The 70,661-nt window shown below is 43.6% G+C and overlaps 6 protein-coding genes across 6 annotated transcripts; 3 read left to right on the top strand and 3 right to left on the bottom strand.

Annotated features, from left to right (window-relative positions):
- Window positions 1-12,420: 12,420 nt before the first annotated feature.
- Window positions 12,421-16,353, bottom strand: LOC6545285 (protein slit). Its single transcript, XM_001972592.3, has 2 exons — window positions 15,756-16,353; window positions 12,421-15,287 (listed from the first exon to the last, which is right to left on the bottom strand). Exon 2 carries the CDS (start codon window positions 15,177-15,179, stop codon window positions 12,963-12,965), a length of 2,217 nt encoding a protein of 738 aa, XP_001972628.3. The 5' UTR covers window positions 15,180-15,287; window positions 15,756-16,353; the 3' UTR covers window positions 12,421-12,962.
- Window positions 16,354-40,434: 24,081 nt separating this feature from the next.
- On the top strand, window positions 40,435-41,610 carry LOC6545377 (fumarylacetoacetate hydrolase domain-containing protein 2). Its single transcript, XM_001972590.2, has 2 exons — window positions 40,435-40,494; window positions 40,559-41,610. The coding sequence occupies exon 2, from the start codon at window positions 40,591-40,593 to the stop codon at window positions 41,608-41,610; it is 1,020 nt and encodes a 339-aa protein (XP_001972626.1). The 5' UTR covers window positions 40,435-40,494; window positions 40,559-40,590.
- A 1,486-nt stretch (window positions 41,611-43,096) lies between these two features.
- LOC6545376 (ATP synthase subunit b, mitochondrial) lies at window positions 43,097-43,854 on the top strand. The gene is made up of 3 exons (XM_001972589.3): window positions 43,097-43,211; window positions 43,262-43,590; window positions 43,669-43,854. The coding sequence occupies exons 1-3, from the start codon at window positions 43,196-43,198 to the stop codon at window positions 43,777-43,779; spliced, it is 456 nt and encodes a 151-aa protein (XP_001972625.1). The 5' UTR covers window positions 43,097-43,195; the 3' UTR covers window positions 43,780-43,854.
- Window positions 43,855-66,777: 22,923 nt separating this feature from the next.
- LOC26527035 lies at window positions 66,778-67,722 on the bottom strand. Its single transcript, XM_015158899.2, has 3 exons — window positions 67,499-67,722; window positions 67,020-67,423; window positions 66,778-66,958 (listed from the first exon to the last, which is right to left on the bottom strand). Exons 1-3 carry the CDS (start codon window positions 67,661-67,663, stop codon window positions 66,778-66,780), a joined length of 750 nt encoding a protein of 249 aa, XP_015014385.1. The 5' UTR covers window positions 67,664-67,722.
- A 297-nt stretch (window positions 67,723-68,019) lies between these two features.
- Window positions 68,020-68,999, bottom strand: LOC6545375. The gene is made up of 3 exons (XM_001972588.3): window positions 68,721-68,999; window positions 68,246-68,670; window positions 68,020-68,191 (listed from the first exon to the last, which is right to left on the bottom strand). Exons 1-3 carry the CDS (start codon window positions 68,865-68,867, stop codon window positions 68,020-68,022), a joined length of 744 nt encoding a protein of 247 aa, XP_001972624.3. The 5' UTR covers window positions 68,868-68,999.
- Window positions 69,000-69,293: 294 nt separating this feature from the next.
- LOC6545374 lies at window positions 69,294-70,195 on the top strand. The gene is made up of 4 exons (XM_001972587.1): window positions 69,294-69,395; window positions 69,454-69,573; window positions 69,671-69,960; window positions 70,048-70,195. The coding sequence occupies exons 1-4, from the start codon at window positions 69,294-69,296 to the stop codon at window positions 70,193-70,195; spliced, it is 660 nt and encodes a 219-aa protein (XP_001972623.1).
- Window positions 70,196-70,661: the final 466 nt, after the last annotated feature.

Here is a 70,661-nt window from a genome sequence, read left to right as displayed (position 1 = left end):
CAAAGTGAAACAGTAGCAGAAGCTGGATATTATTTGAGTTTTGGTCCCTTTTTTCCGAAACCCCCACCGCAGTCCAGCCATCCGCCTTCCAACCGCTCCACTTTTTTCCTGGGCACTTTGATTGTTTTGAGATTTCGCGGCAACACATAAACTTGCGCTTGAGGAGCGGGGGATGGGGGAAGTTGCGATTTGTTTATCATTGGAGTAAAAAGTGCAAAGCCATCAGATTTAAATAAAATAAAAGTTTAAATTGAGATTGGCACCAGTGTTGGAAATTAGTTTCTAAAGCAAATAATTTAACTCGAATGCTGGCTGTTTACTTTATCAATAGGAGGAAGTATTAGAACACATTTCAAATGTTATTATTATTGGGATTTTTTTAAGTTTAGTTTTTATTACATGGACTCTGAAAATTGAACTCAGAGCAGTTGACTTTCGCTGTCAGTCTAGATTTATTTTCTTCTCGAGGTCAGCTTTTGGCCAAGACACCTATTTCGCATTTTAAGGTATCAATTTCCTTCGAGCCTGCAGTTTATGGCCTATCAATAGGCTGGCCAAGGTGTTTGGCACCAAGCAGGGCAGCTAAATCAATTGCGGTTCCCTTCACTTTCGGGTTAAGCCAATTCCGATGGGAGAACCTTTTGGTAATTGCATTAAATATGCAAAAAAGCCGGGAAAAGGACGTGTCTAGGCAAAGGGCTTCGAACCAATTAAATATTGTAGTTTATGTGTGTGGCGAGGAGCAGAAAACAACTCATGAGGAATCATGCCCGCACAAAAAAGGGCTTTCACTGTCTTAACTCAAACAGGCATTAAATTATCAAAACCGAAAGGGACCCAGGCGATATGGGATCATATGGGATTGGGGCTGGGATTGGGGCTTGGAGTGTTACCGCCGACACAGCATAAATATACCGGAAAATAGTGCGTGCCTTCGTTACAGATTTACAGCAAATAAAAATGGCCATGCAGGAAGCTCGTTGCGTATACGCCGCGTGTGTTAGCCGGCGCTGATTGCCAAAGCTGAGCATAGGAAATCAATTCGAGCGTGTAAATGTGGGTCACAAGGGGCTGGAGCTATGGAGGCTGTGGCAGCTGGAGTTTTACCCACTCTGCAAGTGAGTCAGCAAATTGTTGCCATGCTGTGGAAAAACTTGGACGCTTACGCATAATTTAAGTGAATTTACGCCTCTCAGACTTTAAGCTGCGCTGAAGCCAAGTTCACTCGAATTGCAAGAAACGCAGCGAAGCGTTGTTAGCCAAAAGTTGATTTTCCAAGCCATAAAAGACAATCGCTCGAAATCCAAAAGACGCTCATCATATACTCTCGCACTGACACACACATAAAGACATCTCGAACTGCAATCAAATTCTACACTTCAATGGACATTCAGACACTCCGCCCCACGATGTGGATACTTTGTCACACTTTCCTTCTCTTAACTGCAATTTCTTTGGGGAACTTTTGTCAACTTTTAGGTGAAAGTGCGCCAGCAGACGGAAAAGCGAAGCCAAACAGAAATGGAGGATTTTCCAGCCAAGCCGAAAACTTTGTTCTTATCGCCAATGCCTCGGAAAGGAGCTTTGGCATTAAGTAATGGATCCCTATTACGGCATCGAGGGCGGGAAAATCGGGGGCGGAAAAACTTTTATTTTTTCTGTGTTAACCAAGGCCTAGGGCACAATTGAGGATCAAGGAGTTTGCGAAGTAAACATGGGAAGTTTAAATTGAAAGTTAGTAATTGCACAAGCGATTTTCGAGGGATTTCTAATAAATAGTAGTTAATATCAGACGCTAGGAATAATGTATTAAAACCCAGTTTAACAAGCCTAATTGGAGAAAATCTGTAATCCTTCACCATTTGAGTTATTTGCGTTTTTGAGAGCAACCATGAATACATAAAGCTGGTAGTGTCCACTGCATATAAGGCCATCGCAGTTATTTGGGCTTCACTATTTTTTAGCTTCTTCATCCGTCTGTTCAACCTCTTGCATATATTTACTCACACTCGCTGGCCAGTTTGGCCGAAAGCAAGTTCTTGGCTCATTAAACGGCCAAGCAGCAATTGCAGTGCCAGCAATTGGAAGCCACATGAGGACGGAATTCGAACAAAGTTCGTCCCTTTGCGTGTTCCACCAGCAGCCAGACTGCCAATTTGGCCAGAAAATTGTGGCAGGAGGTTGGTTGGTTGGTTGGTTGGATTGCTGGCTGGTTGGATCTGGGCAATATTTCACTCCAGGAAGCGATCGATCCAGGGATCTCTCTCTCTCTTTCTGTTTCTGTGCCGGCTTATCACGCAAATCTGTCAGATAAAGTTTTCCTTTGCATACGTGCGCATAACTGGCACAAGCTGGCCAGTTAACCGATCCGTCGATCGGCTGGTCAGAACCCAGAAACTGAAACGAAGCCCCCATCTCACATTCGCCGTCCTGCAACTCCTCTCACTCGTGCAGAACGTGGATCGCAATTAAATGTTCGCTTTTTGGACAAGATGCAGTGCAGCGCCAATGTGGAACCTGCTACTTTCCAAAGGAACGAGAGGAACAATCGTGATCTTATCATTTCTTGCTTTGTTCATGTTCGATTTGTGAATTTGTGTTTTACTACCTCAAGTATCGCCGCCGTATCCATAGGATAGGATGCTACGATGAAGCGATGCACTCGGCCTGCATTTCGGGCCAACATTTTCATGACATTTCCTACTCGACCGCATTTGCAAACAGACCGCGTCCAGTCGCGATCTTCGACTCTGGCCGATGCTTTATTTTTCCATTTAAATAATTTATAAGTGAGGCCGCGGAGAAAATCTCTGTGCCTTTTGTCCCCCGATCGTGATAAGCTCTCCCCATATATACACATTTATATTTTTTATCCCTGCTCCAGCATTGTCTTTGGCGACAGCCCAGAAAAAATGTATATAAAATGTAATTTAATTTAATTTATTGCAACCTGCTTAAGATTTATGGCCAAGTCGGCGCAAATATTGGCATTAATGTCAGCCAAAAATATTAAGAGCTTGGATGCGTCCACAAAAAGTGTGGCACTAAGAGAGCAGGTGAAGTGCAATTTGTTGGTGGAAGGAAATATCTTTTAGCATGACAAGCATACACGTATAATAATTGTTTTTATGCTTTTATTATAACCTCTAGTGTGTGAATTGAAATTGTTCATTCGAGCAATTTGCAAACCCACACTAGCCTCGTTTTCCAGCCAATACTAGCGGAGAAAACCTTAAACATTCACATTCCCGCCACACAACTCAATCAAATTGAAAAGTTTTCTGAAACACAGAAATGTACCCTCTCGACCCAGACACCATAAACTCGTTATCAAACCAGGAAAATGTGGGGGAGAAAAACGTTTAATTAAATGAAAAAATGTATATTTTTCACTCACGAGCAGATTCCAATTTGGTGTATAACTATCAGCGGAATGTTTTGCGGAACGTTTTTTAAATTGGTTTTGCAATTTCGGTGTCGCAGATACTCATACTTGAAGATACATGGCCGGCGATATGCAAAAGATACACACTACAACAAAGTGCCACAACGAATCGGAGTGGAGCACTGCCGGATACTGCTTCAGATACCTAACGGTAGGTGGCCTGGTCATGTGGAGCAGTCAGTAGTCGGAGCACCCAGCTCCCTGCTCCGGGATCCCTGCTCCTCGCCCATCAGGTCGTAGATGTTAATCGTTGCGGCACTTTGGAGTAAGTGGCATTTGCCAGCGTCCACGACAACGACGACGACAAGGTCCGTGAGAGGAGTCTCTAGCACCAGCAGCGGGAGCTATGGGATGGAGATTGGAGGAGGATGACGATGGCGATGGCCAACTCTTGATATGCCGGGTATGTGTCCCAACCGCCTGCAAAAGGGGGCGTGGCCCGTGTCAGTTTTACCCTGGACTTGGCAATGTTCGTGGCAAATGTTTGCGGATTTGAATTTAAATTGAAATAGGATGTTGTATATTCAAATGAATTTTAACTTAAGGGTAAATGGGAACTGCCAGCCAGGGGGCGTGGCCCTGCCAGTAGCCGTGGCAGCAGGAGAAGGGCCAGTCAGATTAACATCATCAGTTTGGCATTGATTGGTCGTTGGATAGCGCAGGAAAACCCAGGAAAAGCGCCAACGGGCATCGGTTCACATGTAACCGCAAAAGAAAAAGAAATCGAAGGAAGGAAAATGCAGTCCGCTGGAAGGCAAAGGCAGACAAAGGCGAATTGTGCAGACTCTTTCCGGCAAAAGTAGTAAATATTATCTTAAGATCTTAAATATATCTAAAAAAATAAATTTATTTCAGGCATATATTCAAGATTCATGATCTGTGCCGAAATAAGTTCCTATTGTAAACACGAAATGGTTTAAAAAACTAAATTTTGCTCATCTTAGCTTGATCTTAGCTTGTTTGGTAATTCACAAATATCTAATGTCTTTCAGTTAAGTATAGAATGTATGATATTCAATAAGACTAACTCGAGCCAAGGACCTTAAAACTGATAGAGTGCAACAAATGCGAGAAGACACCCAAAACGTTATAAATGTTTCGGGAGGCAATCAACCAACGGACCGAGCAAACTAGCCGAGGACAAAAAAAAGTAAACCAAAAACCAGAGGAACTAATGGGTTTTGTAATAAGTTTCAGTTTTCATGTTTATATTAGCATTCTAATAGTGGAGGCTCGGGATGAGCAAGAGCACCAGGCGAGAGATAGATCTCGATTGGTAGTGCCACAATATTTGGTCTGGCCAATTTGCCTTCCATTTAGGTGAGCGGGTGGTGGCTCACCAGGTGGAATAGAACAAACTCTGGCTGTTATCTCGACGGAAAGTTCATGGGAACCGAACCGTTCTCGTACAGAGCGTGTTCTTTGACGCCCCCATAGATAAGAAGCCAAGCCCCGAGGCGAACTAGCGAACAAACAAACCATAAACGATAATTAATAGAGAGATAATCTAAGCGCTTCATTGACAAATCGAAATGAATTATTTTCCCAAAGACTGCAAGGCGAGTGCAGCAATTTCCATGGAAAACTCGCCCCCTGCCCCCTGCCCCGTTTCAACATTTCTCTGCCGCTGACAGCAACATCGGGCCAACCGAGTCTTGTATACCATAAATCTTGTTCTGTGGAGAACTAGTCCAGCAGTGACATTCGCCTGCAAGGAGACTGGGTTTGGGTTTGGGTATGGATTTGAGTTCAAGTTTTAGCTTGGGGCTGTGGCCGGGGTTTCCAGAGACATGGCATCGTCTTCATTTCTGGCACGACTTTTCTTTCTCTCGCCGAGTTGGTCCGTGGAAATGCAGTCCAATCTACAGGTGGTTAATCACCAATTAAGCTCTACATCATACAAATTTGTAAGGCCCAAAAGGGAGACGCGGACCTCTGGCTTTCCCCACCCTGATATTATGTCACACTATTTGTCAAACGGGTTTCCAATGCTCCAACTACCAAAACCCAAACACAAAACAAAATTTCAGGCTCACGCCGAGCGGCAAAAATGGAATTGATTAATAAATGCGGTGAGGTGAACGGCGCGGGCAGTTTTAAAACTCTTTTGGGCTTTTCGGAACTTTTTCGGGGCATAAATCTCAACTAATTTTGTGTAATTAGTTTGCATAATCTGTCACGCTGTTTCTTCTTTGAATTCTTTTACCTTTTCTCCCCCATTTATTTTTTATTTTTTGGCAACATAATGGAGTTTCGATTGGGATTTTCTTGGCTTAAATAAATGTGATTCTATTGATTTCTAAATACTTCTTTCAAAATTGGTGGTCGGCTTTTGTCAAAGTCTTCTGGTTTCTTTGGGCTTTCGGTTCGTTGGAATTCTTCGCAGGCAATTAATTTGTTGGTCATTTTGAACTTTAAAGTGTTAGGCAGTTTGAGGAGATAATTAAAGGGTCTTTGACTATTTGAAGGTTTTAGGGTCTGGTGAAACGATGGCAGGTGTAGTTACTTAATCAGGTTTTTCTTTTTTAAGCGATATTATTATCAGGCTTCCGCTTATCAGCCATTGGAATAGTTTTTTTTTACCCCTGAAACGCCACAAGATACACACAGTAGTTAATCCAGTGCAATAAATTGAAATACGCGTACTCGTAGTTTTCTGACAATCCGTAGGAACAGGAGAACGTGGATACGTTCTCAAAAAACCTGAAGACAAAAAATGAATATTTCCCACTTTTTTGGGGTATGTGCTCGTACTCATAGCGCAAAAACGAAACCGCTGGCTATTTAAAAATTCAATCAGCCACAGAGACAATCGACCAAAATTGTTTCAACAATATTTTAATGATATTTGCCAAAGGCCAACTAGAGACACCGCGTGAAAGAGAGGAAAACAGCGGGGAAATCAAACAAATCAAGAGCAGGCCAAAAGGGGGGAAATGTGTTGCAAAAAGCATGAGTTCATTCGACCCGCTCAAAACTCAATTTGCCAATATGCGTACAACGGTCAAACAAAATAGCAAATTTATAGAATTTGAAACGCCAAATCGGGTCTGAACCAACTTTGACCCTCCTACTCCTCGGCGAGATGGAAAATCAGAGGCAGAAAAAATTCAAACAGATACGGCAAAATTTAGAAAGAGTGGAGTGGGGCTGGGAAGGACGGGCATAGCAATTTCATCTAAATTCAAATCGACCAAAAACGTTTAATAACAAATTTAAAAACTCATCACACTGCTGATGCTGTGCTGTTGGTGCACTGGCATTCAACAATGTTGCACTTTGATGTCCGTCGAGATAACACACACAAAACAATTCGCACGGCATTTTCCAAAATGCAGTCGTCAATCAACAGTGTGTGTGGAAAACAGTTTGGAAAAGCAGGCAAGGGTGGGGTGTCCGCAAACCAGACTGAATGGAGTCCACTCATAATTGAATTTGGCCGGCGTGGAGTGTCGAATTTTGGGGGTGCAGCTCCAGGTCATCGCTCTATATGCCGTATTATTGAAATTCATTGTGATGCATTCGAAATTCGAAGGCTCCAAATGGACCAACCCGTGGTCGAATGCCAAACACACATGCGCTTCCAAAAGTTCCTATCCAATTAATACTATTATTTAATTGTTTCGGACATCTTTTAATTTCACAGATATTCAAACACAATGTTGTATATAAATGTGCATCTATTCATTTAATTATAACTATACCAGCTAAATCACATAAGTAATCAATTTAGTTATAATTAAACAAGATAAACAACATAAATAATCAAAATATTTCAAAAACTGCATGCTTTATGCCTTCATGAATGCCATAAAAAATAAGGTGCCTCAAATTAGAAAGCGTTTAACATTTCAGTTTAAATACATTTTTTAAAACCAATCGGAGGTCAACTACTTGTATCCAAGCCCTTAGAAAACCCACCAACTCACGCACAATATCCCTCTGCAGCTTTCCCAGAGATAATGCCTCGATGAATACTGTTTAAAATTCATTTCAGCTTATCATCAGCTTGGGCGGGGTGCAGAAAAACTTTGTTCGCCAAATGGAATTCACGCTGGAAAATTGCGTTTTCAACGAAAATGAGTTTTAATTGCAACTTCTCCTAATGCTGCCAACACACGAAACGAGGCGAGTTCTGCAGAGTGGGAGTTGAGTTTTAAATCGAGGGACTGGGTTGGTTTTTTGGTGTGGGTTTTGAGTTTGGGTCGGTTTTGTTCTGGTGCGTTGGTATTTCAGCACACGTATCCTCTTAAATGGCGGCATGTTATGTTCTTTATGATAATTCGTATGAGCAAGTGCAGGTTCTGGGTTTCGAGTTTTGAGTTTTGAGTTTGCCACTGTTTTTTACTGGCCAAATCCGTTGGAAAACAGACTGCTGTCGTTGCAACTGCGATTTGCTGATTGACCAGAGACCACAAATTGCGCGGTCTGAAATTTGTGTATTTAGCCTGTTTACCCAAGCGGAAAATGCTGCAAAACACGACGAAATTCCTAACTGCAAATGCATTTTGTGCAGCGGATTCGAGCATCGATTTCCTCGTCGCCTTTTTCGCGAATTATGTAGTGATCACAATCGCAATTGTTCTATTACTTTCACTATTACTTGCCGGAAAAAATCTTTCCCAAAAATTAACTCCGTCACAAATAGCTCGCGGCTCTAGGCCAAATGCACAAGAGCTGTGAGTTTGCATCAAAAAATAAAAGCGCGCATTAAACGCATTCTGCATGTAGCTGATAAAGGTTCGTTATAGCCTTGAAAAACAATCTACTGATGTAGCACTTTTTCATTGTATTTTGTACACTTATTTGTATCCCTTAAATGATGCACATGAATGCAATTTTTTGCCTTCTTCGAGCGACATGCAATATTCTCGCTAAAAAACAGCGCAGAATATAAGAGCTCCGAAATTGCCGGTGCCCGAGGTGCAGTACTCGTGTCCGCAGTTGCTCGTATTTGTTTTCAATTAAAATAAATATTACCATAACCTATAAAATAATTGAAAAACAATTTAGCATTATTGCGCGCAGGTTGGCCCATTCGAAGCAGAGATTCCCATTGCTTTTTCCCAGGAGTAGCGCATGATTCCTCGACGTGTCCGTGTCCGTGTCCGCTGCTGTTTTCCGATTTCTGTTTACTGTTTGTCAGTCGTTGAGGTTGCAACTTGCCACAGCAACCGGCTGCTGGAATGGTGGGTGTTGCACAGGACTCATGGCAGATTTACACGCCTTTATTTGCCGAGTAGGGCCAAGTCGAAGGGTATATGCTCGATCAATGGTTTCATCACTCTTCCAATACGCCCAATTCATATATTCACTACGCTTTCTCCACTTAATAATATTTTTTAAATAAAAAAAAAATTAAAATCGAAAATTGTAAAAATGTTTGAAACATGTGCACCAAAATCCATACATATAAATTATACATTAATATCATATTTGTGCATGGACTTCAAATATTTAAGCAGAGTACTCGTGCAATCGGCTTTCCCATTGACCCCTTTTTTCCTTTCATTTTAATTTTAATTTAAAATATTTTTGCAAAAGTTGCCAACGCACTTGCCCACCCACACACACACACATTCGCTGTTGGGAAATTTCGTTTACTTTGTGGGTCTTATATTTTGACATAATTATACACACACGCACACCACCGCGCATTTATACATGTTTTTTAATTTTGTGCGTCGTTCTCACATGGGCGAAATGTGCGAAAAAAATAAAAAATCTGAAACTGAAAATCTTCTTAAGCTACAACAACAATTATAATAATTATTTAATTAAAAATGCTGTCGCTTGAGTTGGTGCTGCAGTGGCTGCTAGGCGCTTGATTTTTCCCCTTTACGCGATTTTTGTGCAACAGAAATTGCATTTACGAGTGCTCGGCACTTGAGGGAAAATTAATCTATTTTAAGTGTGTGCAACACAGGAGCAACGGAGTTGGAATCGGTCCACAAATGGAGGCAGGTTAATGAGTTTTGGACTTTCAGCAACAGAATATCTTAAATACACACAATGTATTAACCCTGTTTCGCCATAAATAAGTTAATGATTCTGCACAGAATCGTTTATAATAATTGAATGCACTGAAGATAACTCCTGCAATCCGATATAGTTATCCGATCTGCGTGTTGTCGGATTGCGTATCCCTACAAACATTGTTGCAACCTTAAACCGTTTCCTGCTTTGTTATCTATGTTACTGCCTGGAAGATATTTCCCAACATGACCTCATTTTCCGCCCCATGTAGGGAAACAATCGGGGAAAACAATTGCCCGAAAAGCGGTAGCTTGTCAGATTGATTACCACTCGATTGTTGGGAAAGTCTTGCACAATTCCGAGGGCCACGAATATCCACATCGACTGCAATGACGATTGAATGACCATAATGAGTTGAGTTTTTAGGTAGATCCCGCCCGAGTTACACGTTCAGTATCTTTCTGGCTTGCAAATGGCATTCGTATGGGACGCAGCATAAAAATTCGCATTAGGCGCACAAAAACGGTTGCAATTGTACCCAGTGTGTTCTGGACACCTTTGTATCTCTGGGCGCGGATGCCTGCTAATCTCTTATAACATTTCCATTAATACGCAGTTGGTAGTCCCCTCCCTTCCCTGCCCCTCCCTAGCCGACTGCCTGCCAATGCCAAATGATGAGAAATTAATGTGAGTCGAGCAGGAGAACCAAGCCCCTGAGCTCACAGCATGGGCCTAGCGTCACGGTATTCTTCACAGTCTTCTCCTCGCAGCGGGACAATTGGGCACCGGTTATTGTTAGGAAATTTCACAGCACTCGGCATGGGTCCATGGGTCCATGGGTCCATGGCTGCATATCCATGGGTCCGCCGAGGTAGAGCTGTGCAGCTTCGGGCCCAGAGTTATGGCCATTGTAAGGTGTAACAAAAAACCCAAAAGATGCACACAAATTTTGTCAAATGAATACTGTCTTTGGGCACCTTATGAGTTTCCGTGGAGGGAGGAGCGGTTGAATCCGTCTGTGGCTGGGTGTCTTCACGCCCCGGGCTTAAGTTTCACGTGTTACCTGCCTCGGGTTTTATGGCCGACCATGGCTAAATGGGGTGATAAGTGAATCCGCAGCCGACTAACTTAATGCTAAGATGAGGCATTAATCCGCAGAGAACTTGTAACCGATTCCTTTCTTATTATTAAGAAATCATATTATCGTAGGCATCAAGTATATTTCTTTTATACCGCACTGAAAAGTGTAGTGCCCTACTTTAAAAACTAGAATATTCCCTTCATTCTTGAAAGAAACCAGCCGCCGAAGCTAACACTTTGTAATTGTGGCAGCAGCGTTATGAAGCGGAAAAATGAAATTACCAGCTTCTATGAAAGCGGCCCAAAGAATAAATTTAAGTGTTAAATCTAGCCTTTCTTTTCTCTCTCTCCCTAAACCTTTTTTCATCCATCTGACCAAAAATCATCGGTTTCGCCCCCAAGTTTGACCTCAGAAAGACATTCAAGACCACGTTAATTGAGCTTCGGAACGAAGACCAAAAGCCAACTATAGATAACAACATCTGATAAATGGCGGGCCGAATCGAATACGAAATCTCAATCTCTCTGAACTCTAAACCTGGTCGGGGGCTCTCGGTTTTGGAACAATTGTGAAATGCTTTAATTTCTGAAGTACCTTTAATGAGCATTTTCAACATGGTCATCATACAATCAGCCAGCCAGTTGGGCCACAATGGTCTCCAATATACATGTGGACCATTCGAGCTTGGGTTCGATAATTATTGCCTTCGGGTAGCTGGGGCTTCGAGGTTCCGAGTCTTCACTCAGAATCCGTTTGGGGCCGCAATCTGTAAATGTATCTCGGTGTGGTAGTCCGTATCTTTGAGACCATATCGTCATGTATCTGTATCTGCTATCTGCGGCTGAGACTGTGCTGAGGCGAATTAATGATTACATTCGCTTTTGCTTCGTGGCTTGATCCACTAACCCTTGCCAGCGGCCCCTTCGGTAGCTCTTTCACTCAACTGGGGGCCATGAAAGGAAATTGTAATGATCGAAATCAAAATGTTTTCGTTACTTTGCCTCCTAATGAAGCTTGAATAGTGCGAATGACTCTCAAGTCTCAGCTCTCTCTCGTTCTCGAGTCCCGAGTCTCGAATCTCGAGTACACGCGCCTTTTAATCGAAATTTGATGATGGATTCCCCGCCAGCCGCCGGAATCCAGCGGGGAAATCAGTCAGAGGTTGAGTATCTGGTCTTAACTCTTTCTTCGCCGCCTTTATCGTTGGCCATTTGGGGGGCTTGGTTCTGGCCGCTATTTGCCTTTGTTATTTATTTATTGTTATTGCCGTACATACGAGTACATGGCTCGCTGGAAGTTCTGAAATGATTTCTATTTTCGTAATTGTCTAAATAGGTTTCGATTTGGCTTGAAATTGAGCAGAAAGAAAACCAACAAAAATAGGGTTCTTGAGGGTTCCCAGGGGCAAACTTCGTCGGTGAGTTGGCAACTTTCTGGTTCGCCAGGTGACAGCTGCATTGCAGGTGACAATGAAGGGGTGGCCGTACCTATATATACTACTGTATGTATATAGTAGTTACACATGTGTTTGCCTGCACATTCAGTTGAAAATTATACCGCTTCCCCACTTGCCACGCTCTGCTTGAGTCGGGCCTGCAAAAGTTTCCAAGCTTGTTACTATTGAATAATAGTATATTAATTTTGTTGCATTTTTTATTCCCCCGAGCACGGCATGCAAGCCCTCAACTTACTTTTAATTGAATTGAAAGTCAAAAGTTTTGAGCTCGTGGAAAAAAAGTGAAAATGTCGAGACAAATTGACACAGAGGAAAAGTTGCCGGTGCAAAGGGAAAATGTATAATTAAAAGCAAATTTCCACGGCAGTGTGCCGGCTGAAAGGAAAATGGAAAATCTGCTAAATTAAGAGCAGAATGAACACACACAGACGTATTTTTGTTTTCAAATGAGTTTTGTTTTCATTGCGTATATTTTCTGTTTTCGTTTGATATTTTGTCTTGTCGCTTAAATTTGCATAAATTTCTTGTTCTAACTAATACATAAATAGTTGTTTGCATCTGATTCGATTTTGCATTTAACAATAAATTAAATAAGTTAAAATTAAGCTTACGTTGACTCTCAGTGCTTTGTTGTCTTTATCTAAACTCGTATATCATTTACAATTCATCTTAGAGACTACGATTAACTTATGCTCGGAGGGGGACGAGGAAAACAGTAGTGTTGGCAAAGTGCTGATAGAATTGGAGATCCTTCAGTGTTCTATAGGTTCGAAAGAGTGCTTTAAAGTTAGGTATGTACAAGGCAAGATTTTCTCTGACTTAATGCCTAGGTTGTATTTCGATTACAGCTACTACAATGTTTTCCTTACGCCTAACTACACGCTAATTGTCTCTGGAGGGGAGGGAGTGGTTTTAGTGTGTTTTTTGGGGGTTTTGGCATCACAGTGTTGGGCAGCGGACTACTAAGCATAGATGCTCAGCTGCCTGCGTCTATAGGTCGAGGATCAGTGCGTGAACTGACGCAGTGTGTTGTTGTTCTGCTGCTGCTGCTTCTGCGAGGCGGACTTCTGCTGGAAGGATCTGCGTCCAGTGGTGGCACACAATCCATTCCGCAGGGGCAAAGCTGGTGGCATCGGTGGCGGCGTGGGCGTCTTGCTGCGGCCCAGTTGCTCCAACGGCATCGAGTAGTGGGTATTGCTGTAGATGTAGTTGTGGTCCAGGATCTCGCTGCCCATCTCCTGATCGTACATCTCACGCTGCTTGAAGTGCTCTTGGGTCAGTCGCAGTTGCGGCTGATTTGGTCCACCCAACGGGGCACCATGCACCATGGGCACATCCGCGTACGAGTAGCAGGAGTCACCCACTGTAGCCGTGGCCGCGAGGAACTGCGGCTTGGTATAGTGGTTCAGCTGGGGATTCTGCTGATGCACATCCCGACCCATGGTGGCCGACTTCATGTGCAGCACGAATGAGGCACTGTCGTCGATGGCTCCCTGTGACACCAGGGCCTTGTTGTTATTTAGCTTCTTCTCACTGACCATTGTGGCAGTGGGCACCACCAGCTGCTGGAACTTCTGCTGGGGATCGATGGCGCCCAGGTCGTTGACAGGCATCGGGCACATTCCATAGTGATGGGTAGCTCCGGGATGATGAGGCGCGGTGTAGGTGTTGGGGAACGTGGAGTGGATGCCCAGGGAGCAGGGATGATGCTGATGCCGCGACATGTAGTCCTCGTCGCAGAAGGTCTTCTGGTACTCCCGCTCCTTGCGGCCCAGCGCCGAATTGCCCCACAGACCGCCCTTGATGGCTTCGCGGATCTTATGGCGGCAGCGGTACAGAACCAAGGCCAAGGCGGTGATCGTGGCAGCAGATCCCACCAGGAGAGCTCCAATCAAGGCCTGCTTGCGAGGATCGGCATGGGTGCATCCCATCATGGCGGGATTCAAATGGCGCAAGGACTCGCCGCGCAGACGTTCGGGGAACTCGCACAGCAGTTCGGAAACATCATCCTGACTGGCATTCTTGGCCACTAGCAGATTGTGCAGCCACATCACGCGGCAGTCGCAGGACAAGGGATTTTCGGAGAGGTCCAGAGTCTGCAGATCCTTCCACGGGAACAGACCTTCGGCCAGGGAAGTCAACGCATTGGCCTTAAGCACCACATGCTTCAATTGGGACAGTCCACTGAGGGCACCCTCTTGCACCTCCAAGAGCATTTTGTTGGACGATAGATTCAGATACTCCAGGTTACCATTATCGCCGAAAGCTCCGGTCATCACACGCTTCAGTTTAAGAGCTCCATTCACCTCCAGGCGCTTAAGTTGCTTCAGGCCCATGAAGGCGCCTTCGCTGATCACCTCGAAGTCGTTTTGACCCAGGGACAGCTGCTCCAGACGAACCAGCTTGCTGAGACCCACGGAGGGAATGCGATCCAGACGATTGTCGGAGAGATCAAGAATGCGCAACTCCTGCAGGCCCAGGAAGCTGTCGTGGGAGATGTTGCGTAGACTGGCACCCTTGAGCTCCAGGCGAGTAAGTCCTTTCAGGTCCTGGAAGGCACTGGCCTGAATGCTTTGCAGTGTGTTCATTCCGAGGAACAGCTCAGCCAGACTGGGCATGGCCTGGAAGATCACGGGATCGGGAACGGTGGTCAAGGCGTTATCGTCCAGATAGAGAATGCGCAACTGGGAGAGTCCATCGAAAGCCTTGGGATCCAGATAGCCAATGCGATTCTCGCCCAGATTCAGCTCCTCGATCTTCAGGAGAGGAGTGAAGGTGCCCTGGTGGAGCTCCGAGATTTGGTTACCACGCAGATTGAGGACCGTAACTGCCGACAGACCAATGAAGGTCTTGTTGCTGATCTGACCAATCTTGTTGTGATTCAGATGCACCTCCTGCAGCTTCTTCTGGTAGGCGAAGGTGCGCTGCGGAATGGTCATCAGGTGATTCGAGGACAGATCGAGGAAGGTCAGCTCCGCGTAGAACTGGATGGACGAGTCGATGGTCTTGATCTTGTTGCTCTTGATCACCAATCGCTGGATGGAGGGATTCAGAGCGATGGGCAGCACGTCCAGCTGGCCCTCGCCGCATTGCACCACCAGGGTATTATCATCGCACTGGCAACCGGGCGGGCAATTGGCCAAACCCGCCGCAGGCTCCACTCCAATGCTGGCCAAAATGCACCAGATGCCCACGAAGGCGATCATCATGTTTCGCTGCATCTTGGGGTCTCTGATTCTCTTTTGATTTCTGTCTTTCAGTTTTCTTCACTCTGTGCTGCTGTTCAATTCTTTCAGAGTTTTCGTGGGGATTTTCAGTTTTCCATAGTGCTGCGGGTAGACAAACGAGGGAAAAATTTTCTAAATTAGTTTCTGTCTTTTCGGTGAGTTCGGTTAATTAGCCTATTTTCGTGGAACTATTTCTATTGATTAAAATTTACAGAGTTCCTGAAGCAAGCATTTTTATGTTTTCACTAGTATCTCATCTCAGATATATTTTTAGATTTGGTCTTTATTGCTTTCTGGAAAAATATATTTCAAGTTGCTAATGTTTCGGACCCAATAAATTCACATGCTAGAATTTTCAAACTGATTAAATATTTTAATTTAACTTTACAGTCAGGCTAGACAAATTTGACGAACTTTTCTATTATAAAGTTCCACTATTAATTTTTCTATTTTATAGTTTCTGGCAGCCTAACTTTATTTTATGAAACTTTTCTGCCCCTAGTGCTCATAATCTTACACTTTTTCATCACTTTTATACATTGCAAATTATGTGCCACAAGTGAAACTTACCTATTGTTTTTCTTTGACGATTGTTTGGCAACAACTTCTGGTTTTCAGCAGATCAAATCGTTGGTGAACAGAACATAAAATGCAAAATGCAAAATGCAGTGTTTCGGGTTTTGTTTGTATTTTGTGATGTGTTTACGTTTTCACTGTTTCACTTTGGGAAAATATATTGAATAGCCAATTTTTGTTTTTGTCACCTTTGCTTAACTAAAACATGTGTGTTGTTCAAATTAAAATTGGGTTTGTTGTGTTGCTTGTTTCGTTTTTTGTTTGCTGATTGTTTGTGAAACGTGCGCGATAATCCAATGGTTCGCTTTGACTGCACGCTTCAAGTTGTTGTTAGGCGTTCGACGGTTTTCCGTTTGGGTTTACGTATTTCGTGTTACCAACTCTGGTAAGAGAGAGGAACTTGGTCGCAACTGGGTCTAAATAGCTGGCAGACAACCGCTCACGACGAGGCAACGAACTACACTGATTTTACGAAGTGCCTGCTGCACAAACGATACCTCGGCTGCCCCGTTTTGCCGGGGTGGTTGAGCGGTACAGAGCGGTAACAGAGCCGTTTGAGCGGCATAGATGGTGGCACTGGTGGTGATGGCGGTGGTGGCAGTGGTGGCAGGCAGCTGCATCGGTTTTGGGTAAAAAGAGCGGCGTGGCTGAGGCGAGACGGCCTTGCGAAGACGTCCTCTCTCAGATAAACCCGCCAGCAGGTAGTCGGAACTGGTTTTGAGAGTCGGATACGTTGTATCTATAGCCACTCAGTGTCGCGAGTTTCACTCGAAGTTTCCACTCATTTATCTGGCTATACGTGCCTCATGTATCCAGGCTCGCTCTCTGGCAATTGCAACACACCCGTTGAACGAGCCGCACGTCCTCGACGAAATGCGGTCGTCCATAAGACCCAAAACTAGGACTGAAATAGTCAACGGAAAAAAAAAGAAAACAACTGGAGAGAAAACTAAAACAGCCAAGTGCTGTGGCATAATTAAGACTCCATAAAAAATACATGCTCCTCCGCAGAAAGGAGCTAGATGGATATTTATGGGTTGCAGACATGTCCTGGCCTAAGTGGAGCCTTTTAGTGCGGTTTACAGTCCAAAAGTGACGCACTTGAAATTGATATTTTTGTATCTGTGAGTCTGGGACACGAAAGTGTTGCACTCGAGTATTTCCCGAAAATATTGTGTCATCTGATACATTCGAGATGCATTTCTCATTCTTGGCAGGCAGAGCAAACAACTATTTACAACTTGGCAAAATCAAAAAAAAAGAAAAGAGAACGGGAAAAAAACAACTGTGACAACAAGAAAATCAACTTTAAATGGCCATAACTTTGTGCCAACATATGTAGCGGCATCTGAGGAGAGTGGGGCGGGGCACATTTTCCGGGCCTTACGGCATGCGGTTTTCCTCCACATTTTCCCAAAGCAAGCCACTCTGCCCCACTGACATAACTGCCATATTTCCGTCTCCGAGAATTTCGCACACAAAATGTATTTATCGTGCAGAGATGCAAATCTTTTTCGACTGCTTTTCTGCCATAAACTAACCATTAAGTAAACTTGTTAAATGTATACTATATTACCCAAATTTGAGGCATCTTTGTGTATTGAAAGGCAAGGCAACTGTTAATAGTTGCTTGGCCATTGCATTTTGTGAATTTGATTTGTTGCCTTTGAGAGGAAATAAATACATATAAATAATTTATGACAGAAGCAGTTCTGCGCAATTTCCCATGCCAACAGAGATAAATTCAGACTTTAAAACTGCATTTTTAAACTCGTCTTTACAATTTATTTCAAGTGAAAAATTGTATTTGCCGAACTTTGTTGGCAAACATTCCTTTGGTTTCCACTCTCTTGCTAAACTGAAATAGAAATTACATTTTTTTTAAATAAAAGGAATTTTTGGTACATTTTTTACATAATTGAAATGGTTAGAAAACCGCTTTTGAATAGTAAACTAGCTATCGGTTCCCAAACTAAAACTTATTTCTTTAACTTTACAGATAGTAAGAATGATGTGTTCACTATGCACTAGTTTTTGTTGACTTTTTAGAGAATGGCTTTGGCGCAGTAAGATAATAAACTTTAATGCGAAGGCAGTATTAGTAAACAAATTGCCAATAAAGCGGCTTGCAAGAAAAGTATCGTCGGCTCGTAAACTGCCAAAGTGCTCTACATAGGAAGAGTTTCCTCTCAAAAACCAGATCCAAAACGCAGTGATTGCTGCTCATGCAGCTGACGGAAGTTTGCGTTTTTATTTTTACACATACTCGTCTGTGCCACAAGCTGGCGAGACAGGTGCCACAAGCTTTTGGGCCCCAGCTCTCACGTTACACATCGGAAAGCCTCGATCTAGCCTCTCAATTTGTGGCAATGTGCGAGAATTTCCCAGCAATAAAACCCAAGTCCAACAACTTAAAATAAAGGCGAGGTGCACACAGATCTCCATGCCTTCTTCTAACTGAAAGGGTTTGTTTGCACTGCGAGTGCATATGAAAATTGTTTGGCCAAACGCTAAAAGCACTTAAACAATTAGAGGAAGCAGCGAAATGGCTGGGAGGCAGCTTTCTGTGTAATTGGTAACACAGGGTATGGAGAAGGGCCTCAACTACCGTCGAAACCAAAAATGCAAATTACAAAAAGAGGCTGGAGAAAATAAAATGTATTGGGAAGCGAAAACTAACGTTCTCAACAAAATAATGGAAAGGTTAATATATATATCTCTTCTTGAATAGTATCTCTGTTTAAATTTGCTATTTATTTGCACAGCTCAGCGTTGTTAGAATAATGCGATAGTAGCCCTCTTGGGTCTTTGAGTGACTACGTAGTTACACCATCTTTTAGTAATATTATACTTTAGTTCACATCCGAGGAAGTGGCCAACCCTGAAGAATGTTGCCTACATATTCAGCGGAATAACGCCAGACATGGGGGAAAATCGCCGGCAATCTGAACGGCAAACATAACGCACTTTGACCAAACAAAGAGCTCAAAGTCGCTGAGAAGTGACTTATGGGAACGGACAGCTGACGAAGTCGCAGTCATATAAATACATACACATATATATGTTGGCCAGATTCAATATGGGTGCGCATGCGCCGCTTCTTTTTAGACCGTTGTTGTTTTATTGGCCCGGCGTTGTTTTAACAAGAAACTTGTTAGTTGCAGCGGGCTAAAGATTTTCGAGTCTTGTACTTGGCCCTGTTTGTTTGCCAGTCGCGACGTCGGCTACCCGTTTCATGTGTTGTTAAGTCTTTCGCCGGTTGTTCCACTACTTCTTAGCCAGCTGCCCTTCCAATTGATGTTTGTCCGCCTCATAAGCGACGGCACAACCCATTTGTCAGCATTCGAGGCAAACATTTTAACAAGGCCTCGGGGATGAGGAACCTTAAGCCGCTGACAGTTCCGGTGCAAATGCAACTTCCGCACAGATTGAGACGGAGGCAGCTTGCTAGACCAATAAAATATCAATTGACTCGGCAATTAATCATATTCCGAAATGTGCAAAGAATACTTTCGGTATTGGAACTCCAAATGATTCTGGAACCGGAAGGACTGGGCCATTGTTCGGCAGCTCACCATTCATACAGCTTCACACTTTTTTCGTCCTCGGCTACTCGTTTTTAGAGGAATCACAATAAATAATGAATCCAGAAATGAGCGTTAAATGCAATGAGAACGAGAATGATGAGAAGAAAAGCAGCAGCGGAAGTGGGCACACAATGGTCCAGAAGACCGGAGACGAAAGACCAAAGACCAAAGACCAAAGACTTGAGACCCGGGGCCCAGTGGGCACAAAGGCACAATACCTTCCTTTGCCCCCCGAAAGGTTAACTTTAAATCGAATGGCAATGGCACAGTGAGTAAATACCTTAACACATCGCCATCTCACTCCCTCTGTGTGTGAACGCTTTGCTGACTTGTGATTTTTTCCCCGATATCTCGCGGTATTGCCGAGAAGTATCTTGCAGCATTACCTGCCTCACATTGCCGCAATGCATCGGTTGCATCTGCTGGGAAAGCTCTGAGAAATCGTCAAGTGGGCTGTGGGATCTAAAAAACTGCCGGTTGGTGGCTACTGCACTTGTCTTATCAAAAGTAAACAGTTGGAAACTTCAAAAGGAAGTTGTGGGACGTAAATATATTAGAACAATTTATACCATTAAAATCTCTATATTAAATAATTTAATTAAATGGCTACTATAATCATCTGAAGTATATTAAACTGGAAAGGAGCATTATAAATATGTTGAGCTACAATAGTTCAGCCCTCTGGCTGCAAATCAAGTAATCCACCCAAAACGATCTACGAGATACTAAGGATTTTTCAACTATTTTTGCGACTTCCCCTTAGCCAACCGGAAAATGCAAATCAATTGCCGGGGCCCCTCTATCTCCCGCTCTTTCCATCTGTTTCCTTTGCTGATCCTGTCACATAAAGACCGGGCCAGGAATGCCCGTATCCGCAGCGAGATGCAGTTGGGCCCAGCTCATTTCATTTGGTTCGCATAATTTATGCAAAATTATCAATCGAGATTTGTTTAGACAAAATGCAAACAGACGGGGAAAACTAACAGGGAAGGAGAAAAAAATTAACGAACGTGTGCCGCAACAGGAAAAGCCACAAATTGTTTATGCAACAAGCCAGGGCCAAAAATAGCCAACAGAGAAGCGACGTATCCTCTGACGTCTTGTGGCAAATCTATGAGATACGCATATCGCATTCGACTTATCTACCAGCGGCAACCTGATATGGCTGCCATCTCGCCATCCACTGGACATCGCACACTGCATGGCACAAAAGCCTGGGGACAGAAGTCGTTGGATAGTGACCACAGTCTAGAGTCCAGGGAGTGGATCGCTGCCCCATGCGTGATAAATGCCGCAGATAAATGCGTGTTGCAGTTGGGCAGAGACAGCCAGACAACGCGGAGACACATGTTTGCATGCGCCTATTTTGCATGCCAGCCAAGCAGACACTGAACACGATTTCAAAAATGATTTGCCACTTTTTAATTGTCTTTAGATGGCGTGAAATTCTCTAAAATTCTGTGCCAGCAAAAGACGTGTCTAATAATTTAAACAGAAATACTTTACTGAAATATATCATGACATTTGTTCCCACTAACTTTTGTTTCTTATAATATAATTTATATTTGGTAAATTGCAATGAATGAAATCGAATTGTCAAACACAATAGATAAATAGATTTTAAGAAATTTGTTCTGGCAAATGAGCAATAAACATTTCTCAGTGCACCTATCACCGCGCAAATTCATCTTGCTGCAGGAGCAACAGCCACTGGAAAAGACTGGACGTGGACATGGACATGGACACATGTTAGTGGAGAGTTCACAGCTACTAGCCAAGACCCAGCTCGAAGATCTGGGGATCCATTGCGTGATCGCTCCCTGTCGCAGGGAAATGCAGAGACATAGACCAAGTCGAACCGAAGTGCAGCTCGCTTTAAATTACCAAAGCTTTGTGCGTCTATCATTTTGGCCGTGGCATGCCACATTCGTTGTCTGGGCAAAATCCATCTCCAAGATTGATTATAATCGGTAGTCAAAGTGTCCAAGACTGCTGGCGGCTATTTATGGCCCGGGCAAATTATAATTTATGAAGTCTGGACTTGCACTTCGGCGTGTCTCCATAGACCTGTGAGATACATTCGATACACATGCTGGTTTGCTGGTTTGCTGGCTGACTGGCTGGTGCACAGATCATCAGGCATTTCACATTTGTATTTTGACAGCATGTTAACGTCATTTATTAATTGAAAGCCAGATCTTGAGGTAATTATTTGGGGCAGCCGCTCTCCTGCGGTTAAAGATTTCATTCGAAAATCCACGTTCAACTGGCGCCTCACTTTTCCATTTCCCTGGAATCGCCCCAAATGGTTTCCCAAAATACCTTAGACTGCGTTACGAACCCCCAGCAAGTTTACCTAATCGTTTTGGAAATCTAAGTTTGTTTTTCCGTGTGTCTTTGATTCTTCTGAGTCACATTTCGGGGAAATCAAAAGTGTGGGCTATACTCGTAGATGCTCAGATGGAGATTTTGACCGATTCGATATGGGCGGAACTTTGCTGCAAAGAAAGTGAGTTCTTCAACCTGTCAGAGATGAGTTAACCATCCAGATCGCATGCAAAGTGGTTAGCATTAAAGATCATCTATCTTTATTTCACGAAGGTTTCGGTTACAAATCGAAGATGGGTTGAATGTTTCGGGGGGAATTTATGGGGGTGGACCTAAAAACAGAGGAAATGGTCCACTGCTGATATTTGAAACTTTTTGTAAAACCAATTTGTAGTGAAATTAGGAACGGAGGGCAATCGGAAGATCCAACTAATGGGATTAGAAATTACTTAATTATTGAATGGTGGTAAATATTTAATTGTAAAAAGTTCAGGATTTTAAAATATGAGTGACACTTAACAACTATATTAAATTTTTTAATTTTTTTGTCATTTTTGTGATGTAAGATGTTGCAGAAATTCAAAAAATGCCGCAAATTTTGTGAAATATGTACATTAAATGATTTAATTATTCGGATTTGCATACATTCCCATCTCGCTAGGGGCTTAGGCAAACGGCTAAACCACTTGGCCCCCTTCTTGTCATTTCAAACGGGTGTCAAGTGGCATTAGCCAAGTCGGGCATGCCCGTTAACCGGGTTTCAGTCGTTTGAGCGAACCCTTTCGGTTAATCAGCTACGCAGCAGCGCAAAAATGCCCAAAGCCCAAACCAGATTCGGATTCAGACGGAGAATCGCACTGGGGGCCCAGTGAACATCCTGAGTAGAAGTAGCCACAGCGCCAGCGATGCGTGTGCAAACACCCAGTTCCCCGGGGGCACAGGCAGCATAAACGTATCTTCAAGATACAGAAACAGATACAGTTGCAGGGATAGAGAGGTAGTGGAAGGGCACTCTGGCAGGTGTGCTTCTCACGCAGCCAACGGGGCAGGCAACGTTTTTACCTCAGTTTGGTTTCGATTTCGAAGTGTGGCACTGTGAGGCAGCATTTTCCCTTTCCTTCCAAACTCCCCCTGAACGGCTCCACTTGACCAGCGCCACACATTCGCCTGGATGACTGCAGCTTTCAGGGATGGCCTCGTGATGGGATCGTGCTTCAGAATAAAGCAACATACGCGATGTTAACAAACTTGGAACACCGCGTAATGAAAATGGAAGCTGAACAAATTTATTTTTATTTGAATTTTCTTTTAATGCCTACTACTATCAGCTCTCACGGCGGTCATTGATAACCATCTCCAGGCTTATGGAACCATCTCTAGCCAGATGCGCAGCTTCATCTAGGACTGGTCCGTCCGACTACTACCAACTCATTTTGCTGTAACTTTTGCCAGTGATTCGGAAATGCGTTCTCGGCCGATTGCGCTATTACCGGTTACCCCGGAGACCCCTGCTACAAATGGAGGAGAGTATATAGGATCGGCTGTTCAACATTTGATAGCATAAATCAAATGGACGAGAGGAAAAGAGAGAGAGCAAGATGGAAAATAATTACGGGTGCTGGGGTTAAAAATTTGCACGTGGTATTAATTTGGGGCCTCCTTTTGGCCTTGCGTCTGTGTTTTAAATCGTATCAAAAATGGTTTGCAACTTGCAATTATTTGCCGAGGAGCCGGCAATCCGCATCGCAACTTTGTCTGCGGTCTGGGATGGTGGCCCCCACAACCTTTTGTGGCCTTATCATTTAATACGCATCTGGAAAGCGTTTCCACTGCAGCGCCTTTTCGCACACAATTTCCAAGGGGCTCCAAGAGCGCTACTTTAATTGTAGTTCTTGGCTATCAACTAAACAGGATACAAATGGCTCCCGCTCCAACTTTGAGTGACTCTGATTATGGCCTCGCATTTGTATCTCTCCTTTTGTCTGCCTAAAACGTATCTTTAAGTTCATTTTTCTTTTAGTAGGGGCTGGTCTAGGTGGAAATTGTTTTCGCTTTGTGTGTGTTTTTTTTAGGGCTATGAAGAAGATAGATTTTGTGGGTTTGTTTGCAGAAGTCATGGGAGAATTCCACTTAAAGGCGTTCCATTGCTTTCCATTGAGATTGCTTGATTGGAAGCTGTTGAGTATTTATTGCAGTCGGATAATCTTTCCTCTTTCAGCCAATCAAAAACGAATTAAAATTCACTGCGAATTCATTTCAGTCACAAAACTCATTTGGGGCTTAATTAAATAATACCGAATGAATCGCATCAACAATAAATAAATCGATCCATGACTGGCAGCAACTCCTCCGCTCTCCAAAAAATCTTGATCGATCAAAACGAAACACTTGGATTCCCTGAAACGGGTGGGGCCTCAGAAACCAAAACTGTCCCCATATAAATTACAACTTATTTTGATTTTTATTATAATCAATGACAATGCATATGAAGAAGAATGGAGTCCAGGAACAGAAAGGTGCAACCCAGTTGGGTTTCCTTAGAACAGAAACCAATCCGAGGCAAGTGAAAATTTATGCGGCCCAAGAAGGGGAAACCAGAGAGACCCGAAATCAAACTATCTCGAGAGCATTTATCTTTCATTAGAAAATTAAAATCTCGGTGTGTGCGCACACAATCAATGACCACAAATCTTTAGTTTTCCAGTTCGGCTTTCAATGGTTGGGTTTTGGTGTTCTGAAGGTAGGTTTCTCGGCGAGATTTCAGCTGCATCCCAGGGACATAAAACCGAGTTTTATGTTCTCCCGAGAATCGGAGGCTGGTTGCGGACATTGTCCTGCCATCCTTGCTGTAGGTCGGCCTGCTAAATTAAAATGTTATCATCACAACTTAATCATCACCATAAAAGCTGCAACTTGAATCGCTGTCCCTTTTATCTCAGTGGAAATTTGTTAATTGCCGCGCACTTCAAGTACTTAGTGTATCTTTTTGGGGGTCCAGTCTCATCTGACTTTTGGCCATTTCTCGTCTCTTTTTTCTGGTTTAATGTGCGTTGTAAATTACTTTTAAATGTTTTAGGTGTAATAAAGATGCTCGCCTGTTGTTGCGTAATGAGTTATTCTAAAGTAGTTTGTATTTAATTTTTTTTTTTGGTGTGTGGCACATTTTTTGTCGTGTTTGTTGCTGTTACCCATTTATAATCTCTGGCCAGGCATCGTTCTCGAGACAGAAGTTTTAATTAATTTTTGAACTGCTTCTTCTTGGCCGCAATTTAGAAAGGCTAATGGGCACCAAAGTGCCAAGATCATGATGAGACAATTTGGTTGGGAACAAGACGGTGAAATGGGAGGCTAATTGCTTGGGTGAGACAGCTTGATGAGATATTGAAACCAAATTAGGTTGCAGAACTTGGTAATTGAAAGAAAGTTCTCAGGAAATTTCAGCATCTATATGTATCATCATTTTACAATTGTGACGGCTATATTCACAGTTTTTTAAACCGTGTATAGGTTTTGGAATTTATAAGTTTCCATTGAATTAAAATTCTCTCCAGTCTGACAGCTCATCCAAATGGGCTATCGAATAAGTCGGATATAGAAGCCCCAAATGCCAACTAATCACCCATAATAACCAAATAAATCATAAGCCCGTGATGGGGCCTGAATCCAGAAGAAGAAGCTGTCAGAGGTAAGAAAAACCCGACAGAGGCAGGAAAGTTCAAAGCGCCGAGACGACAATCAGAGCCAGGATATGCATAGATAATAAATGTATCATGCACATGTTTGCAGCCATATAAACTAGCAGCTAGCTGGAAGTGCTGACAGGCGGAGAGTTGGAATGGACGGGTGGTGGAAAATCCAGTGAGGCAAGTCCCTGTCGAAGTACTAAATTATGACTAGGTAAGCAGGCGCTGACAATTCAATGCAAGGAAATATTACGCTGCCTGGCACACATGCATCTATATCTGTATCTAGATCGGCGGCAGTATCTGAGCACCGTAACTGCAGGGACATGTAAAATTTATGCAGCAAAACTGAGCTGAACTGAAAACGAAACGCAGCCGAATGCAGCGGGGTAATCCTGGAGACATGGGCGACATGGAAAAGATGATGTCATAATAAACTGTAATTTATGGGAGGAGTGCTGACAGTTGAAGCTCGCTGACTTAAGCTCGAGAATATCGGGGCCGCGATTAATTATATCAATGATGTAAAAATACCTGAACGATCTGTCATCTGTTTTAGCTGTGCGTCTGTCTCTTTTTCGGGGGTCTTGACTTGCTTCCTGCCCAGTTTTATGCTTGAATGCCTGGGAATAGACAGTCGGACAGCAGAATGGCTGGAATAGTTGGGATGGTTAGTCAGCCTGTCTTAACGACCTGACAAATAGATAAAATGCAGTCACAGTTTTGCTCTTGATAGATCGGTCGGTTGTTTCTGGTTGACAATCGAATTATTTAAAAAGAAATGCCTAGGGGTTCCGTCTTAATTATATTTACATTTTGACTTAACACAGCAGTTTCATTGTTTTTTCGAGATTCCATAAGGAAAATGTCTCAATCAGCAGTCTAACTTCCAAACAGGAAATTGACCAATTTCATGGCCCATGCCTCCTGTAAATTCAATTCAATGAACAATAAATTTTAAGTGAGTTTAATTAAGAATTACATTTTAATTCAACAAAACGGCAACCAAACCTTTTCCCGCTATGGGGGAATTATGAAAGTTTCTTTCGACCATGTAGCCCTCATTGAAGCATGACAAGCATTTGACAATGGCAGAAAGTATCTGTCAGATACTCAACGGCGCATGCTGCAGCTCATTAACGCCTGGGTCTCGGCGACGAAGCGCAACGAGCAGAACTCCACCGGAAATCAATTTCAAAAACCCCCCAAAACTAAAATTCCTGTACCCCACTATATATAGCCAAGCGCTATTTGAATTTGACAAAAATTATGAGTTTTATTTCGGGCAGCACAAACAAAGGGGTTTTAGTGGGAAGTTGGGATGTGAGTGAATCACGCCTGTGCGCTTAGATAATTATTTATGGGTACAGAAATAGGAATTAAAGTAGAATTGAAATTGCTTTAGAAATGCAATCAAATTAAATTAAAATCAAGTGATGGGTCGGGCATGGAATAAAAAGAGGGACCTACCGCAGAATGCGTATACGAACATTGAAGAAGGTCGTGATGATGAGGATAAAGGCACTTAGATTTAGTTGTCCCACTGGATTCGTACCGCTTAGTAGGAGGGTATATAGGATCTATTAAAAATTGTGTTATTCAATTATTGAACGACTGTAAAATGGTTATTCTCAGGTTTGAGTCCAGCTGATAGTATAATTCGAATTTGGTGGAGTAGTTATTTATAAAGAACATTACTGGATAATATGGATAATAATATCCATAAAATATTTCCTACAGATTTGGTAACGATTTTACTTTTATTTCTTCAATGATAATAAATAATATGACTAAGAACAAATTCAGGAGAGTTGGTTAAGAGCCGTAAGTTCTTTAAGAGGTATCCTTTAGTCCCAACCGCTTCGCTTGCAGCTTGTTTCTCGTATTGTTTGTTTTCGAGAACAAAAGCTAAAATTGAAAATTGTTAAGATATCGAGAGAACGAAGGAGATTGAGCTACTTTCTTTCTATCCTATTTGGTGGCCTTTTTGCCTGGTTTACTTTCCCTTTCTTGGCCTCGTTTCCCCCCGGACAGCAAACAATGGACCAAACTGGACAGGACGCCAATAAATAAGCGCTGGAGGTTTGCCGGACAATGGGTATGCGACTTTTTCCCATTCTGCGCCATTTGTTTGCTTGCTTGAAAATGGTTTTAATTGTTGTTCCCCCTGTTATATATTTTTATTTTTCATTGTACTTTTTCGTGGCTCCTTATTGTTGGCCAAATATAATAAGATAGCAGTGCGTCATTTTGTGTGTTGTGTACTCGCTTCTGTTTGTCTGTTTGCGTTTGTTTTGGTTTTCGGTTTTTGGCTAAAAGTAAATTAAGTGCCAATGTTAATGGCAGTTATGGCCTGGCATCTGGCTTTGGGATCTGCCAACAAAAGCCTGGCCATTTGGGTGTCTTAATGTTGCAGTAATAATGGCTAAAAGTGTGTGTGCATTGAGATAGTAGCTTGAGATTTATAGCTGCTCAGCCCTGCTTTCTTTTCCACCAGTTTTTCTGATCGCCTTTTTTGGCAGCCAGAGTGAAGTGTGTGGTCCACGAGGATGTTCTCCAGGGCAATACAAATGTACCCAGTTTTGCGCCAAATGAGAGTTACTAAATGGAGCTACGACCATGGCAGGGGAAAATTTAATGAATTATTGGGAAAACAAAGGAAAAATAGAGTTTAATTTTTAAATACAATTTAAAAGTGCCTGATTTACGTTTTGTTACCATATTTGATGTTATAATGCAGAAATTTAACTTTTTTACGTTTTTAAAGTTCCCCTCGAACTTGGTCATTTAATCCCTCTGAATGTATCTCAAAGGTGAACCCTACACTGTCGGCATAATCTTAATCGCCAGGCCATAGTTTATTTATAGCAAAGCAATAAAAGAAGCAGGGAAAAGCATTTAATAAGTGATTTAAGTAAGCAATCATAAACATTTACTGCATGTCTTTAAGCCACTACAAAACAGGCCATAAAAGGGCAAGCAGACCAGAGACCAAAAGATACCACAATCCTGCCAGCAAACATCCAGCAACACCGACGCCAGACGAATTCGATTAAAGTTAAGCCATAACAAGCCGGAGACGAGCAGAGAGCCTGGGTTCCCAAGCTCAGCCAGCCACAAATAATATAACAATTTAAATAACAAGCCATGGCCAAGACTCCTAGCCAGCTAGCTAGTCAGCCGGTCAGCAAACACCAGGCGCGTTAGTTAGATAGATTGATCTACATGTACACGACAACACAGAGCTGGCGAGCTGGCAAGTTGGGAAGTTGGGAAGTTGGAAGTCGGGTCTTGAGTCCGGAACGACTCCTTGCCGGCCATGTTGCCCAGCCATTCCATCCTGGCCAAGACGAAGCGAACCCGGCTGCTGGTTACATGGCAACCAAGCTGGCTTTGGCCAAGTGCATGTCAAAACAAAATAACATCTTTAGCGCGCAAACATGACAAAACATCAGAATTCCAGCAGATTAACGTCAATTTTAATTGCATTCACTTAGACCAGGCTCAAGTCTATGAGAAGCACAGCCAAGCAGCTGGAAATATGCATACAGAAAGAAGGGAAAACAAACACGGGATTAGGCCTGGTTAGCCGAGCCGTGGGATACCCTGACTTGGGAATAACTTATGATGATGTAACGTAAGTAATGGAAAGCATATGGTTTTCAATAGGAATCTAAATAACATAAATATGTGGTCAACATATTTTAAAAACGTGTCTGCAAGTTAATGACGAGCGAGCTTTACCTTTTTCCGAGAATTTGAAATGCAATGAATTAAATGTAATAAAAACTGTGCTTAAGTTATATATTTATATTATTTATGTGTGTTAACAAAATTGAGTAAAAAGTGAGTTTAATAAGTTTGAGTTTAGCCTAAGCTACGATGAATACTGAGCACCCCTTTGCAGAAGTGTAGCCATAAATACACAAGAGGAATTCCGCACAACAAAAAGGGTTTCTCCAGGTGGCAGGGAACCAGGCAGCCTGGATGGTAAACAAAGTTCCACAAGGTTGTGATTAACATGCGATAAAAAATGACCGGGCCGAGCAGCGAAGGCTCCATACTCGACCAGTGTCCATGGACTCGACCTGGTCAGCGTTCTGGCTTACGTGTTTGCATTAGGCCAGAACTCAGAACTCAGGACCAGGTTCCCGGCAACAGTAGAAGCAGCAGAAGCAGCAGCTCTCGAGCACTTTTGAGCCACTCGGAGAGCACAAAAGTTAAGTGTCTGGCTGTCACATGCGATTTGCACCTGCCGGATGAGCAATGGCGCAGGTGGGGGAGCGCGAGGGATTTGCGTGGATTATTTATCATCTGCGCCACATCACATGGGCGGGTAGGGATGGGCCGAGGCCGGGGCCAGGTCTCGTTTTAAGCAGGTTCCATTGCAGCTACTCCTCCTCCGTCGAGGCGAGATGCACGTTGCAAGATTCGCTTTTCTTTTCTTTTCCCTTCCTTTTTTATTTTTGCTCTTTCGCCCGTTTTTTAGGGGTATAATCAGGCTGGAGCAAACATTTGCCCAGAGACGTTCATAAATTTTAATATTTTAATTTGACTTAAGCAGATGAACACATAAAGGCGGCCATTAAGCCCTGCACACTTTGTATGCTTTGGCCAAACATGGCCAAGGGCCAAAGGCTGAAATGCAATTTCTTGAAAAGCGTTCCAGTTTCCAGTTTGTCGTCGTCGGAGTCGTCGTGTTTTGGAATTACCACAAAACGGTTTACATTTCCTGTGCATTTTCTGCTTTGATTTTAGGAAAATTAACAACAGCTCAAACAGAGCCCAACGACCGGCCGACTAACCAGCTCGCAAACCAACAACCAGCCAGCCAGGCGAGTCAACAACATGGTCCAAAACGAATCGGCGTCATCATCGCCGGAATACTCGTACAGCAGAAGCCGCAGCCGTAGTTGAAGCAGCAACAACAGCGAGAACAAGGTAAGTGCAGTCGGGAATATATCACTCTGGATACCCTAACTAATCGGGCTTATGCCGGTATAACAATGGGCAGCCCAAAAAGGGCGATTCAGCTTGAACAAACTGTTAACAGCTTTATTAAAATATTTGATTAATAAAAAAAATTTGTTCCTCTTTAACTACAAAGTTTCAAAGTTCCTCAATTTTATAAAATTATCTTTCTATTTATGTTTCTAGCAATAAATATATATTTTTTAGTGAATATATAATTTTTTAGGAAATAGAATTATAATTTGTCAAGAGTATCTAACTGTACCTTTCACAAGCACTTTTATTTCATTTTACCACGAAAAGTATCGTTATTTAACATATATTTTTCATAAAGTTAGTGTTATATCTGCAGCTAGACCGTACTGAGACCTTAAATATGGTGCAATGGACACTTTGAGTGGTCAGAGCATTTACCGCTGGGCTCCGCGTGGTTCTGATGGCCCAGGGGAAAGGGCATTAACAAACAGCGTGCAGTCGTTCGGATTGCAGCATGGCATGTTGTTTGCTTCGCTGGTCTCATTTGGCCCCTTTTTGAGCCCCCGCCCCCATTCCCTTTAGCCCTCTCTAAGCCCCACTAATCCCCCATTAACCAGACCCACCCCCTTGCCAACTTTCGGCTATGATGCGACCAACTGGCATGGCACGCTGACTTGGCTTTGGCCACGCTTGTTTGGTTTGCTTTTCGGCTCTAACTCTGGGCTAAGGCTGCGGACTAGGCTCGGACGCTGCTGCTAAACAGGTTAAAATGTCGTTCAAAATGTCAAGTCAACACTTTGATGTTGTCCGTGTCCGTGTCCGTGTCACTGTCCGTTGTGGTGGTTCTACTGTGTTGCTACGGTTTCTGCTGCAGCTTTGTTTGCGTGTGATCTGCGCTTTATTTATGCAACATTCAGCACACGACGAAACATGCAACCGAAGCCCGAAAATGTTAAGTCCCCAGATGGAGATGGAGCAGTAGATGCTCTGCCTAGGAGCGGGTAATCAGAGGGTACGGGTGTACATCGTGGCATGCATAGCTGGCCATATTGTCGAAGTAGTTGTCGTCCATCGATTGTTGTTCTAATGCGGGAAGAGAAGATTTTCGGTAATGAAACGGTAGCGGTTAATGTGGGAATGGGGTCGGCAAACCAGTAGGCCATGACTACAAAACTGGGAAAGGCAGATGAGCAGATCTACTCGGGTGTGCAGGACTGACAAATCAAAACATTCGAGGGCACTCTATTAACTCATTTTGCGAGCATATATTATGCCAAACTAAAAAGATACTTAAACTTAATGTATATATTAAAGATTTTCCCTAATATTTCTTGCAGTATTTAAGCTTCTAAAACGTTTTTCTAATAATTGGCGCCCAACGCGGGGCACATCCTTTTGGGCGCTGCAGCCGTAGCGCTCCTGTTGCCTTCGAAATTTTGCCAAAAGGCTGCTGAAGCCGGAGCTAAAGTTGTTGCAATTCTGAGAATATTTTACGCTTGTTGAGGCTGACGACACAACATTGAAGCCACCGCCAACGAAGAAGACGACGACGACGACGACGACGACAGACCGACTCCGGATTCTGGACGTCTCTGTGTCGGCGATTGTCTGTGAGTGCCTGCTCCCACTTCCTCCTCCAGATGCTGAAGCTCGGGGCACAAGACCAAGAAGACTACTAGGGTTTCGTGTTTTGTTTTCTTTGCACTCGAGTTGTATCACATCAATGGCCATTGTGTACGTCAACTTTGATGTTTCGGCAAAAGTTTTGAAGTGTGAGGTTTTAGACGTTCTTATTGCACTTCGTATGCCGAGTCGGAGTATAAGTCACAGTCGGTTCCAGAGTCCCGGAGTCCGAGAGCGTCCAACTACTGCCTCACCTTGACAGGTGAAGAATGCCAAGAAGAGGGAAAGAAACAACATTTCAAGTGCCACAGTTGCCGGGCCACTTGAAAATCAACTCAAGCCTTTTAGGAGGAAAAATCGACATGGCAGGGGCAGGAGTCGGCCGCCGAGTCAAAGTCAAAGTCGGAGTCGGAATTATGGGCAAAATCGTGGCCATTGGACCTGCCTACGTTTTCGCCCGATTTCGTATTTATTTTTGTTGGCTCGGCTCACACATACACATACACGTGCATCTAGGGAGACCATAGCACACATTTCCTTCGAATTTTCTGTTCTAATTGAGTAAGAAGTGTGTGCGGTGAGGTTGCAGTTTTCCCTTCAACAACTGTTGCGGCCCGATTTGCCTGACGGCTTTAATTGGATTTTCATACCTGCTCCAACAGCTGCCCCCAGCGCCCCTATCACCCATCGATGTTTGATTGGTGTTTGTATAATGAACTTGCAATATTCTGGATATCTTGGATCGGCTTGGGTCTTGGTATGGTCTGGCCTGTTCTCTTCTCCTCCGTGGCAGTCAGCAGCTGGTGTTTTTGTTATTGTGCGACTTGTTGGGATGCTTTAAATGTAACGCGTGAAATTTAACACACATCGTCATCGTCATCGCCATCGCCATCGCCATCGCCGTCGATTCCCCCATTTCATCTTCGGGAAAATAAAAGTTCCCTCCCTCGATCCCATCCGTTGTTTATTTAATTTATGTTATTATTACCTGATTAAGTATGAAATGCTATGGTAAAGTGTTGGCTTTTCGTCTGTTATGTCTTCAAAAATTGATTAGGACCAGAAAAAATAACAACTGATTGAACTCTCGCTCACTCCCCCTGACAATGTAATTACGTGTGGAATTTTCTGCTCCACAAAAAGTTTATTTCCATGGCGATAATAATGGGTTGGGAAAAGGGTTATGTCAACAGGAAAGGTGATATTATGGAGTGTAATTATTAAATGGGATCAAACAATTAATTTCCCTTTAAAGTTGAGCTGAGTAAGGAATTCTTCGTGTATGGATGATTACAGTCAAACAACTTTACATTCACTGGACTTTCACGTTACGAAATTTAAAAAAAACACAATCTTGTAGCTATTAGGGGTCTTGGCAAGGCCACAGTATTTTACAAAGCATTTCAGCTTCTAATTAACACAATAGGAATGCAAAAAGTTCCTTCAGATAATTGCTATAAAAACTGTTAGACAAAGTAATAAAGAGCGGTAGGCGTTCCACCTCCGTTGCCATTTTTACGAGTCTAATAAACAGAAAACCAAATTAATCATATCTAGAGCACGGCATGGCTGGAACTGCTCCTAATGAGCAACTTGGGTGAGGAAAGTGCAACAGTTTTTAATGGTTCTTCTAGCTCGTAAAATGTGCCAAGTGGCCTGGGCATTTATGAGGCGCAGGAAAAACAAACGTTTGGAAAAAGTACAACATGGACTTGCGAACACCGACGGAAATGAAATTGCGGCAATAATTAAAACACCTGTTTTAATTAGATACAAATGCATGGGGATGGGGGCACAAATGTTACTTCTCTGGGAATAAAACGAAGTGAGCTCATAGGTGCGACCCTGACCAGCGGCGACAACAAGTTGTTGAAAGTTCACTCCTGCCAGCTAGAAATTAATGACTCTGCCGCAGCGGCTTCTTCAAAAAGTTCTTTGAGGCGAGCGAACAACTTCATCAGCGCCGTGGAAAACAGCTGGATGCCGGAAAATGTTTAGGTACCGCTATCTGTGGTTTTCCACCGAATACTCTGGCCATTGTTCTACGTTTGGCTAACCTTTGACTGCCAGTCGCCAGATATGACAAAACATCATCAGGATCATGCATACGGGCACACACCCCTAAGCCGCTTAATCCTTTTGCATCCTTTTTCACTTGAACGATCGGTATCGGGAGGAACAAAGGACTGTTTCTATCTAAGTGATCTATCTAAAGATGTTGAGTATGATTTCGATGTCTTCTTTAGACACCCAGAGATGTGGGTAAGTCGGGCTTCCTTGAAAGCTGGGTGGCGCAGAGTTAAAGATCTAAGACAACTAGTCTTGGTATATCAAAAAATTCCTAAATGTCGCTGTGAGTAATGGTAATGTTAAAAAATTGAAGGTAAATGAGCTGTAAGATTCACATCAATCAAATCTTCAACGAAGTATGTGTCAGAAATTCAACCCTTGAAAGATGTGTTTGATATAAAGAGGTAAATAGAAGCATAATCAATATTTCTTAAAACCCATCATAACTTGCGGCTAGCTAGAGGGGCAGCCCGTAGCAACTATAAAATATCAACTATTTCATGTAAAATCCAACTATTTCCTACTGTCTGACTTTGTGAGTACACCTTAAATTCCGAAGCCAGACGTTTCGCGGGAACTTCACTCCCCGAGAAGGAGATAATACCCGGCCCTTTGAGTCAAAGCCACAAATATGCCAAAACATGATCATCGAAGATGGATGGAAATGGAAAAATCAACTGCAGCGCACACCCCTCGTTCTAATCCTTTTGGGCTTGACTTGGGCGCTGCCCTCGCCGAACGCTCCTGGGATATCCTTGTATTCCTCGTAGCACTGACTAACAATGAGAGCTGCATTCCTTTTCTTCTACTTCAAATGAAGTGCATTCATCCGGTAGCAATCCTTTTTCTTTTTTTTTTTTGCTGCCGTCGTCCTCCTGCGTATTTCCTCATCGTTTTCGCTTTGCTGCCACTGTCTTGTGCATCATTTCACTTGAATTTGCGTTGACATCCTGCCAGACGGCAGGACAGACTGGGCCAGAGCCAGCTCGTCTATATAATAACGAGCGGTTGTCTGACATATCCTTTAACCGTGATTAAAAACGCAAAGTAAATGAAAATGTTTGGTGCTTACGCCTCCTTAGCACACCTTGAAAACAGCAAAACAAAGCGGGATACAAAGCGAAACGGGTCGTCCCTAGACAACACGAACTTGAAACCAGGGGAGTTTGTCGCAGGACAATAGAGCACCGTCTTCCTTCTTACCCCACCAACTTCCATACACGAAGCACTTAAAAAATCCAACAGATTTTCCCACTTAGTGATAAAGTTCCTGCCGCTGCTGAATGGCTTTTGTCCTAGAACCTAGGACATTCGCTTAATTTTCTTCTTTTCTTTTCGTTTTTTATTTTGTAGCTCCCCATTTAAAACACTCGTCTCGCAATAAGCCTAAGGACTTGGGATCGGGGGAGCATCATGTACTCCAAGCACTTCCTTGCAATTTCATGCCCAAACGGAGTCGTTAAATCATTTTCTGAAATTGAGTCGAGAATTTGTTGCCGCTGTTTGTGGCAATGACATTGGAGACCCACACACATGTGTGTGGCACGTCTAGCTGTAAACGGAAGTACTTACTGGGTCTCCAGCTAACATTAAATTAAAATATGTTCCCCGCACACTACGTTCTCATTCGTTTCTATTCTTTAATTAAAACCAAAATGTTTTTTCCTCTGGTCGCGTTTTTTCTTTCTTTTTGATGTGGGGCGTTAAATGCACTTTGTATGTGATTTCACGGTTTTACGGCTGGCTTCTCCTGCGTTTCTCCTCATGGGAGCCCAGCTAATGGGTCCAGGAGCACATGGAAGATTCCTGTCCCAGGTGCCCTTGACTTTGAGCCAGCCTCCTTGGAGGTCATTGCAGGCAATCCGCTGAAGGAGCAGCGGCGGAGAAAGGAAACTACAATTGGTTATGCCTGGACAGGTGGTGGACTATCTAACAATGGTCGTTTTGTGTTAAAGAAGCGATTGATTTATAGTTGAGAAATATTTGAGTCCAGTTTTTAAAATTATCCTTTCTCTATATACGAAAAATAATTACTTAGCTTTGTATACATGCATAAGAACCGTCAAATTATGGTATACTGTGGTAACAAATTAAATTTAACACTTTTTAACACTTAGGGTTTTTCATTCTGTAAGTGCGCACACAAGATTCTGAAAGCCGCTGGGATAAGAATATCACACTTATATGGGTCACCACATCGTAAACACACTTTAATGTCCTGCCAGCCATATTTTCAACTTTAAACATCACATAAAGCACTTTCGGCCAAACAACAAAAAGCAGTAAAAAGCGAAAATAACACGCAGAACAAGGTCACCAGAGGAGCTGATACTCGAGTTCGGGAATCCAGGGCCAAAAGCCCAAGCCCAAGCCAAAAGCCCGAGGACCGATGGCCAATATATCACACGACGCCTACAATTTAAACTGCCAAAAAAATGAAATGCAAACTGGGCGAACGAAGAGAAATGGCAAACATTTATATAAATAACACCATCGACTCCAATTAAAGCAGTTTGCTCGATGGGTTGAGCAGTAGGGATGGTATGGTATGGGCTATATGTAGTACGAAGAGGGATCTGTTGTGGAGGAAGTTGCTCTGTTGTCTGTGCGTGATAAAAACCACAAAACGAATTTTTGTTTATGTGAGTCAGAGTGTGTGTGTAATAAAAATGCAAAACAAAAGCGCTCAAATATGTTTGTGTTCATTTTTTTTATACCCTCCCACTGCCAAGGGTTGCCAGCGTGGGCGTGGCACTTGCAGTGCCAAAGGGGCGGTGGGTGGCAGGGTAAGGGGGCGGTAACTGGGACAACCAAACCACTTCCAAATGTCATTCGCAGGCGAAGCAATGACGTACCGATGAGAAAACCCAGAACGGGACTACAGGAAGAGTGAATCGGACAGAGATAAAGTTTTTCGAAATCCAGTATCCGAACTGGAGATACACTCTTCGGATTTTTGGGGGGAACTGAGCCCATTTACATCGTAACTATCATCAATTTCTAGTCACTATCTTAAACAAAACTATGCATTGCTTATAACTGGGCAATGGTATATAAATTTACTAGAAAATAAATACATATAGAGTATATATTGATATACAATAATGAATGTATTGTAATATAATGTATGTATTTAGTTACTTTGTAAGATAGTTGTTCATAGACTTGCATCCTAGTTCTTTGAAAGAAATCTTCCCTAGTGGAAGTGGATTCAAGAACTCCTTTAATTCTTGACTATCTCGCCACATGCATCACATACTCCACATGCCCCACTTCCTTGCAGAGCCATATGCAAAACGCTGCAACGAGTGAGCGTGGCCAACAAGAAATGTTGCAGCAACATTTGGCAGCAAGTGGCGGGCGAGTCGAGGAAATAATAATTTATGCATGCGTTGTGGTAGCTCGTTGGCGATGTCGGTGGGGGTTTTCTGGAGGGGGGCTTTGGAAGGGGATATGCACCCCAGAAACCGCAAAATGTTTCGCCTTGTTGTTGCTTTTGCTGGCTGAGCACAAAAAGTGAATCTGAGCTGCAGGCGCTGCTGCCGCTTTTGCTGCAGCCGGAAAACGGAAATTGTGGCCAGTTTCCCCCGCCGCTCGATTGCATCCTCAATCCTCAGGAAAACCACATAGCTCCCAATGCTCTCAAAGATTTATGATCGGACCGCCGTTTAAGTCGCGCCAATCTGCCGAATACTCCTTGATTTTAATGCACTCGCTCGTTGGCGGTTTTTGTTGCCAGCGCTTTGCTCCAAAAAATAATACAATTTGCAATTAAATGCTTTCAATTTGCAAATTTGCCAGGCCGTTGTTACAAACAACAAAAGTAAAGGAACACTTTACCCATCTGATGCTAAACGCGGCCCCTATAAAAATGTAGTAAATGTAGTTGTGATTCCATCGACCGAATGTCCCATTCTGCATCAGAACTCTAAAAGGTTTGGTTTGGGAATTTAACAGTGGGTATGAACATTTTTTACAACTGCACAGATAAAAAAGTTCTATAATATGGTATTATTTTGATTAAAAAATTGTATTTTATGTTAGTTCAGACCAGCATGTTTAAATCATTTAATTATATCATAGTGTAGCTTTTTATGGAATTTCAAATCTAACACTAACGCTTTTTCTATGATATGCTTTTAGTATTTGGTAATGTAGGTGAATAAAAACAGTAATCAAATAAAATAAACTCATTTTTGAAGCACATTAAGCAGAACTTAAGTTTTTAAAATATATTTTAATAACAGTTTCATTTAAGCTCTATAAAGTGGGCATATATACCACCGAATATATACGTTTATTATTTACTTTTATTTGTTGGAAAAACTGTACCCCCATAATCGAACATTTAGAGCCCGCACAAAGCAATCGCGAAAAAAAGAAAAACGCTTCGGAAATGACGGAAAAATCGGAAACGAAAATCAAGCATATGAGTTTAATTGCCTAAGCAATTGTAATCAAGCTGTGAGGCCATCAAAGCCATCAAAAGGACACAAAAGGACGAAAATTGCTGATTGCATTTAATAAAAATATAATGTTGCCGCAAACGCAACGAACGCTGAGCCACGAATATCCACCACCGATCGGCCCAAAATAAAAATATATAAATCGAATCGAACATCCAAGGAAATGGCGAACGAGTGTACGTCAAAATGGAATCAAATCGAGGCAGAACATGAATGCGAAACGCAAAACTCACGACGACAATGCGAACTTAATTTGTGTCATAGAAAGCATGAAAAGGAGCAGCAGCCAAATTGACATATTGACAGCCGCACAAAAGGTCCACCCCAAAAAAAACTGGGGGGTGGGGATCACGGAGCAGGAGGAGGAGGAGGTGGCCATGCCGCACTGCAGTTTGATGGCGGCGTCAAAAATAAACAAACATTGCGACGGCAATAAAATATCAAAACAAGCCGAGTAAGGGGAGTGGGGGGCGGCACGAATGCGGCTTAATTGAGGCAACAGAAGGCCGTACAAAAATCCAATCAAAACGCAATGAAAACAAGGATCAAGGCGCAGGCACAACCACAATCATTGTCCCGGGCAGCTGTAAACCTCAACTCGGTGTGTTGATGTTATCCTGGCAAATAATCAAACCCGTGCACACACACACACAGAAAAAGCAACTAAACAAGCCAACAAGGACCTTGTCAAGTAGATATGTAAGCGATACAGATGGAGATACTAGCCTCGATGGAGGAGATAGACCAGGACAATTGCCGCATGCATCCTGGCAGGATTCTCTCAAGGCTACACTGGCATTCCACTCCCAGTTCCAGTTCCACTTTCAGTTGCAGTTGCACTTTCAATCCGGACAACTGGATTCAGTGGAGCGTGCGGCATCCACCCCTGAGGAAAGTACTCCTGACCTAATCCAATTCCCGGGCACAATGGACAAATCCTGTTTTTGTTTTCGCTTACCGATGGGATGGCATTATTAAAGCCGAGAAAGGAAAACACACACCCGTTAAGTATTTATTTAAATTTAATTTTCCACTTAGGCTTTTTAGAGTTTTTCCAATCTAGATCGGAGATGAGGTAAGAATTGCGGGAGATACTGGTTAGCCATTACTTCTACGATCTAGATCTAGGGATATGCTAAAGAATTATCTGTTTTTCTGCAAAACATTCAAATGTTTTCTATAAGCCATCAACTTTTTGGTAAGCCATTTGTTGACTTCATTTGAAAAGCGGTTGCTGGTTTTTGCCTTGCTCCTTCTACCTTTAAACTCCATTTCAAAGGAGTTTGGATGCGGCGCCACACAAACCAAGAATTCCCCCAGAAGCCCTTGAGCCATTAATAAACACATCTTTCCCCCATTTCCCTGCCCCAAGAATAATGCCTTCCGCCTCTCAACTAATTTTATGGTTTGCCCATCAGCAGGGCCATGAACACCCCGACTCCGAACTACACCAGGCCAATCAAACCTCACGACCTCCACCTCGCATAAAAGCCGCCAAATGTTTGGCGTATAAAACCAAATAAGACAAAGCACACAGACATAAACCACGCCCCCGACGCCCCCGAGATGATCAGCAGTGGGAAATTTGTTAGCGTGTCATGTAAATTGCACACAAGAGGAAAACGAGGCCTGGATGGATACATTATGTAAATAAAAGAAATAATAAGCTCGCACGGTTCCCGAAACAAAAGCCCAGGATCAAATGCGAACATATACTCTCATGTTTGTTATTTGCATGATGCGTTGATGGCACTTGGAGTTGGGGTCTTCGCACTTGAGGAATGTGTCGTCTGAATTGGATATTGTTGTGTATTCGACCTTTATTTTCTATGTACCAATTGGCATTTAAGAAGACACATTATTCGAATATTAAGTATAGTAAATTAGCATTTAAAAACGCCTTAAATATGTGTAAGATCCGATTGATATATAATGAAAAATCAGCAGGCTGATGAAATAAAACTTCATTGTGTAGAAATAATTCAGCAAGCCAGGTACACTTAAATGTTTTCCACAACAAGTTCTTAAGGTAGATATTTTATATTTAATTAGAGGTACGGGCAAAATTCTCAAAAAGACTTCTCAAAATTAAGCCAAAAACTGAATTGCCAAAGCAGATGCCAATATGTCTGCCTTCATGCACCTACTTCGCAACTTTTTCCCCAAGTGGTGTCATCCACATCCAGAAAAGCATCTCAAGCACCACATTTTCCGGCAGCTCCAGACGAATCGCCCAACCGCCGCACTGGTGGCCATCAAACCCAGTGAGCAAGTGCTGCCCAAGTGCAGATTCATGCAGTACCGGCGCGCCAATGAGCAAGTGAAGCGATTGGGCATGGTCTCCGAGGACGGCAACAGGATGGTGGAGCTATCGAGCATGACCTGCGCCGCCTCCAATATGATGGACTTCATCCAGCAAAGGTACTGCATGGTCAGCCTGTTGGACAGTGTGCAGTTCATGAAGATCGAGGATGTGGACGCCGTCGATCTGCGCCTGCTGCCACCCATCGATGCTCCCGGAAAGATCATCGGCGTGGATTGCAACTACGTGGACAACTGCGATGAGCAGCACATCTCCATCCCAAGGGAACCCAGTTTTCATGTCAAGTTCGCCTCCGCGATAACCGGAGCTCTGGACAACATTAGGGCCCATAGCTTGGCCAAACACATTGACTATGGCTGCCAGTTGGCCGTGGTTATGGGCAAAAAGTGCCGTGAAGTGTCTGCCAAAGAGGCGCTGAATCACGTATTTGGATTCATGGTGGTCCAGGACATCGTGGCTAGGGACTGGAATGCTCCACTGGGCGGTCACTCAATGGATACTTTTCTCCCACTGGGACCTACCATTGTGCACAGGTGCCATGTGCCAGACATAAACAATCTGTGGATCAAGACAATCGTCAATGGCGAGGAGCGCCAGACGGGCAACACCCGGAATATGATATTCAAGATCGACTTCCTTATTCACCGCCTATCCCAGTACCTAACTCTCTGTCCGGGCGACATTATACTCACGGGAACACCCGCCGGATCGGGTGCATTCCGCCATCCGTCGTGCTACTTGCAGCCCGGCGATCTCATTGAGAGCGAAATTCAAAGTTTAGGCAAAATGTGCAATAAAGTCGTTAATTGTTATTCCCAATGAAAATATATGTATTGTGTCCGCCCAACGGACAATCTGAAAATCAGGGACAGAATCTGAAAACCAAAGTAAACTTCTGCCCAGCAATATGTGGGTTAAATGACTCCGTAATCATACTGGACTTCGAGGCTGGTTTAAAATCCAGGACTTACTTTTCTATAGAATGCTTTCAATGAATTAAATCGCTACACGTCGCATAAAAAGCACGTATGTCCCCGAAATCGGCGCTAATTCTACCATCTCCATCATTGGCCAATAAATTCGGGCCGACGGCAAGCCAAGGATGAACCGAGATAACCATATCAGAAGAAAGCCACTGGCAGGATCCTAATGTGCAGCGCGGAAGTGATGGGCGGCGGGAAAATCATTTTGTAATATAATTTGTTTTGCTCGATGGCTGGCAGGAAGGGGCGACCACAAAGATTGGGTGATGGCTACACTTTTATGATACGCCCAAGCATAATCAACATTATCCTCAAAGAGTCACAAGCCGCAAACAGGGCGCCTACAGAGGGGAGGAGTGGGGAATCCCCGCTGCGAAAGCCACGGCGCATTATCATCTCATTGCACAGGACTTAATCCTGCGGCAAGTTATTAAAGCGTAACGCGTTCCGTCCGTGTCCAAGTGCCCCGCCAATGCCCCTGCTGCTCCTGCTGCTCGAGTCCTTGGATCCCTGAATCCTGCTCCCTTTTTATTGTTCGCGCTGCGCTTAACTTGTTTCGCATTGAAACAGGACGAAGGGGCGGCGGAATGTGAGGGATGTGACTGGGTCGGTAGGCGACGCCGCCTTAATGCTAAATGATCCAATATCCTGTTTCCTGCATTTGTGCTCTGCAGCAGCGTTAAAAGGTCCTTTGTGGCCTCCGCCCAGCCTTCGCCATTATTTGCCTTGGCCAACTTAAAGATGTTTTCCCTCTAAGCCAACTTTTCACCACCACCCAGGCCCCCTCCCAATTATTTGCTTAGCAAAAAGGAAAATGGAATCGGCGGAAAATGTAGCGAGTGGGGTACATAATTTTGTATCTTTTCTTTGCGCACGGCAACTTAAATAGAAGAATGTAAAGTTTTTAATTATGCAACTCATCGCTGACGTTGTCGCATTGTGTGCGAAGTGGGCCCGATCCCACTCCTCTTCCCGTTTATTCCATCTAGTGAGCTGGCCAAAAACTTAAAATACACATAATTAGCCATAGTACCGGGGATACTTCTATTTTCTTCCCGTTTGCTTAGCGACGAAATTTCGCCACCCACTCTCATTGTACGGACTGTGTATCCTTGGGATATCTTTCGGGCTTAGTCCATTCCCCTCCTTTTTCGGGCCAAAAACTAGGCCAGTTGCTTTCTGCAAGTTGATGTTTAGCTTGGCATGGAAAACGGCGACGACAAAGGCCTCTGCTAATTGAAGGAAAATATTAATTTGTTATAGTAACTAAAAGCTAACATACGACAAATAACACACATCCATATCTCTTTCTAGATTTACAAGTTACACACGCATTTTCTGTCATTTTTGCAAAATTACTATCTTCTATTATTGTATACTTAATCCATATACTTACAACTTTATTCATTAGAACTTGCTTTAAAATGTTCTCGAGATCAGGTGAAGTAAAAATAGGTCAACGTGCCAAAATACTTACACTTACATTGCAGCCCTACGTCCTTGGACTGTGGCCATATCTCGTTCGGCTACCACCCACTCCGCCCAAGGAACAAAGAGGCTCCCTGGACATGGAAGTCCTGGAAAGGATCGCTTGGGCCTCCTGTCCGAGAATTGGGTCAAGGGACCCATGGGCGTTGGTCTGCTGGCCTATATCTGCTCCGGGGACTGTTGTGCCATGAAGCACGAGCACAGCGGCTTATCCTTGGGCATCTTGGAGGATGGTTACTACAGCAGTGGAATCACCATCGGTATCCTGACCACATTTGCTGTGATAAGGTTTCTGCCAGCGATTGCAAAGTGGGCTGATGGCGAGATTGTTGTGAGTGCGGCTTAGAGCCAAGTCACAAACTATAGCTAATTATGCATTTCTTATTTATCAACTTATACTCTCCCGAAGAAAATTGAGTCCGAATACGAAAAGAGTCGTGGATCTAAGAACAATGCGCTATCCATCTCGCCCCCAAAGGAGAAAAAGAATCTTGATTACGTAGCCGATCAAAGCAAGTGAACGATTTATTGTATTACTTATTGCACTTTGTAAACACATACCCATGTAGTACATAATAAATTTGGCTGTAAGAGAGGCTCTTTTTTAATGCAGCTGAACGATTTCCAACGTTCATTTCTTTATATTAATACTCGCAAAAGGGGAGCATGATTAGAAGTTGTGCACAGCTCGTCTCGTAAGCTTGCCACATTTTATTCCAGGCCTGAAGTATGCATTGGAGCCCACTTTTGGGATGAGAGCTCCACGCGGGTTGGGGATGGGGAAGCACATAAAATGTTACATGTCGTAATATTCACCACAAGCAACTCGCAACAAGCCAAAGTCAAAACATGCCGAGAAACATGGCATTGAAGGCAGTTGCCAAACAAACTAGGGGATACCCGACCAGGAAGAGGCGGCAACAATGAAAGGATGCCAAAGAGCGCAAAAAGAAAACAACATTTTCCTCTCGTTTTTTCCCTATTTTTCCTCCGGCACGACATAATCTTTTTAACAATTTGTATTTGGGGATGCGGATGCTGGCGGTGTGGATATGACACATATCCCGACCAAAGTCAATGCCGAAGTATGCAGAAATTGCTTTGTTTTTTGTTTTCGGGCTCTTTGGGCTCTTTTTTCCGCTGCTTTGTTATACATAATCCTGGAGAGGTGTGACATTTGTATGTATAAATTTCAACTTTGATCCGCAAAGGATAACCTCGGGTGGCCAAAGCCAATTGCCAGGCACGAAATCTAAATAAACACACAGAAAAACACAAAACACAAAATACAAAAGCGGAAAGCGGAAAGCGGCAAGCAAACGAGTCCCAACGAAAATGTGGCCACGTTTCGTGTTTTCGAGATCTGTGGCTGGAACTCCTCGAGTTACAGACCTCCGACTCCTCCACACTTAAGTTGTCAAAATCAGCACAGGATTCGCTCTCATGTGTGCGCTTGGGTGCTGGGAAAATGTTATTTTCTTTTCATTTAACTGTCATGTATTTTGCATACACAAAAGCCAGCTCCTGTCGGTGCCAAATTGAAGGCCCCTGAAGAGAAATGTTCCCAGCTTTGTTTACTCTGCACTTTCTGGCGTAGGTGTTGTGACATTTGACCGCCAACGTCTATGGAACATCAAACGGAGCATTTTTGCTTATTTTTATGCGCCTTTTCGGGCACATTAATCACACCTTTTTGGGCATTCGAATGAGCAAATTGACATTCTAAGAAATGGAATTCTGAAACTGTGTATTTGCCAGGAAAAGTAATTTGAAAAAGTTGTAAGAGTGGCAATTTGCCCAACAAGCTTCACTTGAACATAGCATTTACTAATAATTTGTACATTCTAGTTTGGCGCTCAGTTAATAAACAATATTAAAGCTCCCTAATTTTTCAACTAAAGATATTTCTCACAGCTTGACTTCTGATTATCCCTTCTTGATATGAATAACTTTTAAAACTGCCTAAGTGGTCTGTAATGGACTTAGCACACGCAGCTTCCCTCCATCAGAACTAAAATTTCACATACCTAAGCCCATCGCGTGCCTTTTTCCTGTGACCAAAATCCTGTAGGGAAGATATGGCTCTGTGGAAATCCTCTAACGCCCGATAATTATGTAGAATATCTCCTGCGATAATTGCTTGATTTGCACAATGTGTGTTGATGTTTTCATAATGAATGCTTTCGGGGCATAAATTACAAGTTGCAAGGGGAAGGACAGCTCGTTCTCTGGCTGGCATTTGGTGCACAAATGTGGCATACAGCTCGGAGTCGAGTGGCAGATTGATAAGAGTTGTAGAAGGGGTAGATACGCCTGCAAGGGAGAGAATTAACACATTTGCGTTCGATCAGGATAATGATGATGCTGGGTTGCTTACCAAACCCTAAGCTGGGATCAGGGTGGTTTTCTCCCCCCTTCCAAGTGGAATTTTCCTTAGGGTGTGCCAAACAGTGGCAGCTGCCGTTGCGCAGTTATGGAAAACCTTTGCCTCAACGCATGCGTCAAACTAGATTTATGTTCGGATGCACTTTAATAATTTTCCACTCGCCGTCGACCATTGTATCCTTTCTGTATCCCGCATAGAATGAAAAGTCCAGTTTGCTCTCATTTTCAAGTGCATCAAGTACGAAACGCATTGACTCTGTCAATTTTTGAGCATTTGCAATTATTTCTCTTATAGAAATTTCCCAATAACAGATCGTTATCCAGCTACCTTATGAGGGTGGACTGTCCTGCAATGTCAGCTGGCCAGTTGCGTTAAATGAGCCAGCTCCATTTCGATTTGTCCAGCATTTCCTGTTCATAAATTGGATCGGCTTCAACGGGATTAGATCTTTATGGGTAGCAATAACTTGGGAAACTAATGTGAAATGGTTCGGGTTTCTGATGCTATGGGAAAACTGCGCTTAGGCAAACAATGTGTGGCAATTTAAATTTAGTGAATGTTAGGCATCGCAAGCAAATACATTTTTGGAAAAATCTCAATTCACTTTGTTGATTTTAAACTCACTTTCAAGAGCTTAGTATACTATCACCACCTACTTAAAATCAAACACTCCGCATAAACTGGTCATTGCGACCAGTTGAGTGCAACTAAGTCCACTTAATCAGCAATTAGCACCAGTCAACAAATCAAAGTAAAGCTGAACGAGTGATTTCAATTTTAATTGCCCTAACCCTTCACCATCACCAGAGCTGGTTGGAAAAAATAGTGTTAAGACCTAAGCTTACTTAATGTGACCACTTTGAGCGGTGTCGACGGCAGCGAGAGTTGGTCATCTGGGAGTACTCTATATATCCAGTACATATAAAACGGGTAGGAGGAGTGACAACGATAGGAGGACTACTCCGTAAGCGGATTAGGGCAATAAATTGTTCAAGGCCCGGCTGCATTTTCACCCGCTCGCCTCCAAAAGTTTGAACAAAGTGGCCAACAAAATGCAGCGTTTTTGTCATTCTACGCTCGGCCTTCGCATTTTGGTTTATTTTTTTCACAATTTACCACAATGATTAATCACCCGAAGGAGGCGTACTCCCTTCCGTCCTGTTGGTAATATAATATTTGTCATAGTTCATAATTTAGATATTCTTTGTGTCCAGAGGGGTGGAACAAAGCAGAGCGGAGCGCAAAAAAGGAAATAATAAAATATTGCAGTCTGGTAAAAAACATCAACTGCATATGTTGCACCCAGTTCAAGTGCAGTGGCGAGGGTTTTATGTTTTGGGGTGGGAAGTTGGGGTCGATGGGCACCTAGGGGTTGAGTTTGTTTGCGCACACGGTGCGTTCAGTTGAGGGGTGACCACGGTGATGTATCCTGGTATATTTGCCCAGTCTCACTATCGATGTATCGTGGTTTTTTGTTTGCCTAGAGGGTTGATTCAATGCGGAACTGTCGCACTCGCAATTGTGCAGGTCAAGTTAGTAGGTGTTTCCCGGCGAATTTGCGGTTGCATTGAACCTGGTTAACCAAAGGATTGGTGTAGTAGTACAGCACCACTCAAGGGAGGGTAGCAAATAGTGCACAGAAGGATAAGTAGGTCTGAATTAAAAGGATGTCAAGATTTACTGAGCAAATAAAGACATGCATTTGTTGAAGGTTATTGAAGCGTTGTTGTAGATCTGAATTAAAAAGATGTCATGATTTACTGAGTAAATAAATACATGCATTTGTAGAAGGTTTCTAAAGCTTTGTTATTTATTATGCTTTGACACAGAATGTACATAGGGATTTTCCTCTGTTTTGACATCAGTTAATATTTTTTAGACTTAAGCTTTTCAAAGAATAAATGACAAAGCCATCAGTTTAAAGAAATCCCCGATTCCCCAAGTAATTGCGAGGGCATTTGGCCATGCCCAATTAAAATGCAGCAAAGGTGATTTTCTCACCTGGAGTCGGGCAATCAGAGAAGTCATCCAGGATGCAGGTTTGCTGGATAACCAGCCACACACAAAGCCAATCCCCTGGACAAAGGGGAAATTTGCTTGGCAATGATAATAGGTGGATAATTTATTAGCCATCGACCAGCATTGAGTATCGAATGGATGCACGTTGAATGTTGGATGACAACTGCAAAACTGCAGCCAGATTGCCCAGATAGAGAAACGTATGTGTGGATGCGGGCCTGTGCTGGAATGGGAGATTTGCCTGGGCTGGAATATAGGAGTACGGGATGCCAAACAAACGGACAAAGGACGAGTGTTTAGAGTAAACACAAAGGCGACCATAATACAATCATAATTGAATTTTTACAACATCCCAGGGAGAGTGTGTCGGATTTTATGCTCCCAACTTCGGATCTTCGGTTATTGACAGTTCACACCAAGGACATGCTTTGAGTCCCAAGCAGCCAGCACAAAAACACACGAACCGAGGCGAAATTAAATTTTTATCTAATATAAACTCGCAGCAGGCACTCGTCCCTTTTGCGCTCTGTTGTTACTCAGTCCCTTTTTTTGCACAGCGATATGAGCGATATGGCTCAAGGACATTCCAGGAAATGCCAACGGACACACACACACACCAACGCTGTCAGTTTTCACACCAATTCCCGGAGGATGCACACAGTCCTGGCCAATGTCCTTCAGTGGAGCATTAATTTGACTTATCCCTGGGACAGCGGGACAGCGGGACAGCGGGCCAGCAGCAAGGACACGCACTCGGTTGGAAAAGTGCAATTAATGTCGAACAATGGCGACTTTTGTCAGCTCTGGACACACACGCGAACGGCCAAGGATGCACAGACCATTAGCCACGATCCAGGACCCAAGTCCAAGGACCTTGTGCATAATTAGCCGGCACTCCGAATGGGTTGCCTGGCCTTCGGGCAAGTCAAGGTCCACTTGCACAATGCCATCAGAACACACAGGGCGCAGCAACCTTGAGTCATAATTGAGGTCCTGCAGGATAATGAGTGCTTTTCGCTCGACCACGCGCCGCGCCTGCGCAGAATAGAGCCCACAGGCGAATGCAAGGCGTGCGCTGATAATAAACACATTTAACTTATCCTCAAGGTTGGCCGAAGGTTGCAGCAGGTCCCTGAATATTGCTAATTACAGTCCATAATGTAGAAATTGAGTCGTAAAGCAAAGTCCAAAGGAGTAATAGCCTGCAGAGTTCTGTGATCCATTAAGAAGTATCTCTCAGATAAATATATTCATTGAGTGACATCCGAAGGACGTAAAAATCGATACTCCCATTCTTAAAGTGCGCTGTTTTATTATGGCTATAATACATCTAGCCCACGTGCTCTGTAAATCGCTTAAAGTTTCTACGAAAACCGAGGACAATGAGTATTATTAGAAAAGACTGGGAATATAAACCAATTTTCACACGGCCACATTTCCATGTAAGAATTATAAATTTAAGGTTGTGGAAAAGTGGTAAAATTGTATGAATTTACTTAAATTTCATAGATACACTCTTTTCTGTTGATGTATATTTTAAAGGCTCGTTCCGTTGCCCATGTTGAATTTATAGAGGGAAATCATTAGTGTACTTTAGAAACTATAGCCTATAACTATAATTTGGCATAATGCAAAATAATTTTCCGAAGTTCTGCATAATTCCAAAAGTTCATTTACATTCAAGACTCCTTCCTCCCGGTGGCCGTCATGGAGTTCCTCTGTCAATTACCATGCCATCGAACCAAGTCCCAAGTCGTGAAGTGCATCTTTGCTTTGTCCTTGCGATTCGCCCACGGATTCACTTGGGAGACCGATCTTGAGTCGCAAAGTGCACTTATGTCAATGCCGCATTAAATAACTAAATCAAGCTCAAACATGGACATCGCCTTGAGATTATCCCACAAAGATGCAGTGGGCAGAGTGGAGTGGGGTGGTCGGTATACCCTGTAGGGCGACAAACATCGGAGGCTGAATGCTGCGGCGACCCAAAGTGGATGCCAAATAACCATAATGGTGTTTATCCACAAGTTCATTTCGCTGTTTAAACATGCCTCCGAATTCAGTCCCGACACAATAAACAAGCCAACTGGATGCGAGATGCCATCGGCTGCGGCGCCCCAAACATTTTGGTGTGTGTTTTTTATTCCATTTGAGCCTGGTCCCTCTGGGGCATAGACTACTGGCTTCGATGGATGGATGGATGGATGGATGGTTGGATGGACGACTGGGCTGGGATGGAGCGGGTCGGCATGGGGGGCAGATGGGGTAGCAGATTGGACCACTTGAAACCAAACGCGGTAGCCACTCACGAGCATCGGGCATCGAGCATCGAAGTGCATTGCGCTGTTATTTTAACGATTATGCTGATGAGCAGCGATGGCCAGCGATGGCGACGCGGGCGATGATCCATCAGAGTTCTGGACATGGAAATGCAATTTGTGTAATTTATGCCGATGCTCGGCGAACGCAACCAGATACTCAATTTTGTGTGTGTGCCTCCGATTAGCCAGGCGATGGCGATCCGCCAGATACAAAATGTTCGTGCGGCTATCGGAGATGCGGAGCCTAAGCCACTTGTCTGCCTTGTTCGGACTCCACCTGAATGCGATCCCCGCTTTTGATTTATGATTTCAACAACACAGAAATTAAAAGCCTTTCGGCTTTAGCGTTTTGGGTTCTGTCTGGATGGATGCCTGACCTGCAGCAAATGTTGTCATCGGGAGAAATGGTACTGGGAATGCCATCATCAATTAATAAAATACCTTTAATTCCTCTTCTTTGAGAATTCGTCCATCCAGAGGGCACATCAATCAGCTTATCATATCACTCGGCCTGAGTAGACAGTTTAAATGTCAATTAGAGGCTGGGCTAGTCTAGCTGCGGATCATTAAATATAAATTATGAGGGTCTTGGGCTGGTCCGAAAAGCTATAAGCCAGTAAGACGGTAGCTGGAAGCCTGGAGGCTGAGACAACTTTTGTGAAAATCTCCGGGAGAATCAATCAGAATTATGGTAAGTGGTCGGATGGCTTACCTGCAGAGAAGTCCCAACTTTATGCACCATCAAACTCCACTCCAACATAGGGAAAACTACAATGTTTACTGAGTGCAAAATATATAACAAAGTCAAATCGCTAGTTTAAATCATATAACTTTTTATTGTCATACTCAAAAAAAGGCAAGAAATTATTTGTATTATATTTAATCTTGTTGGTTTCAAGATTTTTCAAGATCTAAGCAATAATGTTCCAATCGTTGGGCGGCCCATTTTTTTCCTGTGCAGTGACACGTAACTTGCAGTGGATGCTCCTCCCATCGAAGAGCGGAATTTACTATTTGGCAATATTTTGGCTTTATGAGTGCATCAAGGATATATGCGGGCAGGAGTAGGGGCGGAAGCAGGAAGGACGCGTCGCAACCTTCGACTGAGTTGTGTTGACTCGGCGACAAATCGTTGCCAACTCGAGCGTCCCGGCCAAAAAGCAAAGCAAATCAGAGCTGTAAAATCTCAACTGCAGCGCGGAGTGAGCGAGGGCAGGCAATAGCATTTCATTGACGTTAATAAATGACCGGAAGGACATTGTATGGCATGCCCTGGCGTGGCAATAAACAAACAAAAGCAGAAAAGAAGGACCAGCGACCAGCCAGCTCGGAGTTCGAACCTCGGACCTAGGACCTGTTCGCCACTGTCCTGTCCAGTCGGCGAGTCCTGGATCCCTGCATTTTCGGACCAGGTCCTGTTGCACTTTTGGCCAGCCGGAAGTTTACTGCAGCGTCTGGCACCCTTTCCTCCGCAACCCGGTTTGTTCCTTTTCACTGTTTTGTTGCCTTTTGCCGCTGCTAAAATTTCATTTCACTGCGAATTTTTCACAGAATAAAAAGCAGCTGCTTTCCAGGATGCTGCTAAGGTGTGGGAACCGAAATCGCCTTTTCTTGGCTCGCAAAAATCAATCGCAGTTAGTCGGAAGTACTTGCGCACTTTGCGCTGAACATTTTACGCAATGATTAATTGCCATCCTTGTTAGTGGGAGCGTACCATGGGAAGGAAATGGGTTTTTTATCCTTGTGAGCTGGCAATCGGCGAAGGATCTGAAGGAGCCGTGCAGTGCAGTGTGGGAAGATTTTAAAGCTGCTTTAAATTAAATTTAATGTTCTCATGTGAGGAAAACTTCAATACTTTTTTAAGAGCTCTGGTTGGAGAAATACACTCAGGTGCTGGTAAGAACATTGTTATCACAATAAAAGATTATATACCTATTATATACCACTACAATTAAACCTAGTATGATTTAAATAGCTTGGAGTACCGTGTATTGTAAGTTGGAATTGTATAATATTAAAATGTATGCACTTTCATTCACTTCATTTACATAAAACGTAAAAAACTACTAATTTGTTTTGTGTAGCTGTCCTGCTATTAAATCTACGGACTGCAGATGTCGAACATAATATCACTATGCAAAACGCATACTTAACCCAATAACTTGGAGAATCGTGCTGTACGACAATTTGTAGCTCGTAGCGTAAATTGTGGCCACAACCTACGCCACGCCAATCAAGTTTCAATCGAGTTGCCGAGGAAGCTCTATAAATTGCGGCTGGTCAATGTCAAGGCAGTTGGACACCAGGAAGGACGAGGGGCAGCAATAGCAGCAGCAGCAGCAGGAGCACATCCTGTTAATGGCAACAAACTACGTAATAATAATTGTCAATTGCCAACACGTACGATGATTACACATGTTCCAAACGGCCAGCTGCAGACTTCAGACTTTGTACTCCGCTCTTGGCCGTTGGCTGCTGTAGAAGCCATTTAACGTAATATGGGTAATATGTGAGACAGGCCCCTAAGTAGCCTTAAGGCCAGGATAACACAGGGCATTACAGCGACAGAGACAGAGACACAGAGAAGGACACCGATACCGATGCCGAGACCGAAAGCGTTGGAGAGGAGTTTCCCAGTCGCAATGCCCGGTAATCCCCAATTAAATTTTATTCTAAAGCAATTTGCCAAAATAGTTTTCGTTTCGGCAGGAAGATAAGCAAACAGCTTGCCGCTACCCCCGTTCAATATTTTCTTTTGGTTATTGTAAAAATTGTCATGGGCGCGCTACCCGTAAATAGCCTCGTAAACATGAGGATTAGCCTTTGTATTCCACCGACACAGAGTCCTGGCCAAAAGTGTCACTCACTCGAAAGACAAATATTGCCTTTGGCCCGAAAGGAAGCGGATATGTCGCAAGATTTTCCAATGGCCAGGACAACAATGCATACACATATCCTGGCCCGAGTCCTTATGTGTCGCTCACAATTGTATGCATGACATTGATGGTCCTTCGATAGGAAATCCAATTGCACAGCTGCCTCGCCCAAGTAAATATGAAACAAATGCACAATTTCTGACTTTTGGTCTTAGCTAGGTGTTCTCGCATCGGAAGAATTCCCCGAAGACATGGCTGCTGAAAAATTGTCGTAAAATTGGCCAACAATGAGCAACGAATGCCCTGTCATCTTGGGAATGCAATTGTATATCCAAGCCATTCGATCGGGGTTCGATTTCCATCACAGGTAGTCGGTAGTCACTGGGTGATTCCCATCCGGTAGCATTGTGTCACGGTTTTAATAAGCGCATCTAATGTTTTGCGGAAGACTTATGTGGTTAGGATGAGGATGACACAGGAAGTTGGCCGAGACAAATTGCAAGGAAGCGCTGGAAGGTTTTATGTTCCCCAAGGAAGCAGCTAAGAATTCTTTTCTTTATACAAATAATTTTAAGCCGTTCCGGTTTTGATTTATTGCCCAATAAACGAGTCTTTGTAAGACTTGTTTGCTTTCAATATTAAATTCGAATTATCAAGTTTAATATTCGAGCTTTTTAAGCAGACATTTATGTTGCTCATCAGAAATCCCTTGAATTTCATAATCTGGCAAAAGTAATTCAAACTTTAACATGCAATGAACAGAGATGTACCTACTCTGAAATCCGATGATGGGCTTGTTTGTTATTATTTATTTAAGAATTCATTAAACCCTTACACAATCTTCAGACCTTCGCCTAGACCCTCTAATCGGTGGCACTTAACAGCTCGGCCATCAACTCGAGAGGATCCCAGTTGACAGCCACTCATCAGAATGAGCAAAATTGTAACAATGAGAGAAGAATCACTGCAATTATGTGAATCAATTTTCCAAAGAGATGCAATTAGGTAGGTGCCGGCGCAATGGAGGAACCTGTTCGAGAGTCGTATTTTGCTTTAATTAATACATTTCTTGGATGGGGGCAAGGCCGAGATCAGAAAGGAACAATGTATCACGATGATGATGATGGTGATGGTGATGGTGATGGCTCGGCGACAGGTAAGCCAAAGATCCCCGAGCTCGCTGCCTTTAAGGATAAGAAACGCCTCGAAATCCAAAGTTGATGTCCGTTATTAAAAAAGGTAAACTGAAAACTGGTTTTAATGCAGGTCCAGAGCACACGCAAGCGATTACGGAAATTATGGGGTCACTCCCAGGACAATGCGTGAAGGCATTTCCTCCCGATCCTTATCAACTGCGCTCCTGACGTGTGCAGGTGCATTCCGCTCCGAATGGGAAAGTGTTTTCCCCGCCCTTCCACCGCGCTGCCGTAATTAAAATTGCCAAAAAAGTGGCAAGCTGGAAAATGTATCCACCAAGCCAGCTGATCCGCCCGATAGCCTGGCCAACAGCTACTGGCAAATAGCCACGCTAAGTGCACTCAGAGAAATGTGGTTTGTCACCACAAGTATGCTTTCATCGAATTCGTTTATATACAAATTAGTATTAATAATATTGGTGATAGAAGAAGTTGATGGCTTTAATACAAGTACTTCAAAATCACATCTTCTAAAACTCACGCTTGTTTATTATTAGTCTATTGAAGAAGGTTTTCTAATTTCAAAGCATTAACACCACGGACACCCCGTTTGCTTTAAGAGCATTGGGTACTCTCATATCTAGCTTAATTGGTATTAATTTACCACAGAATATTTAATACTTTAAGCATGGATATTGAACTGGGCCGCGTCGTGGCCCACATATTTTACCCCCACTTTCGGGTGTTTTTCGTGGTCCAAGCGGCGTTCCCAATTCCAATTCCAATCCGAATCTGAATCCGAGTCCAAGACAGCGACCATTCCGCTGATAACGGCATGAATAATGTGTCGGTGCACTGCTGCATTTGTCTCTGCCAACGGCAGCTCGGTTTGGAGTCGGATTCGACTTGGTTTGAACTTGGTTTGGATGCTGGCCAAGACACATGCGGGTCATTGGCTCAGAGACCTACGCGGGGCTTTGTTTTGGGTTGCTTTGGGTTTGCTTTTAATTAAAAGAAACTTTGGCTCAGATAAGGCCGCGTAGATAGGCCCCAAAATGAAGCGGAGTGCCCGATTGACATTATCGTCGTTCCTTTCGGGTGGAGAATATTTAATAAACGTTATCATTGAAATACGAGCAAGTGGTTGGATACGAAAAGTTTAATTTTCACTGGCAGGAGACATTATTAATGAGATTCTTGATAGTCCTAACAGGTTGTACTATCGGCCGCTAAACATGAGCTTTCCAAATTAGGTTCGGAAAATCGAAGTGGAAGCCAACGATAGAAAACATGTGCAGTTATAATTCTCAGACTATTTAGACGCATTTATAGAAAGTCGGAGCGTTATATAAATTATATTATATCCAATAGCAGGGATATTCAGCAGACTTAACTATAAAGTGGCTTGATATTCAGAAAGCATTAAATACTTTAATATTAAATGAATTTTTATAAAAAAAAAACAAGGTGTATTTAAAGCCGTTACTTCTCTAAAAATCTGCATTCGAATTTAGAAATTTATTTCTTTTTTAATCTTTACCTGGAACTCGACTATAGCATTCTATCTTGTTTCCTAATTATTTTACGAAATCATATCTTTAAATTAAAAACCCGTATAACAAATGGAAAAAATCAACCCTACCCAAACCATTTTCCTTATTGAATTGCTTCTAAAGGTCTGCTAATTACACACTTCTATTCTTCCAAAAACACCCACAACTCAAAGAAACCGTGCCCCGAATCTTTTGCAAAAAAAAGTAAAAGGCATAGACCCCAATTCCCAATAGAGTTTCACCTGCTGAGATGGACAAGCTGCACGGAGTGCAATTAAACTAATTGAGTGGCTGAATCTGAAATTCAAATCACAAGAAACGCATCTTTCGGCAATCATTTTTGATGGATGATGATCCCCGACGAACGGCTGCAATGTCAAAGGATTTCCAGCAACGAGGGAGAGCAGACTAATGCCCACAAACATATATCAAAAAAGCAAATATCGGCCCGTTGTCTGGACCGTCTGGACTGTCTGGACCCAAAAGAAGAAGGCCAGGAACAAAGGCAGGAACAAACGAGGAAATCCAGGTGCATTTACAAATTTGACGCCGCTGGCTTTCAGCTAAAACCGAAAACGGGCCGAGTGCGAAGAACAGAACAGAATGAAAAGAAGATGCACACTGCCAGATAAATGCCACGATGTGAGCGATGATGATGTTGGTCGGTCGACCACGACTGCGGTTCCATAATGCAGAATGCACCTTGCCAACCAGAACCTGAACCAGAACTAAACCGAAACCAGGCTCAAAACGGAGTATCTCCAGTACGCAGATCCCAAAAACCAAAAACCAGAAACCAGTCCAGCACCGAGCCCGGCTAATGATTTCAAATGCTAATCGAGGCAGACGGGGCACGCGTTTTATACCTGCCTCATCGCCCGAAAAGGTTCAAGATACTGCACTCAGATACTGTTGCCGGTCGATATTCCCCGAAAGGATGCAGGTGGAAACTGATTTTTGAGCCAGCACTGGGAACAAAAAAGGGTCTTTTGTTTGTCTAAGGCGTGTGTGGCTGTGGCTGCGAATTAAGGGCGCCTTTAGCCCTGGCCATGTATCGACTTCTTGAAGTTGTACCCCTATCAGAATGGGTTTCAACCGCGATGGGCAAGCCAGATAAGATTCTGGGGTAAAAGAGAACATACTAAACAATGACCTCATATGAACTTGGCCTAAAGTCCTGCGCTGGCTGGCTTGTGAGTTGGAATTGTATAATTTCTAATAGAAACAACTTTACAATTAATAGACTCAGTTCTTTCGCTAACTTTTAAACTCGGCACTTATTCATAGACAGTGGTAAATTGCCCTTCTGACCACTTTGATCACTAATTGTCTGACACCCGGCGCTTTGGCCAAGTTCCCTTTCAATTGCATCTTTCTTTGGCCATTTGAAATGTCGTTTGTGTGAATTTATGCATAAAATATGAATATGTCTGGGCGAAAAGTTTATTGAAAACGTGTCTCTGTAGCTCTGCAGCTCACACCCATTCGGCTTTTCACTTCGACTACTCGTCCTTTGAGTCCTGCGTGCGTTATAAATCACGCAAAAGTTTGCCAGCAAAAGCGAACTTTACGCAGCACTAGCAGAAGTTTTATGTCATCAAGTTTGGCAGGCCACGCCCACCCACACTCCGCCTAAAAATAAAAGTAGGAAAAATACTTTCAACTTGAATTTTTTACTTCTCAACGGCGACGAAGCGATCATAGTTCAATGAGCAAATTGCACGTTGATTTGTTAGACTTGAATGCTGGCGACGACTGCCTCCGGCGCTCTGATATTTGCCGTCTTTTTGGTTCAGAAAGTTCCAATCCTGGAGACCTGGAGCTTCTTTGTGCCCTGTGATTAATGAGCTAAAACCGCCGAAATGACAAAAAAAAAACTAAAAGAATGAAAATTTACCTTGAGCCCGAGCATAAAACGCAGCTCAGAAACTTTGAACTTTTCGCTTTTGGCCTGCGAGTTTTTGCGCACCGTCTAAAAGTTATTAAAACCAACGAGGCAGGGTCCTTAGCTCCTTGGACATATAATTAAGCCCACCTTCCCGCAAGAAGTTCAATACCAAATCAAAGTTAATCGGCCTCGTCTGCATTTGAGTTGAAAGAGAAAAGGTTGATGGCTTGCGTGACAAATGCCATTTGACTTTGAATTCCTTCAAATGCCACCAAACCGAGTCTAAACTTTGGATTTTGGTTCCCTAATGGGGCATGGGTATAATTTTCCAGCACGCATCCAATCCCCTTCCCCTGTGCCCATATAATCGCCGGTGAGAAGTACCCGGCCAACTGACAATTGTTGGTAATTATGGGTTGCGCACAAACAAGACGAAATAAACCAAATCAAATACCATTTCATGGCATTTAAATGTAATTGGAGCTGAACTCGCCTCCCGAGAACAGTGATTAGCTGCTCGACTTGGTGAAAAAATTGCAGGCCATTTGGATTGGCATGCAGAGCAGTCCAGTTAGGATTGGGGCAGTCGGTGTTGTCTTAGGACCATCATAACCCAGGGAATTGTTGACCTAGACTGGCCTACAAGGTTAAGTAGTTCTGCGCAACACTTATTGTTAGCAGTGGAACTTCTACGGAGCTTGTAATTACTTAAGCATGCAAAGGTCACTTTATATTACAAGCTACTATAAGCCCCAAAGAATTTAAAAATAAAACTTAAACACGAAACACTATTTACAATATTTGTCTGCTCTAATTTAAAGCTACATACCTAAGTAGTTACATTCAAGATGCGTATGAGTCACATAAACAGTTTTTACTCTTCAAAACCAATTCCTATAGGCCTCTTTACAACAGTGTTTAGGCCGTATCTTTACTTCCTTGGAAGTCAGATTTCTGTTGGTAAGCTCCCGATTGGATTTCAATTTAACGACTTTTCACCCAGCACAAAATGATCTTTACAGCACCAACAAATCAAATGTTTGAAATGAAAACTTTCAATGAAATTCAAGATGCGCCACAAATATTTGGGCAGCCGAGAAAGAGATCTTCGACTGACATAGCTCTTATCTATATGGGTTTATGTCATCCGCTAGAAAGCCGGAAACTATAGAGTGCACATCTGAGGCAAACGAATAATTTAGGCGATTTTACGAGTATAAACTCGTAACATTCGGAGACAGAGTGGTGCCCTCCGCCCGCCTGTTTAGCATTTAAATGGTGGCCACATTTCCGCCCTCGAGGGAAAGCCAAGCCATCGAGTAAAGAGTGCCAAAGAGTTGAACCTATTAACATTTAATTCGAAATCAAAGTAGTACTGACTTGGCCTCGGGCCAAACTCATTACGGATGCGTGTGCATTTGGATTGGATCTGGATCCTGACCGCCTGGAAAACGCTTTGTTGGCCAGCGGAAGGTGACAAAAGTGTTGCCTTGCATTTGGCAGGTGACCAGGTAGCAGTTGGCTACCAAAGACACTCCTTCATTAGCATTTCCAATGGGCTCGGCTCTCCTTCCTGCAGCTAATGAAATTTAAGCAGCCCTGAGCTGGTCTTTTCACTCAACCCAAGCGTCGGGTTCAATAGGTCGTCAGAATGTCTGGGGTTGGGTCTCTGGGTCTGGGTCTGGGTCTGGTTTTCCTTCGGGCTCCCGCTGACAGAACCTCGTCTTTTATGGGTCTTATGCAAATGCCGCCTGGGTGCCAACAAAGGAATTATTTAATTTACGCTCCGCGGCCAAATTCTCAGTCACTTTGCTTGATTCGCATTATAATTTACACGCATGTTAGGCGCTCGTCTTTTCCATTTTCCATTTCCCATTTGTGGTTTTTACATAAACGACAACATAAATATCATTCTTTAACTCCTTTGTTTGCCGCGACAAAGGGGGAAATTTGTTATTTGGCTGCGAAGAGAGGAGAAGTTGTGAAAAATTGTTATTGATTCGGTAAGCTTTGTCTGAGCCCGATCTTTACGATCGTTTCGTGTAATGGCCTTAGGAACTTGCCTTAAAGTAGCTTTGCAACTAACACCTCTACACAGAATGAAAACACGAAGAGATTAATTCCATGAAATGATCGCGAGAAGTTTCCCCCGTCAACTTGGGCCGAGCATTTTGAAAGAATTTTCAGCTGTTGGCCCTCTCACCAAACAAAAGTTGGCTTAAATGAGGTTGGAGAGGACCCAAAGGACCTCCGGCTATCATCAGCTGCCGCAGCCTGACGGTGTCGTCCTGTGACACATCAAAATAATCCTCGACAGCTTAATTATGTACGCTCCCATCTATCCCTGTGTATGAGTGTGCCAAACAATAACCCACGAGCAAACACATCCTTTCTCTCATTATTCCACCGTTTTCATATACTTTTTTTTCCACTTTTTTTGTGCATTCTCGTCTGAATGTGAGCCTGAACCCAACGGAATGAAAGGATTTATGCGCAAAATGCCACCCGCAAGTGCCCCGGAACTGCCATTCAGCAACCGAAAAAATTCCCTCAAAGAGTCGGGGGCCCGAGTGCTGGATATTATGAATTTTCACAACGCTCGGCTGAGTGGCTTAAACGTCCTGGTAATTATTTGCCGCCGGCCCCCACACATTGGGACCCACAAAAAACCAACAAAAAACAAAAAAAAAATGAAAATGTTTTAAATGACAACAATTTTCACTGGCGGCCGCAACTTTTAATGAGAAAAATTACCGCGTGAAGAATGAGCAGCACGTACCCGAAACCAAAAAAAGCAAAATGTAAATAATTCTTATCATTTCTGGACTGTCAAATATCACACCGCAGAGCAACCGCAAGCCGAAGGAACTAACACCTCGGCGCGCATCCTCTTATCTGCTGAAAACAAATTGTCGGGATCAGGACTAGCAGCATCCTTATCGCCGGGCTCGCTTATAAATAAACAAGAGTATGGGTCCAAGAAGATATGTTAAAACCGGCGACATCTGCATACAAGAACCTCTGTTGCGTAGGTGTTGTACAAATGTTTGGCAGAGATTTACGCCGCCGGGCGGAAGTTTTCCTTCTCGGAGCTGTAATGTTACATGCTAAACGCTCTTCCAGCTAATCCCAAGTGTGATAATTTTCAGTGTGTGACATTGACATTGGGTGGTGTGAGTTGTGAGCTGTAAGTCGGGCGATGGGAGATGGGTTTCCAGTAACATATGTCGGTAATGATTGCGCTCAACCTGATGGATGTCGCGATGACGGGAACTCCAACCTCCGCGACGAGAAGCTATGATAATGAGCTGGAGAAGTTGCCACATCTAATGTCGTTTGGTGTGGGTTACCTCACATTATGCGGCTAGATAGTCAAAGTTTCATTTAAAGGGTCGGATTCCTTGGGAGGCTGGGTGGAGGTGGAACCTGTACTGAATCCACTATGAGTTCGACTTGGCTTAGTATCAATGACAAACTTGCGTTACGTGCACGTCCTTGCCAATTTAGCTCAACATTGCTACTAAGGAGCACTATATTTTATGTGAAATACTCGATTACAGAAACTGCCAGAGTTGATTTTATATTTTTACTTATTGGCACTATATTCAACTTGCTTAAATACTACCTTTTTTTATGAAAATGTGCATTGATTGAAGTAAAAGCAATACCATGATTTCTACAATGAACTGTGTATTGCATAAGCATAAATTACTTTAAGTTTATATTTTAGCATAGCAAAGAATGAAACGGAAAGGCATCCATAAATTACCGATTTCATTGTAGATTTTTCCTTTGTCTACCCTTCACCAGTTAAAAGATGTGCATTAGAAAACATTTCCCAGGCCCAAATGCTAAAAAGACGTTAATAATCGACAAAGGCACATAAACTCCTGATCGCATTCGTTACGCAATCCTGGGAAGAGGGCTCGCAGTGCGGACTGATGGCGGCGTTATCACCTTTTAGGGACAATCATCCCAGGAGGTCCTGCCGCAGGACTCTGCGCCTCCGACTCCTTCGTGGGCTCGTTAAAATTTCATTCGTTTGCCCTTTCATTAGCGGAGCTGTGATAATTTTACCCAGAACCAAAAGCGTAGGGACTTCCAAAGAGCAATCGCAGAAGGGGCAATGGAACTGATCTCATCTGATCTGGTTTAAATATTACGGTGGCTGTCGGCAGTTCAAAGGATCCGCGATCCATCGGGCGAGCGAGAGGCGCTGCCCTACAACACATTTTGATTAAGCATGAAGTCGTGTCTCGGCCGTGGGTCTTTGGGTTTGTGGGTTCCTCGCTCTATGACTGTGACTATTCCCTTTGTTTTTTCCGCATTAAAATTCTTAATTTATTTTCAGCCGGCGTCGATGGCGCGATGATGAGATGAGCATCGGCCGATCTTGAGCAAACCGAACTCAAGTGCACACCGCGCATTAGGCACAGTCATCCCGTCCGCACCGCCCTGCCCTTCAATCCATCCATCGAAAACCATTCTCCGAATCATCCTCACGCTGTCTAATTGTGAATCTTCCTCTGCACCTAGAAAAATAACTACCTAACTTTGACTTTAACTTTTAAATTAAAAATTCATTTCTAGTTCAATCCATGGTACACAGAATGTGTTGATATGTTATACCATTGAGTAGATTTTTAATTTTTTAATAAATATTTCGAATAAAAAATATTTCGAATTAAATTTGAAATAATATTTCTTTATCCTGTTATAATACAAAAACTGTTTATCGAAAAGGTTTCTTAGTAAAAAAAAGAAAATATTAATCGAGCGATCAATGCAGCCTTTTTGTGTTCAGTGTAGGCAGCTCCAGATTCTAGTGGACGGGTGTGAAGTGCGGCACATTAAACATCCAAAGGTGTGTGTGGGCTGAATGCGTGAAGGGGCGTGGCGGCGCCCTCTTTGCAACTGCACCACTTGATTGTGCAATAAAAATGGGCGAGCAAGGGCATTGCAAATTGCTCGACTGCCCGCCCTTGAATTTCCCGGGCCGCAGCTGTGGGCCATTCGCCACGCTTTTCCATTTCGATTATTTATTTATGTTCGTGTCGCGATGCGGTTTCTGGATTTGGAGTTGGGATTTTGGGAAGGTGCCAAGTCATCGGCGATCGCTCAATTTGCTAAGCATCTGACGCCATATGGCGCCAAGGCAGAGTTCCGCTCCTAATAAGACAATAACAGATTTCTTGTAAATTATGCCAACCAGGCTGGCACCGCGTATGAAAAATGAGTTGTTAAGGTGGCAGGCACGGGTGTGCTGGGTCTTTCCACGGAAGTCTTTCGATTTAATTAAAAGGCACCACCCGAATAGGAAGTCTAAAATAATATCAAAGGAAAACACAACCCGAATGCATAGCCATGAAAAGCTGCAAGACGAAGGGCCCAGACATGGTTTGCCCAAGGCGTACACAGGGAAAATATGCCACTTCTAATATAAGAGCAATACTTTAGGACAAATCCATTTCGAGCTAGATATTAGTCAAATCTAATAGTTGTCTTGCTTAATCAGTAGACTTATCTAAACCATGCATATTAATATCACTGTATAATATCAATACATGTCTTGTGTATCTTATAACTCTGCAAATATCTCCTTTAAATATGTTTTAAATTCCAGTTCTTTATATATAAGTTGACCCCTGGCTGACCTCATTAGGGCTGACATTTTTCGCTCCGTGCAGGAAAGTGCACACATGACGCAGAGGGTCAGATGTGGGAGATGCGAGGCACTGAATGCCAATGACAAATTTATGTATAAACTTTAGCGCTAAAGTGCCACTAACTAACCTCTTCACACACACCCACACACACAAAAGGTGAGTGCAATGGCACGGCGCCCTACGAAGGATTCCAAAGGATCTATGAATAGGTGCACCTGAGCTTCAGATGTTCGGATGGGGATGAGTGAGGCTGATGACTGGAGCACTCACAATGGCCACCAATCCGCTACCCGTGCTGATTGCTATCAAAAGAGCGGCCTTCCGAAAGATAGAGGCCGGAAGAAAGGGTCTTCAAAGGGTGAATGGAGGTGGTGGCTCCAAAGGGGACACCCTGAGTGGGTGCAAAGCCTCTGACAATGTCAATGTGCTGCGGCTGCCGCGCAGCTTTTAATGATTTATTTGAGAAAATTTACACGTGAGCGCCGGAGAAAAGCTGAGGATGTAGAATGGGCCGAGTTCCGCGGAAAACAAACACTTGCACAGACACCGGCAAACAGAAGATGAATGGAAATGGAACCCGCATGGAGCATGGAGCATGGAGCATGGCGCAGGGAGAACTGGAGCATGGGTGCCGAAAGGGGGCGACCCCGAAACATATGGCTACCGATGTGGCAGGGGCATGTGGTGCCATCCTGCTGAATTAAGTTGCCAGACCATGAAATGCTTTGGCACGTACGTAGCGCCAATTCTGCGAAGCTTTTTGCATAAACAAAGGACAGGGGGGGAGGGCATGGGTGGGGGTGTTGTGCCAAGTGAGGCTCCACCAGTTCGGCCCCGTGCTATCTACTCTCCTTCATCGCACTTTTGCCCCAGCCCCCAAGTATGTTATTTCTGTTACAATTCGCGGGGTTTTTCATATTCCTTTAACGATTTATCATGCGAAAATTGTCTGGGGCCAAAGCCACGCTCACTTTGCATATGCCAAGCCGCAGGTATGCACAGTGGGACAAAACTTAGCATGGCACACTTAAAAACATGTCCAAAACGGAAAGCATTAATGAACAAGTCCGCCTTAAATTGATATACATTTGCCAAAGTTAAGTTTCTATTTTGATAAATTCCTTTAGAATACCTTTAAGAGGTATAAAATAAAGAGATAGTATTAAAAATGTTCAGTTTCATATTTGTTGGAAAGAAATTGATCAGAGTGATTTGAAGCGGAAAACCCAAACATCCTTTTTAATCCAACCAATTTCACTGCCCCAAAACATAACTTAATGCACCCATAATTTTCGCCTGTATGGCTTGCTCCATTGTGCAAACGTTTACTATTATTGTTTTACCACCTGCGGGTGTTTTCCTCTCCCAGAGCCCCACTCTCTTCGGCACTACGTAAATTTAGTCACGTTGTTTAAATAATAAACTGCAGTTCACACACACGCCCTCGCAAAAACGCACTCATCCCCAGACGAGGCGAGGGCTTTATGCAAAGCAACGAATATAAAAAGTATCCATCTGGGAGTCGGAATCAGAGACAATGGCAGAGTTATGATGACAATGTGCATACGTCATGGTGGCGGTGGGTAGCCAAAGGGCTCCATCCCACGGTTTGATTTGGTTTATTGCGCCCGAAACCAACTGAAACTGATTCCCAGATAGATACAGATACAGATACAACTCAATCAGTGGCCACTCTTGGATGGGAGGCAGCAGGTGGAGCGCTGGAGAAAAGAAATAAGCACAATTAATTATTGTTTATCGCTAAACAAATATCTCGGCGTTTTAATTAGCATGAAATATACAAAGTTCCCGATAAGATCTATGTGTAATTTTATGGCCCCTTCAGGCGGACTGCGTGTAACTATCGAGCCCGAGTAGCGATATAGATCCAATGGAAATGCCATCAAAAGTAATTCGAATTTCGAATTGAGCGATAAAGCCCGGTAAGAGCCGTTGATGGGAAATTAATGGCTGGAAGTGGGTTAGTTAGTGGCACACAATGGTCGGGGTCACTGGTGACCGGTGACCTCCCCATTTTGGGCTGAGCCCTGACATAGCTGGCATTTGCAGTCGTTGAATTTGCATACGCAGCTCCTCCAGGTACGTAGCACAACAATTTGTTACATTGTTTTTACCAACTTAGTTGTGGACCAAGAATTATTACGCAGCATAAATTCCAGTCTGGGTGGATGGTAACCCACTTTCCTGCCCGCAGGCAGGCAAAAGGGTTACCAAAAATAGCAATCCCAGCCATATAAAGCGAACCAGTGCCACTGCCACCGCAACCCCATCTCCATCCCCATCCTCATCCCCACATAAGGCCATAAAATAGTTGTCGCTGGCTGGATGGCTGGATGGCTGGCCTTGTGGCATCGGATAAGCATCTGCTGCTGGCCCCGACTCTTTGGAGCTGGCCTCTGATTACTTCGTTAAGTTGCATGTTCCTACAAATTGTTTCCAAAGAAAGGCAATGAAAACGAAAAATATGGGGGGGCGGGGGAGGGGGATCCCTAGACCGTAAAGGGGTTAAAGGTAATCACAACACAACATGAAAATTGTGAAAGGTGCATCTAGCATCTAGTTTATGTTTCGGATCCCCATGATCCCGATCTCACTCTGGACCCAGACGACTGCTGGCTCCTGTCAAAATATATTCCAGCTCTTATCGGAACTTTGTCATCACAGACAAGTGCCTCGGCCTGGGAACTCGGAATTGGGTCTTCTTTGGAGAAAGTCCCCGCCCCGCAGCAGCAGCTCTACTAATTTTTAGTAGCCACATTGTTGTGTTCTGTTGTATATTTTGTCAAAGCTAATTAGTACGTAAGGGCATTAACTATGCAGCCCGCCAGTGATGAATATATGACTGAGCCCCAGTGACTGAGACTCCGCACCGAGTGTGAAATGCATATTTTCGTCTTTCATTTCGGGTTTGCTCGAGTCATTATGACATTGGCATTAGCATAATACGCGTATTATGCGTATTAATTACAGCGCAGACATTTGCATTTAAACGCCTATTTGTCCCAGGCACCGTGGACACAGAAACACAAGACCCTATCCCAAGACGGCGGTGGGTCTGGGTCCCAAACAATCCCCGGTAGCCAAAGCTCGGGCTGTAATTATTGAATTAGAAGACAATAGGGCCTAAAGAGGTTCAGACCAAGTCGGAGATGCGTACGCTTTGATAGCCGGAGAGTAGAAAAGACCACCCGAGCGTGCAGATACATACATACAGGTATGTACATCCAAAGATGATGATGAGGCCCGGACAGCAGAACAAAAAGAGTTATTATGTGGATATTTGCATAAGTTTCACGCCCTTGCCGGTGAAATCAACCGGAGAGGAAGTGCCAAGGGCCTCGAATGTTCTCAGAGCCCAAAAATAAAGACCCATACGGAAGCGGGCAATCATCTAATATTCCTAGGAACTTGATACGGAGATAAGAATAAAAAATTGTACAAAAAAATGAAGTCGTGTATCCTAATTACAATTTAAATAATATATTAAAAAATATAAAAAATCCTTATTTAGGTAAAATGTATAGTGCGGAGAATATTTCAAAACGAATGGTAGTTACTCCAAAAAATGGTAACCTGAAGTACCAGGCATTATTGTTTAATAAGCTATTTTTATGTAAATATCACATGCCTTCGCCGCAAATCGGTCTCCAGCTTAACCCAACATTCTAAGGAACTCACTGCCCAGGTGATGCACATCACTGAAGTGCTCCAGCAGGGACTTGGGGCACCTCGGATACACCTGATCGCAATCGCCACCAGCTGCTCCCAGTCTCTCAGCCTGCAGGTAGTCATTGTCCGAGTGCTCCGCCAAGGGATCCGCCGAACTAGATGGTCTGGAAAGGCGTTGGGAAGGTGAGGGTTAGCATAAGCCCGATCCCACGATCATAAACTCACGTGAGCAGGATGTGCAGCACCTCGCCCAGCAAACCGTTGCGATCGTCGAAGGGAGCCGCGGCACTTTCGCAGATGCTCTTCAGGACACAGACTCTGCCATTGAGCTTCATGCGAATGGCCAGGGCCGTGAAAGCCTCGTAAACCGACCAGCGATAACTGCCCAGGGCCTGGAGATCCTGCTGCAGGATATTCGGGTCCAGGCCAAGTTTTCGTTCAGACATCTGCATGACCTTATCGAAGATGGTGGCATTGTGCAGCAGCCTGCCTTCAGAGATTTCGTGCACGTCCTTGGTCCTCAATTGCTTGGCTGAGTATGGCAAATAATATTGGGCTTTCAGGACATAGCCCGTAATGACCGATTCCAGCTTGAGATCTTCCGCGGGTATACCAAAGCCAGCGATCATCTGGAAGTTGAGAAAGCTCAGTGTTAGCCTCTGTCTTCAGTTGATTGCAATCGATAAATGAAATAATTAACTTACCTGCAATCGGGTGGGATTAGATCTAGGATAAATCAGGGGCAGCCATCGGGCCTTTCGCACTAAAATATCACTCTCACTTCCAAAATTCTTGGTATTCTTTAGAGTGTGATTTGCAAGAACTCCAACAAAACTAGTAACTAAGAGCAGCGATATGGACACGTTCATGATAGAGTCCTTAAAAATATTTCCAAGTTTTCAGAACCTCTTCGCTCCAAAGAAGACTGATGACTAAATTAGCAAACAGGGAAATGATTTCACTTTAATAGTCTAGGGAATCAGACGTCTTACTTTCTTCGATTGGGAAACCGAAAGTGTCAATACCTGCACTTTATATGGCACACTGGAGTCACGATCAGAATTGAGACCATATTTCAACTGCCATGTTGAGCTTTCTGGCTCCACTAAAAGTTCGCGTTCTTCTAATTAGCACTAGACCGTTTATGTTTCTATCACATAGTCCCATTTGCCACAAAGAACACTGAGCGAAAGATGTGGTATCATTTCAGCGTGCTTTTATTGCCTCAAAACAAGATCTTATCCAGGTTGTGGTGCATTTCGCTAAAGTGTTGCAGTAAACTTCGTCGACACTCCTTGAAGACCCGATCACAGCCAGCTCCGGATTGTCCCATCTTCTCCGCATAGTAATACTCGTTGTCAGCATGCTCTGACAACTTGTCCACCGACGAGGAGGGTCTGTGGTTATGGGCAATTATTAGCTGGTTAAGATGTTTTTCCATTAGTACCTACGTGAGTAATATGTGCAAGAGATCCGCAAAGAGGCCATTTGTGTAATGAAAGGGTTCCTCCGCCGCCTCGCAGATGCTCTTCAGCACACAAATCCTGCCCTGGTAGCCCAATCGATTGGCCAAGCCCTCCAGTCCCTTGTAGACTGTCCATCGATAGCTACTCAGGACCTTGTTGGTCCTGGTCAACAGCTTTCTGGTGTTCTTGCCCAGCTCGTCCACTCCCACCAGAAAGTTCTCGAACATTGGTTTCTTCTGCTTTCTGGCTCCTGTAACTCCCGGCGTGGCCACCTGTGTGAGGGGCAATGCTGTGGGTGTTCTCAGATCATCCGGAGTGGTGGGCAGCCAGTACTCCACCTTCAGGACATAGCCGGTAGTCACCGCCTCGTAGTTGAGATCCTCCAGCGGAATACCTATGCCACCAATGAACTGGGAGAAGATTAAGTGAGATTTCATCCCGACCAATAGCTTTAACTTACCATAACGCGAGTGGGAGATGTGGTGGGGAATATCAGCCATGGAATGGGCGCTCTTTTGCTCCTCTGGTGCTTGGAGAGGCTGCCCAGGGAGGCCATCACCTGGTACAGCAGGCAACTGGCCAGTATGAATGCTATACTAAATTTCATTTTCCTATTATTATAGTAAGGTTTCCTATTTTCATCTACGCCTGAGCGAATCTCAGTGCGTGTTAGTGCCAGCTCTGTTGCTAAGATACTAATCCATTTTCTGGGTGCTCCTTTTCTAGCTCACGAATTTTTCATTTTTGATTTCTCAATAAAAACGGCTCATCAATCGCACCAAGAAGACTTTCTCGCCCGAGAATGTTACACATTCTAGCAATTAGCACCTCTTGGAGTAGACAACAGCGATCGGTTGGAGACGGGGTCAAGTGGTAACCGTGTAAATCTTGCATATTCCGGTTTCTTTCTCTTGGCTCTGGTGGTACCGTAAGCCACTTCTCACCCGTTGATTAGTGATGCTGCCAATTCAGACGCCCAGCGTTTTGTGCAACCTGCAATATTTCGCAAACTGCATCTGGAGCTCGGGCTAAGATGGTTGCCTTTCGCTGGGAGTTTTTCTTGGGTGGAGTTTTGGCTCTTGGTTTGGGCTTAGCACATGGTTTTCTGGTGTTTCCTCGTCAGGGATCCTTTGGTGTGAGTATGGCAAGAGATTCGTCTGAGGTCTGCAATAGCTATTTACACCTTTATTTAGTTACTGGCTGCTGTGGCCATTCCACTGGAATTGGGCCCCAAAAATGTGTACATGGCCTTTAACTTTGAGTCCAACTATGCACTGCCCTCCAATGATTCCTACAATCAGTGGATTGACAGGGTGAGTATAGCCTAAAAATGGGAAAAAATCATAACACGAATTTGCAATTATTATATTTAATCGCTGCCACGTTTGTCCTTTTAAAACCCATTCTTAGTGGGATTTGGATGATCACTATCTGGGCGTCGGAGGCAATGTGACACCGATAAATGCTCGCCAGGATGGAGGCGACTCTCCCAAGGACGAGGACAACGAGTTGAGGCGTCGCTCGGTGGGATCCCCGCCTCCCTTCAGGCGCCACAACTTCTACCGCAGCATTATAAACATCCTGACCCACTACGGATTCAATGGCTCCGCCTGCCTGCTGCGAACAATCTGCGAGGTCAGCGAATCGCCCCTTGATGCCCAAAACGGGCTGCTGGGCAGCCTGTTTCAGATTCTATTCATGTGAGTCTCCCCTAGCTCGGCTGCTCCAAGGGGTCGCCACTAATTATGGCATCCTTTACCTCCCTCCCCCCCTCGATTTTTCCGCAGGCCAACGACAAGTGCCGCGGAGCGGGAGCTGCAGCACGTGGACGGGCTCTACGAGGCCTCCGATGCGGGCACGCATGGCCCGGGATGCTCCGAGTACGTGGCCCACTGCGGACACAGTGCTCTGGAGCTGATAAGCATTGTGGCCTAAATGGCCATGGTGGCGACTAGGTTTTTAAATTTAAATTTTAGCTCAACCGAAAGGCAGTGCAAGGCTGGCGGAATTAAGTGAAAAATGTATATCCATATCTAAGTTTGGTCAAGAAAAATTGAATTAAAAGTATTAACCAAAAGAGAAAGGTATTCCAAATATGAAAAACATCCGATACCTTTACAAAGTACAATTTTTGTTCGAGTTGTAAGCCACATGCAGTCCTGGTTCAAAGGGCATGTGGATATTATTCTAGTGAAACCTTGAGAGCTTTGATATTTCCAAGCCACCTCCTGCTGCGACGTGAAATGTTTTAATTTCGCTTAAAGAGCTTAAGGACGACAACGCAATGTGGTGGCAAACAAAGCAGATGAGGCAAAAAAGGAGTCCTAAGCTGGCCGCATGGATCTGGTTTGGATTTCGGCTTGCTTAGGGGTTTTCAGATGGGTTTACCTCACTTTGGACA

This window comes from Drosophila erecta, unplaced genomic scaffold, assembly GCF_003286155.1.
Source record: "Drosophila erecta strain 14021-0224.00,06,07 unplaced genomic scaffold, DereRS2 tig00000021-arrow-pilon, whole genome shotgun sequence".
NCBI classification, from domain to species: domain Eukaryota; kingdom Metazoa; phylum Arthropoda; class Insecta; order Diptera; family Drosophilidae; genus Drosophila; species Drosophila erecta.
This window is presented reverse-complemented; position numbering and strand designations above follow the sequence as displayed.

What these genes read in the sequence shown, in the direction of transcription:
- LOC6545285 (XM_001972592.3), bottom strand. Translation starts at nt 15,179, where the DNA reads ATGCAGCGAAACATGATGATCGCCTTCGTGGGCATCTGGTGCATTTTG.
- LOC6545377 (XM_001972590.2), top strand. Translation starts at nt 40,591, where the DNA reads ATGTCTGCCTTCATGCACCTACTTCGCAACTTTTTCCCCAAGTGGTGT.
- LOC6545376 (XM_001972589.3), top strand. An exon ending in GGGCTGATGGCGAGATTGTT is followed by an intron (nt 43,591 to 43,668) that starts GTGAGTGCGGCT and finishes ACTCTCCCGAAG; the next exon opens with AAAATTGAGTCCGAATACGA.
- LOC26527035 (XM_015158899.2), bottom strand. Translation starts at nt 67,663, where the DNA reads ATGAACGTGTCCATATCGCTGCTCTTAGTTACTAGTTTTGTTGGAGTT. An exon ending in CTAATCCCACCCGATTGCAG is followed by an intron (nt 67,424 to 67,498) that starts GTAAGTTAATTA and finishes CTCAACTTCCAG; the next exon opens with ATGATCGCTGGCTTTGGTAT. An exon ending in GTGCTGCACATCCTGCTCAC is followed by an intron (nt 66,959 to 67,019) that starts GTGAGTTTATGA and finishes ACGCCTTTCCAG; the next exon opens with ACCATCTAGTTCGGCGGATC.
- LOC6545375 (XM_001972588.3), bottom strand. Translation starts at nt 68,867, where the DNA reads ATGAAATTTAGTATAGCATTCATACTGGCCAGTTGCCTGCTGTACCAG. An exon ending in CATCTCCCACTCGCGTTATG is followed by an intron (nt 68,671 to 68,720) that starts GTAAGTTAAAGC and finishes ATCTTCTCCCAG; the next exon opens with TTCATTGGTGGCATAGGTAT. An exon ending in CTCTTGCACATATTACTCAC is followed by an intron (nt 68,192 to 68,245) that starts GTAGGTACTAAT and finishes CCATAACCACAG; the next exon opens with ACCCTCCTCGTCGGTGGACA.
- LOC6545374 (XM_001972587.1), top strand. Translation starts at nt 69,294, where the DNA reads ATGGTTGCCTTTCGCTGGGAGTTTTTCTTGGGTGGAGTTTTGGCTCTT. An exon ending in ACAATCAGTGGATTGACAGG is followed by an intron (nt 69,574 to 69,670) that starts GTGAGTATAGCC and finishes ACCCATTCTTAG; the next exon opens with TGGGATTTGGATGATCACTA. An exon ending in CTGTTTCAGATTCTATTCAT is followed by an intron (nt 69,961 to 70,047) that starts GTGAGTCTCCCC and finishes ATTTTTCCGCAG; the next exon opens with GCCAACGACAAGTGCCGCGG.